This window comes from Lissotriton helveticus, chromosome 9 (genome assembly GCF_964261635.1).
Source record: "Lissotriton helveticus chromosome 9, aLisHel1.1, whole genome shotgun sequence".
NCBI lineage: Eukaryota > Metazoa > Chordata > Amphibia > Caudata > Salamandridae > Lissotriton > Lissotriton helveticus.
The window spans coordinates 1,229,309,025-1,229,381,113 of NC_136070.1; the positions used below are offsets into that span (position 1 = coordinate 1,229,309,025).

Sequence of the window (72,089 nt, forward strand, 5' to 3'; positions counted from 1 at the left end):
GCCCAGTCAACATCAGATGCTCCCCCACTCTGCACACCTTCAGGAGGAGCTTCAGGACCTGGCTCTTTGGCTGATCTGGAGCTGCACCTCCCCCCCACCCGCCCCTTGAGACCCTCATGGGTGAGTAGTGTGCTTTACACCGCCTGATTGTTTGATTGATTGATTGACATCCTGTAATTGCGTACATAATTTCTCACTGAAGAGACTGATTCTCCGTGTGGCCTGAAAATCGCCAACCATACTGTTCCGTGGGCATAGCCTGCATTTGTTCCAGGATCTTGAAGCCTCTAACCTCCAGAAACTGTGGGAATTCCACCCTGCCACAGCTTTTCTTAGGGACAAGAAGGTCTCCTTCTCTTGGGGGAACCCCTTCAGGCTCATCTTTCGCTGGCAGGACCAACTCTATCAATTCCGCTGCCTGACTGCAGCATGTGAGTTACGCAGATTTAGGCACAGGAGGAATCAAGACCGGGATCGACATCTGAGGTCGCAGAGCCAGAGGTGGCGGCGAGCCCCTGCTGGACGTGGAGGGGCCAGGCCAGACCCCGCTATGATTGCTTCAGAGAGGAAAGACCTGCTGGAAAAGCTCCCAGAGGATTCTCTTGCTAAAGACCACGCCTGAGCATGCTTCAGCTTGATTTTTAGGTAGCATTGCCGGGGGCAGCGGGCGGCTGGAGGCAGGGGGGACCGCGTGGGAATTTGAGGAGATGGCCTCAGTCCCCAACTGTACTTTCTCCACTGGAATGAGGTTGGATTCTTTGGTCCTCTTCTCATTCCAGGGACATTGGTTCACAGTTCCTGTCGGGGTGTTTGTCTGGGGTGCTCACCACGAAGTCTTAGTCTTTATAGTTTTTCTATGCATGGGTCAGATGGGTCATTTCTTTAGTCCCCTTCTCATTCCAGGGACATTGATGAACCCTTAATTTCCTTTTCCCTTCTTCCTTGCACCGGGAAACCTCTAGGGGTAGCTGCGCACAATACAAATCTGCTAAATAAATAAATAAATAATGTCTAACATTCTGTGATGGTCTCTTAACAGCTGAGCAAAGGGGAAGCATCGACTGATGGCGAGCATGCCTGCGCCATAAGAGTCAAAGGTGTTGCGATGAAAGTAGGAGCTAAAAAAGTGTACGCAGAAGCAATTGGTTATTGTTATCACTGTGGGTCAAGAAACCATATGGGCAGCTAGATGTCTTGTCCTGCTTAAAACAAGTAGTCCCAAAAAATTAAGGGAAATGGCCACTTCGCTAACTTGTGCAGATTTGTGGGTAAGATAGTATAAGTGACTCAAGGAAGAAGAAATACTTCTGTATAGAAAAATGTAAAATGTAAAATAGTACTAACATTTGCAACCTGGAGAAAGCTAAGATGTTAAAACAGGATCCTATTTGTGCTATTGAGAATGGTGTTGTGCAGGTACTGTAAGATTGAGGCTCACCGGTTACAATCAGTTCAGACAAAATGTTTTATGAGAAAATGGCCAAGTGTTGCTTCAAGGCCTTTCAATCTCTTTATCTTTTGGGAACAATTGAGTTGAAATGATTTCCTGTGGAAGCCTATTCAATGCAAATAATTATATTACCAAAAAGGATTGCAGTATATTGGGGATAAAAGATCAGGGTAAAATTTATGATATTTTGAGGCCCAGTAATGATATGTCCATTATGTGAGAACTATAAAACCTTTAATGAGATTGTTGATTCTTGTGATGATGTATTTAGTGACTGTTAGAAATGGGGTTCAAATAGATTGGGGCACTGAAGATTATGTCACTTAATATCTGCGGCTTAAACGATATTAAGAAGAGACAAGCAGTCGCGGTGGGTTTACAAACTTCAGGCCCCAATATAGTATGTATGCAGGAGACACACATCGAGGGCTCACAGCTACACCTTTTAAAAACATTGGGGTACAAATTAATCTGCGCTACCACTCAGGGAGCTCGAGTTAGGGGGGTGGCAATATTAGCTAGAGGCGGAGGATATACTTTCAACCGATGCAAAGCAGATAAATTCGGCAGGTGGGCTATCACAGAATGCCAGGTTGAACAATCACAGTTAGTTACCATATGCTCAATATATGGGAGCAATTGTGATGATCCCACCCTGATTAACGAGGTTACTAGTGAACTTGCACATTGGCCACTACCAGTACTTATTTGTGGGGATCTAAATATTAATCTACCCTCCGATTGGTCAATGAATGATAATTGGGTATATCATGGGAGGAAACCTAAAGTGTTTAAGGCCTTAAAACAGCTATGTCATATGCATGGACTTCGGGATGGGTGGCAGATCTCCAATACTGAGGATCCTGGCTACACTTTCTTCTCAAATCCACACCGGGTTCATGCTAGGCTTGATTATTTTTTTCTATCACAGACATTAAGCTCCATCACACAAATAGAAAAATTCCCCCGAGTACTCTCGGACCACAATCCTTTGGTATGCACTGTAGAGCTAACACAAATGGGCCAGAAGCCAAGAAATTGGACCTTCGAGAAATCCCTGCTTCTTGAGGAAGAATATTGTGATCATATGCGAGCATGGATTCCCAATTTCCTACATAATAACGTAGGGAGCACCTCTATAGAGATAGTGTGGGACGCTCTAAAAGCAGGAATCCGAGGGGAAACCTTACAATATTCAATGAGGATCAATAAATTGGCCAGAGACTTGTATAAATCAATAGGAGAAACTCATCAGGGCAACTCATGACTCTTTAGCGGTAGAAGAGCTCAACAAAATTCAATATCAGGTGGAAATTGATAAGGCTGCTATTATGAATACATTTATCACCAAAGCGGTTAAAAAAGCCACCGCCTATAGCGAGGAAATGTACGAAGTAAGCGAATTAGTTGGCCATCAACTGGCCATACGTATGAGACAACAAACATCTCAGAACCTCATACGGGAAATTTTAGACCCAGTGGAAGGTTTAATCTCAGAAAACAATAAAATTAGAGAGGCATTCTGGCACTTCTATAGCACCTTATACTTAGAGGAAGGCGGGGCCGATACAGACAGCATGAGAAAATACCTAAATCAAGGAACATCTAGTAGACTTGATGAAGAGGATCGAGATGATCTAGAGGAGACACCAGACCTGGAAGAAATCCTAGAGACAGTGAAGGCGTTACCCAGAGGAAAGGCAACTGGCCTGGACTCAATCCCTCTGGAGTTTTATATCACATTTTTAGATCAAATCAAAGAGATTCTTTTAGATCTATGTGTGCACATATTTAAAGGGGGTCAACCACCAAGGTCATGGTCGAAAGCCAAAATAGTTGTGTTTCTGAAAAAAGATAAACCTCCGGATCAGATGGGTTCGTATCGCCCCATCACCCTAATCAACGTGGATTCAAAAATATACTCCAAATTATTAGCGAATCGTATGGCACTATTAATACACAAACTTGTTTCAAATTCCCAGCACGGGTTTATACCTGGAAGAGGAACCACAGATCATATTCATAGAGTGATCACTCTATTTGACAGTAGAGAGGTGACAGGAGACCCAATGGCGCTCATTCTCCTCGATGCCGAAAAAGCCTTTGATCGGGTCTCCTGGTCATTTCTGTGGCTGGCAATGGGTCATCTGGGCTTTAAACAAGGATTTATTCAGGCGGTACAAAAACTATACACCGACCCTAAGGCTGTAGTGATGGTAAATGGCAATCTTTCCAAAGAATTAACAATATCAAGGGGTACTCGATAGGGATGCCCATGCTCCCCATTGTTGTTTGCTATCTACATTGATCCCTTTATTCGCAGTTTAGAATCTAATGCTGGTATTACTCCTATACTGTCCCAAGGCTACATGACTAAAACTCTTGCCTATGCCGACGATATCGCCATACTAACACCAGATCCGGCATTGGCCTTACCTATGATTGAAAATGAGGCCAAAAACGTTGGTAACGTGGCCGGCTATGCACTCAATCAGAGTAAAACCCAAGTGGTCCTAAACGATAAATGCACCATGATAGATCCCCGTGTGACAACAAAAGCGACCTACCTACGGGTATGTATCTCTTCCAAACCCGATAAGGTGGTCGAACTAAATCTGAACCCCCTGCTAGATAAAATGCAGAAAGATCTCCGTTGTTTGAATAATCTACACTTGTCCTTGATTGGCCGGGTAAATGCATTAAAAATGGTTTACTTTCCTAAACTGCTCTACATGTTCAGAGCAATTAATTTGGAAATCTCCGAATATTGGTTCAAACTGATGGAGCGTACTTTCTCTAGTTTTATTTGGTCCTATTCACAACCTCGAAGAGCCTATAAGCTTTTGACTCTTTCTAAAGAAAAAGGAGGTTTGGCCCTCCCTAACCTTAAGCTATATTATTGGGCATGTATGCTTTCATATAATCACAAACTCTTTTTGCTATTAGATAACAATGAGACAGTCGCAGGTGATGACCAACCATCAATTCATCAGCTGATACTAGGAAATAAGAGTAAAGGCTATCTATGGCGATTTCTCTATGATAGCTACCACAAAAAGGTCCGCCTAAAGACCTTACTAGCGGGGTTCAAAGCGTGGAAGGCTGTGAGGAAATTACTGGGCATAGGACGGTTCTCGCTCTACTCTCCGCTAGGCAACAATCCGGCTCTCCCTGAAATTTTCAGAGGATCATGTATTAATCGATGGACTACAGCAGGAATTACACATCTTGGATTTCTTTTTTCAGATGAAGGGTTACACTCTTTTGAAACCTTGAGGGAAATATATCAATTGGAGTGGAGGGATTTTTTTAAATATCTGCAAATCAGAGATTTTTTAACACGAAGGATTAGGGAAAATACCTCCTTTAACAAAGTTCCGATAGCAGAAATTCTGAAAAAAAACAAGGAATTTACAATTGGTGAGATATATTCTCTCTTGTTATCTCTATTTCCGGACAATCTTGAGAAAACAGCACAGAAGTGGCAGGGAAAATTGGCAAACACTATGGAAGAATTCAATTATGCCTATGAACTATCCCAAACTATACTTATGTCGACCAAACTGCAAGCACAGTTTTATAAGACTTGCTTTTTTATGTATTATACCCCAGATAGAATTGCTAAATGGGGAACTGGGAGGGGTACATGCTGTTTTAGATGTACGCTATCTAATGCAGATTGCATACACATATTTTCCTCCTGCGCAAACCTATCCGCCTTAAAACTGAGCATCGGACAGTTTTTAACTAATGTTCTAAAAACCGAAATAGTTCTCTCTAATGAAATGATTTTGCTTGGGGCAACTAATCTTGCAGAACCATCCCCTGGACATGAACTAATATTTATTGCCATGGCAGTCTTAAGAATCTGTATCGCCTCCGCCTGGCTGGACCCTAACTCACCATCTTTTCAACAGTGGTTCTCTAGACTGTTAGCTATATTTAACTTGGAAATGGCTATATATAAAAGAACAGGTAGAAGACGGAGGGCCAAGGGATGGAAAATCTGGAATCCCTTAATTGAGTGGTCCCAACACCAAGGTAATTCCTTGTAATATAAAGCTATACTTAGCGCGATTGAAAAACTGTAAAATTTAATTTGTTATGATTATAAATCATTTTGGTTGTTTGATTGACTTATTTAGATAGTAATGTATGATTTATACGAATGCTAATTTCCTAATTTTCTCTGTGTTTATATGTGAAGTATTCTCTGTTGAACCTGTCTGACTTGGGGGGGAGGGTTTTGTAACTAAAAAAATTCAATAAAGATATTTAAAAAAAAAAAAGAAATGGGGTTCTCTAGTTGGAAATGGTTTGCACCTTTGTCCAAGTATCCCCCTTAGTCAGGGTAAGGGGGATACACTTCTAAAATAATCCCTTGCTAACACCCTTGGTAGGTTGGCACGAGCAGACAGGCTTATCTCAGAGGCAGTGTGTAAAGCATCTGTGCACACATGCAGTAATACAGTGAAAGCACTACAAATGGACGCCACACCAGTTTAGAAAAATAAGTATTCTTTATCTAAACCAAACGAAACCAAAACAACAAAAATCCACAATACAGTAATTCAAATGAAATCCTTAGAAGGCAAACACAGTTCTGTCCATAGCAAACTATAGATGTGACACTTTCAACAAAAAGTACCTTGAATGTGTCAAAATCTTAAACAGAAACTGCTGCAAGGAAGGTGAGGCGTCGGTTCCTTACGCCCAGAGAAGGTGATGTGTTGGTTCCGTACTCCAGAGGAGGTGATGCGTCGGTTCCTTACTGCCACGCAGGGGAGGTGATGCATTGGTTCCTTACTGAAGGGGGGACGGTTGATGTGTTGGTTTCTTACTGTGCGGGGAGATGATGTGTCAGTTTCTTACTGTGGCCTCGGCATTCTTGTAGACTTGCCGCCCCCCAGTGCAATGTTTGAAGATCAGGGATGGCCGGTTCTCTTTGCGGCGGCAATGGCGATGCGTTGGTCTCTCCAGCAGCGGTCCCACCGTGTGTCGGTTCCTGCAGCCGCAGAGCAGTTCCTGCATCGGAATTGATGCGGCGATCTCAGACTTCAGAGATCGGTGTATGAGATTCAGTGTGCAGAGATTTCTCTAGCTGGGGACAGGCATTGCGTCGGTTTCTTCAGTGGCACAGCAGCAATGCATCGGAAACGGGTGTGGATGCATCGTGCTCCTCTTAGTTGTGTTTCTTTACCAGCTCCCGATAGCAGGAGCAACCGCAAGAGGCCCAAAATAGCAACAGGCACCTCTTGGCAGGTCAGAACTCCCAGCAAGGAAGTTCAGGGGAGCTGGTGGTGAAGTCTTTGCATCCCCAAGACTTCAGAACAGGAGGCAAGCTCTACTACAAACCCTTGGAAATCTTCTTCAATCAGGAGAAACAGCCCACAGCAAAGTCTTTGTCCTCTCCTTGGCAGAAAGAGCCACTGCAGGCCAACCCCAGACATCATACAGCAAAGGGCAGTACTTTTCCTTCAGCATTCCCAGCTCTTCTCCTTGGCAGAGGTTCCTCTTGAGTCCTGAAGTATTCTAAAGTACTGGGTTCTGGGCCTCAAAATTTCTATTCCATTTTTCTTTGTTCTCTTGTGGCAGAGAAGCCCTGTCCCCTCAGTCAAAACCAGTTCTGTCCTCTCTGGTCCAGCTTCCTGGCCGGAGGTGGAGACAGCATTGTGTAAGGCAGACCAGGCCCATTCAGGTGCAAGGAAATCTCCTCCCACTACTCTAAATGCAGCCTAGGTCTATTCAACCCAGCCCTGACTCATCCAGGAAAGGCAGGACACACCTCAACCCCCCAGTGGCTGTCTACAGTGAATGCACATCCCCATCCCCTGTCACACCAAAGCCAGACAGTCAATCCACAAACCAGCAGAGGCACACAGGATGGCTAAGCAAGACAATGGCAACTTTCTAAAAGTGGTAGTTTCAAATAAACAATATAAAAACATCTTTACTAAAAGATGTATTTTTATATTCTGAGTTCAGGCATGCTAAACTCCAACTTTGCATCTTTTCCCAATGGAAAGTTATACTCTGAAGATGTTATAAATAAACTCCCATTCTATCCTACGGGACAGATAGCCTTACAATAGTGAAAAATGGAATTCAATGCAGTTCACTATTGGGACATGTTACACACATCAGGACATACCTTGCACTCTGCCCACAAGGGTACCGTGGGCCTACCTAAGGGGTGACTCACGTGTAAGAAAAGGGAAGGTTAGGGCCTGGCAAGTGGGTGCACTTGCCAGGTCGACATGGCAGTACCAAACTGTGCACAGACACTGCAGTGGCAGGTCTGAGAGCCTTTTGCAAGACTGCTTGTGTTGGTGGCACAATCAGTGCTGCAGGCCCTCCAGCAGCATTTGACTTACATGCCCTTGGCACACACAGTGCTCTGTACTAGGGACTTAGTAGTAAGTCAAACAAGCCAATCGTGGAAACACCAATCCATAAACACAATTTACACAGAGAGCATATGCACTTTAGCACTGATCAGCAGTGGTAAAGTGCCAAGAGTCATAAAACCAAAAAACAGGGTCAAAATCAGGAGGCCAAAAAGCCAAAGACTTGGGATAAACTCGCTGAAAAAGCCAGGTCTAACAGTGACCGATTAGAATATGCAGCTGGATTTGAGCATAAAATTATATTGAAAGACAAAAATGACACCATAAAATATGGGAACTCTTTTGACAGGTTATTCCCCTAGTTACTGCAAAAAACAAAACTGGTGAGTTGCAGCTCTGTGCCGACCTTTTGTCACCTAATAAGAATATACTTCCTGACTGCCATCCACTGCCCAAAATTCAAGAGATGTTTGGAGAGTTGGGAAGGTCAAGGTATTTTTCAAATGTAGATTTAAAGGCTGCATATTACCAGATTTCACTTTCAGAAGAGTGCCAGTCTTTGTCCACTTTTCTGACACTTTGGTGGCACATTTTCTAACTTGTGGATGATGCCTGGTCTTGCACCAGCAAGACAAAGGCACACTGGTTATGTAGGATTCCTTTAAACATGTGTAATGCATAATTCCAACTTGCAGAAATTAATGAATCAATATAAACACAAATTAAAATGCATCCAAGAGCCTCTGAGTGCCAAAAGATATTGTTATTGTTTTTATATCCTTTAATAGCTAACACATATTTCTTATATGTGCATGTTCACAGCTGGTGCGGTGCTAAACAATTAGTGCGTATGCGAATTATGCATCTAGTAGCACATATATATTTTAAGGGTTATCAAAAAAATAAAAAATATAAGGTCACAAAGCATTGTTTTGGTATATGGAGGCTACTATGGAGCATGAGTGATTGCTTCACTAAAGTAAAATGTATGTGGACCAGGAATGGGAGCGTCGACAATGCATACAACCCCTGTTTTAAAATCCTGGTTCTGCATAAAATGTAACAGATATGTATTCCACTCTCATGTGTAAAGTTCGTGCATTTCAGCCCTCCTAATATCCCCCACTGGCCTATACCCATCATCTGTGTGCCTGCACTTACATACACTCAAACAATGCGCCCAATGAATTGTTCGCACTCTGTCCTGTGTAATAAAGTGCTTGTCATCTACCAACATGTATGTGATTGGCTACATTTACTTTGTAGTCCGGCCAATGCATCATTTTTATTGAGATATGTATGTTTGTGAGACATTTGTAAGCAACTATTTTCACTCTCCTGAAGCACACCCAGGTTTGTTTCACGAGGTTGATTATGAATATTTACAACCATGAGCCCCCCACATCTACCTTTAGACTTATGAGATGGTTGGCGGTAATGGTGGCCATAGCGGACCTCTACAATCCATCCATCCATCCATCCATCCATCCATCCATCCTTCCATCCATCCATCCTTCCATCCTTCCATCCATCCATCCATCCATCCATCCATCCATCCTTCCATCCTTCCATCCATCCATCCATCCATCCATCCATCCTTCCGTCAGTCTGTCCCTGTGTTCGTTTGTTCGTTCATTCATTCATCCACCCATTCCCTGAACTACAACTGGCATTATTTTTGCATCCCTAAAATAAGTTAGACATCTGCCTAGTATCAACACCAGGCACCCAATTCGCAAATTAATTTTCACATCTAGGTGATATCAAAGGGTACAAACAGTTTCATTTATGAGAACAAAATCAAAGCTTTAATTTCTACTTGTAAATGAATGTAGTTACACAGAAAATAACAGAGTAAAAAAAATCTCTACAATAAGTTGGTTGCGGGTATTCTAGGATGCGATAGGAGTGCGGGGCAAAGACGGAACGTGGGGGCATATGTATCAAGCCCTTTTCCCGTTTGCAAACGGGCCGATTCTCAGAAACGGCCCGTTTGCGAACGGGAAAAGGCCTTTTGGGATGTATCATCCCAAAAGTGTATCGCAAATTAGAGAATCGCAAAATCTGCGAGTCTCTATTTTGCAATTTCATTTAAGGGATTGCAAATTGCGATTCCTTAAATGAAATGTATGAAGCACCTAAGATGTGCGATTTCTCCTTAAGAAATCGCAAATTACCACCAACTTCAAGTTGGTGGTAATTTGCGATTTCTATGAAAAATGCACTTTTTGGCATTTTTCAAAGTGCTATGTGGTGCACATACATGCCCTTAGGGCATGTATGTGCGCCATATGTGCACAAATGCTTCTTTAAAGGGTGCCTCAGGGTGTCCTTTGGACACCCTGAGGCACCCTTGAATAGCATTCTCAATTTACGATTCTCAAATTGCGAATCGCAAATTGAGAATGTCTTCTTATTCATTTCTATGGGCCTCCTGGCCCACAGAAATGAATGGGAAGGTATTCCTTAATTGCGATTCGCAATTTGCTAATCGCAGTTAAGGAATGGCAAGAAATCGCTAACTGTTTGCGAATTTTTAAATACATCTCGTTTGCAATTCTGAAATAGCGATTCTCAATAAATCGCTATTTGAGACTCGCAAATAGATTATTTAATACATATGCCCCGTGGTTCCTTCCTGGGAAAACTTTTTTTTCCTGTGGAAAAAAAGAGTTAAAAATAGCAAATGCATTCATGCATAACATTTACCCATTCGGTAATGTGCACTTGCCACATTTTGGAATGCGTAAATGATTCTGCACGTGAACAGTGTGACAATTGCAGCTTCCTCGGAGTGGAGCCAGACGTCTTTTTGAATTGCAATAAAACTGGAAGCTTGCTCCAAACGTAGGAGTAACCCTGCAGGAGCAAACTGCCCAAACTGCCAACTTTTTGTGAATTAGGCGCAGAGGAGACTTTTAAACGTTGTAAATCACTCTTGTCTGCGTGCATTCAAGTGTTCACATCAAAGAAGGCTTGGAGTCGGAGGTAAGCCATCATGATCTGGGGTATGATGGGAATGAAGTGGTGAGGGCGGATTCAACACATGATATAATTACAGACCAGAGACAGCAGAAGGGTCTTTTGAGTTTAACCTTTGAATTCTGCCCTTCACTGTTTCCTTGTATTTTTGGCAACCTAGCCAATGGTGGGTAAGCCACCTGCCAACTTTCCAAGTTTTCTTTATCTTTCATAAATTATTAATTTCAAGTGCAATGGGATTTTTCGTTAATAAATTATTAATATCAAGCGCATTAGTCCATTTGGTTTAATGAAAGCAAAGCAAGACCACAACTCCCAGAATTCATTAGGGTGCCAAATGAAAGCCCGGGCCCAGACACATGAAATACGGTGCCTTATAAGTCAAAACTCAAAGAAACTGGTGAAAGTGATGCTTTCTGAGCCATGGCCATCCCTATTGGACATTCTGGGGCATATTTACAAGGAATTAAAGCCACCTTATTTACAAGGTGGCATTAAGCCACTTAACGGGGATTAACGCCGCCTTTTAAATAATACCCCTTTTCACACAGTATTTAGCATGAAAGGGGCGTGCAATGGGAGTTGCAGTGGGCGTTCTACCTCAACACCCATTGCTTTTTTGACACTGCCCAATATTTACAAGACATGGTGTAGCGCCAAAAATACAGCCAGAAATACCTGCTCTTAAGCAAGCGAGACAAGTAGAATTTTTTTTATTTCTCCTCGTATTTTGCTCTTTCCATGTATGCTGCATTCTGCAGCACACATAGAAAGAGCAAATCACCTTTAAAGATTGTTTATGTGCAGGAAGGTGTCCCTTCCTGCACATAAACAATCGCCCCTGCAGTGCAGGCACCCTAGCAAAACGGCACGCTGGTGCAATATTAAACACAATAGAGCCACCCAATAATCCCATGAGGACTGGGTATCATTAATAACAAAAATGCAAAGCATCGCCCTAGGAATTATTTTACAAATATTTGTACTTTACAATCAGTCACAAAAGTGATCACAAATTTACCAATGCAAGGGAATAAGCACAAATGCCACAAAAATGTAATTTTAGTGTTGTGCTATTATTTATTAATATTATTGTTTATGGATGCAAATTGGCAACATAAGTACTACTAGAATTCCAAACTCAATTAATAGTAGTATATAACATCTTTTGTTTTTTGTATGGGAGATCAAAATACCATACATAACATAACTTTCAAATCACCTTAGTGGTGCAAGGCAGCTTTTTTAGCGCCAGCGCTAGGGGTAACGCAGGGGTGCGCCACCTTCTTGTGAATACAGCGCATCCCTGCGTTTTGAAACCGTCGGAACGTGGCGTTACCAATTTTGGCATAACAGCGCGCTCTGCCAGTTTCTTGTAAATATTCCCCTCTGTCTTCTGTCTGAGTCGGTTTTGATGCAATTCAGATGTCCTCACTGTTGGGACAGCATAACTTCACTTTCCTCCGAGCTTCTTCTAGGTACACAATGCAACTAGTGTTACTAGGAAAGAGGTCGAGGGAACCTGCTTTTTTTGCATGGATCTCTGTGGGTTAAGGTGCAGCTGAAATAGCAGGCACTTGTAAACTCTGCTGCCTGAATGTGCGACTGTGAGGGGATCCAGGCAGTACATTTCCACTTGCTCCCAATGCAAAGCAGAAGCCCCTCTGCCACTCAGAATGGTTTGGTCGAAAAAAATAAAATGTTGAGCCTTTTTACAATATAGGGGCCGATTCACAGAACTAACTTAAGACAAAATCCTAAACTTACTACTTTTACTATTCACAGAAGTTAGGAATTTGTCTTAAGTTTGTCTTAAGACAGACTTAAGACAAACTCAAAACAAACTTAAGACAGACTTAAGACAAATTCCTAACTTCTGTGAATAGCAAAAGTAGTAACTTTAGGATTTTGTCTTCAGTTAGTTCTGTGAATCGGACCCACAGTAATTTAATTTTTCTGCAGGAACATTCCATCCTCTCGCAGCAGGAAAGAACAGTTTGATCCTGGCCAACCATAGTTGTGCTAATTTTAATTTTGCTAATGGCCAGCGTTTGAAACATAAACTTATTTACCAGATGTGGTTTCACGCAAAGGAAACAACAAGCCGGTGTTTGTCAAATCATTGCGTGTAACGGTGGTGGGGCAGGTCTCAGTGCTCCACTAAAGTCATCACTTCGGAAAACCACAGGACCCCAATGTGTGTTTATTAAAATGTAAAATAGTTTATGTGCACACGGAAACTGACAGTGTGCAAGATTTAATCTGACGAGCAGGCGGGTGCGCAGAATGCACGGTGCAACGTACACGTAACACACTACAAAAGTCCACAGACTAACTTTTAACTAATAGCCACTTAGCAAATGTCCCCCCCAGCACAAACAAGCGACCGCACATGCTAAGAAAAGTACACTTTGGAGAGGCTGCTATGGTTGGGACAGAGTCAGCCATACGTCTTAAGAGAGACCCCCAATGCAAGTGTCAGATGTCATGTGAGCCTCTGGGTCCCATGGAAGGCCTGCACAGAGGTGGGGGGGAAGGGGGAGGAATCTGCCACGTCAGATTAGTTCCTCAGGAAGGCAAGCCGGTAGGGCTGGGGTAGATGCCAGGATCACTCTGACTCTGTGGGGCATATATACAAGGACATTATCGCCGCTTTAGCGACAGTTTTTGCTGCTAAAGCAGCAATAATGTAATCGCCCTATTAACAAGGCGGCGCTAACATGCATTAGTGCATGTTAGCTGCCGTTTTTGTAATGCCATGCATCTTAGCTATATGCATCACTAATGAGATACAAAATTGGCGTACCTTCCTGTAACACCATGACAAAAGGTGACGAACAGGAGATTGCGTTATTTACAACGCAGCCCTGAAACCACGAATCGATGATGAAAGCCGTGCTAACCGTGGTTTTGCAGGATCCTTAACGCCTGGTCAAAACTTGACTTAGGCATGTTTTGAATGGGAGGTGTATTGCTTCGTTACGTCCACACTCCCCTATTATCAAGCTTTTCATTAGAGTGTGAAATCATTGCTCGATTTTCACACGCTAATTATGAATATCGCCGTCTATCGCAGGTTTGTACATCACCTGTGAGAAAGACGTTGTAAATACGGCGCTAACACAGTGGTGTAAACCAGCGATAGGCGGCGATATTCATAATCGCGCTAAGCATGATTTGCAACGTTTAACGTAAAGCGTTGATAATATCCCCCTGTGTGCGATATGCAGATAAAAGCTCGTATACGTTTGGTTATTCACATGGTGAGTCAGTGCCTGTGTAGGTAGTAGAGCTGGGGTAGACAGTCACGTTGTAGGGCTCAAAACATTTATTTATATGGCAGGCCAGTGACTCTGTAGAGGCAGAAGATTTGATCACAAACTCTGCTTGTTTCACAGATATAAAGGACAGCAAAAAACACAGCAGACTTTGCACAAAATTTGCCTTTTTAGTTTCAAACTTTGTTGTGATTAAATGTTACAGCAACGTGGTTGTGTTTTGCACATAAAACCTAACCAATGCCACATAGATTGATTGTTTTGTTTTAGGATGCAGCATGTATGAAATGAATAACATTCTCTCTAGATATAATCTTGTGTGAGACTGTGAGTTCAAAAACTGAAATTATGACTACCAGTGCATTGTTAATCAGTTTTGCAGGCTAATATTCGTTTAAATATTTTATACGGGGTTTAAAGTTAAGATATTTTACTTGGTGAACAAAAAGCTGCTCATATTTCTATAACAAATCATTTGATTTCTCCCTGAAAAAGTGAACTTGAAAGGTAATGAAAGGTAGCACATAAATGACGTGTTAATCAAATTAGGGAATGGATTTTTCACTTTCTTCAGATGATTGCTGTCTACCTATCTATTTGTCCATCTGTCCACCTATGCACCCATCTATATATATATAGTTTTGAAGCATGTAATTAGCTTCCCATTATCGCTCTGCACAGGAAGTGACATCAGTGATATGCCACCAAAACCATCTTTAAAAGAAGAAGCCAGACAAGAGGACTTCCCCTCATCTATCTGCACAGAAAGTGACATTACTGCAGTTCCCTTCATCCATCGAACAGGAACTGATGCCAATTCTACTTCAGTCAACTCTTCAGGGCATCGCTTCACCCAGACGGAAGGGCCTCTTAGGAACAGCAATGGTCTATGACCAGAACAACAGTTCTACTGAAAGTTACATGGTAAGAGTAAATCACGTGCCTCCCCCAGCTCCTCTTACCTCCAATCTTGATAAAAACACCTGGACCTCGATGACGCAAATACTCACCATACAGACACCATCAGCTACCAGACCGTCAGGCTACACAACACATATTCCAACTTATTAATGCTCGCTCTGCAGTATTATATGCGCCAGCCATCAGAGACCGCAACACTTATCACAAGCTTGACATCCTATTCATCACAGAAAGGAGGTTCACCTCCACATCCTCAAACATCCTATACATCCGCCTCCTCACAGGTTACAGCATCCAACATGTGGACCTCCCACATAGGAAGAGAAGGAGCATCGGTGTCATCCATTAGTTCTCCTGGTCCTGCAACCCAGACAAGGCAGTATCATACAACTTCAGGTAGCTGCTGACGTGCCATCTCAAACTGACTATCTTCCATCTCATCTACAGGCCTCCGAGCAGAACAAGGACTTCATTGAAGAATTCACAAATCTCCTTACAACCTCGTCCATCGTACATGCACACACCACTTCTTAGGTGACTTCAACCAAGTTAAAAATACACAAAACTTAGAGGCATCCTCCTTAACCTCATCAACAGACGCGGCATGTCAACACACTCCAAAGGCTACATCTTCAACCTTGTCTTGTCAACATCACCATTAATCCAAGGCACACCACCCATACCCCTAGAGTGGAGTGACCTCTTAGGCATCCTCATCTCCCTGCTCACGTCCTACCAACAAACTGAGATCAACTCAAAAGTGAAGTCCTAATCCTAAAGACCATGTGAGGATTTCTCCATAGAAAACCTAATGCATGAACTCATATCTTCCCCAATCAACTCGACAAGTGATGCCAACACCCTTCTAAACAAGTTCAATATTGTTTTGGAAAACTATGTGATTATCCACACCCCAATTAATTCTTGTAGATCTCACTGACTTACTCAACTCTGTCAAACCCACCTCTTATGAAGATGGTTTCTCACACTTGTTCTTCATCAGAGGTCTCTCTGGGGATACTCCAGGTCCCAAAAGATCTTTGTCACCGACAGAGTCCCCCCAGGGATTCATACTGTTTCCTGTGATCTTCAAACTTTACATGGACCTGCTTGCTACTCATTGTATTTCATCTACTAGATGAGGAAGTAAATCATTCCTGTATACACTACTCACAGATGGCAGCATCAATATTCAGCAATACGCCAAAGATACACAACACTACTTTAAAGTCTCCTCTGCTTCAGGTAGCCAATGCCTCACACACAGCGTGCACATCAGCCAGACCTGGATGTGCAGCATCTACCTGCTTCTCAACCCTCCCAATGTTTGTTAAGAACAAAAACAAGAAGCACAACAATCCTGGTTCAACGGCATGAACCTTGATGGTTTTGAAACCCCAACCTTCACTAAATGCCAAGTTACTTGAATTCACCCTACACACCAACCTCAACCTCAAGGAACACATTGCCATGATTTGCTACCAGCTCTCTCTCCTGAAGGATTTGAAACCCTTTCTTCCTGAACTGCTGTTCAAGCCCTTGTACTTGTGCATCTGACTGGTGATTGTGCCCTGCAAAATGGTCTCCCAGATTTCACATTGGCAAGAGTAACGGCATAAAACACGTTGCAGAATGTCTCACAAAGTGGCTGAAGAAATATGATCATATCAGCCATATCCTGATGAAACCTCATTGGCTCCCTTTGCTGACCTGCACCATCTTCAAAACTGGCTGCATCGTTTAGACAGCCATCCTGACAAGCACCGCCGCTTAACTTGTAGACAAACTCACCATCTCTACTGGTGCCAGGGCACTTACAGCCTTTTCCTTCTATGCACCCAGGATCTGAAACAACATCCGCATATCCATCAGACTGCCACAAAGCTGTTCAATTTAGCAAACGTTAAAGACACATCTCTTTTAAGGGTACTACATCACAATGCATTAACAGTCAACAAGCCAGCTATCTCTCCTATCATTCAATGACTTTATGCTCCTCTTTCACCCTGCACAGTGCTATGCTACTTTATTGACTAGGTTTACACTATAGAGATTCTACATACATGCATACAAAGCAACAGTGCACTCTACAAGGAAACTACAAAAGAATATTGGGATAGTATGAAAGAAGAGGCTGAGGTGGGTTCCAATGGCTTGTCGAAGAGGCCCCCACACACACACCATTGAACTCTAGTATCTAAATGCATTTGACCCATTTGGTATGAGACTAGATTGCAACTCCCAGAACACAATAGTGTGAAAAACAAAAGCCCAGGCCTGGAAACTTAGCCCGGAGTCATCTTCCACTCTATTTATAAACTCACAATAGTCTACTTATTTATTTATGCACTATCTGTAATCTTTCTGTTATTTCTAAGCTCCAAGGGCAATGTACAATCTGAAGATTAAGCAGCGTGTGCATTCTGATCAAATATGCTCCATCAGCTGATTTTGTGTGATCAGGGACCTTGGGAGTCTAGAAGATCAGTTTAAAAAGCTAGCCTGGTGAGTTTAATTTTTATGAATTTCATTAAGGCATGTTATTAGGTTTGGATGTCAATGTATTAATGTAATTATGTTTGTATTTATTTTTTATGTGTGCGATGCATGTATTTTTGGTATAAGATTTGTTTTTGTTTTTATTATCTGTGTAAAAAATTTAGTAATTATTACTTTTTTTGTTCTAATTTTGCATTTTTAGTTCCATAATGGGATGTGGGTTTATAGGGGAATATTTAATTGCCTCAAATTGTAAAGCGCTCTGAAGTTCGTGCTATATAAAACTTTATAAATAAAAATAAAATAAATGAGGTGCTGAGTTTAATTCACGTCTTGAACTTGACACTCCCAAGGATCCGACTGTGTGTTTCATCCACTTGACAACTGTATCTGGCAGATGTTTCTGGGGTTGACTGTGATAGTAGATATAAATATTTTGGATCTTTTTACCAAAAGGTGATCTGTATATTCAATATAGAAACAGGCTAGCTGAAGCATACAGGTACAGCAGTTATGGAAAGAGGAGTTTATTAATGTATTACAGTTCAGCGAGAGGACCGTCACCCAAGTGAAACAATACATAATAGAACTTTGTAGCATTCGCATTCCATTCTATATGATATATCATATGCTACACATTTTACTTAAAAGGTTTCAGTACAACAACATTTAAATCATAGAAATTCTTAAGAACACTAAGGTATCAGAAACAACCTATGTGATCAATTTAATAATGAAAAGACTATTTCTTTTACAGAAAATGTAACCACATGAAATTAAGACTCAAAGCTATCCATCTGAAAATCATACAGCTAGTGTGATGTTTGGATTCATTCACTCTACCTTATTTTGCCAACATCATTGCCACACTGGTCTTGTTTGCTTGTAAAATAAATATCTTTATATATTTCATCAACAAACACGCTGGTAAGTTTACAACTTTACTCTCATTCCACATATCCCCATCACTCAGTTCCACTGTAAATGTTCCCACACTCACAACTTCCAGTTGAGAAAACTTAGAACTTTTCTAACAATGCCTGTCACAGAATCTTCTACAAGTGACATTGTCTCTTTCTCTCTTTTGCCAACACAACCTGTCCCTTCTTGAAATACCCGACCATACTTTTTCAGTCCCTCTACACAAACTCTTCCTGTTCTCAATTCCACAACCCAATTTGGTTTCAAGATAGTTCATGTTTTTCTCCTTCTCTTTAATTCAAATGTTTTTCTCAATCCCACTATGCTCCGTAGATCTCCTGCCTGTAACACCTGCATCAGTGCCATCTTATAATCAACACCTTTGCAAGTAGCCAGATGTAACCTCCCCGTTAGAAGCCTGTTTCATGTCTCAACCAAATCATTACTTTGTGGGCAATAAACTGAAGACCTAGTGGGCTGATTCACAGAACTAACTTAAGACAAAATCCTAAACTTACTACTTTTGGTATTCACAGAACGTGCTTACTACTTTTGGCATACACAGAATGGATTCACCACTACTAACTTTACGTCCGCACTCGGGCCGGAGATTCCGGCCCGGTGGCAGAGATTCATGGCCTGGAGGTGGAGATTCCGGCCTGGAGTTGCAGATTCCGGACCAGAGATGGAGATTCCGGCCCGGAGGTGGAGATTCCGGCCGGTGGAGGAGACTTAGCCTTAGTCCTCCCTAAACCAGGCACAACTCCATTGGTATATAATATTTAAGGAGATGGTCAGTGCTACTTTGTTAGTAAAAGAATGCGGTTACCATAACAATAACTTTACAGCATCTGCAGTTTAACACTGGAGTATACAGATTTACAGTAAAATATGAAAACAGCTCACCAAAACATTTATTGGTTTGGTAATCTAGGCTCCCAACTACATAATTATTTTGTTGTTGCTGCAAGATGACAGTGCACAATCTATTCATGGGTCTTTGCAGAGATGCATTCATCCTGCGCGTGGACCACTTTTGGCCAGAATCCACACACCCCTCAGTGTGTAATATGTATATTTCCAGGTTCCGGGCACATATCTCCTCCCAGCGAAGTGCAATCCAGGGACAATGCAAATGTGCCTTATCAATAATTCCACCTCCTTTATGACATGAACATGACTCACCCAAGATGTGCCTGTCAGGAACAATGTGATGGCTCCCGATTCTTATAGGCTCGGCCATGTCTCAACCAACTACCCCATTGAGTTCTCAACACAGCTCCCTCGCTGGATACATTGTTCACCTCCATCCAGAGGGATTTAGAGCACTCAGAACAAGTCCCACTGCTGGTCACTTCATGCAGAACACATCAGAAAGATTCCTCAGGGGATTTCAAGAGCTATATGATATGTATGATGAAAATAGCCACAGTATCCTCTTCTTTGTTACTTTTTTTAATGCAATATTTTAAAATCAATGCTGCCTGAGGGTCAAACTAAAGTTTCAAAGCAAGTTAACAGAAAACCTGGGATTGCATTTGGTCATTTAAAATGTGCTTTCAATATCTAAATTATACACAGTTTATGGTTTAGGGCCCTTTATTCGCCTGATACAAAGTTCAATGATGTTTTAACATGGATTTCAGCCTAGCCGAAATCTCACAATAATTTTTAGCAGTGTTATTTTCATGCAGACTTTCATTAAAAAGAGCCAGCACCTATTATAACTGTTACATCTGTTTATAAAACAACTTGATAAATACTAGCTCTGCTACTTCTTAAATTTAGGTCAGAGTTCATCTCATAAATTTAAAATCAAGGTTGCAGCTTGCAGGAGGTCCCCTTTCCAAACCTTTCAGTAAACAAGCATTGGCATAGCCAATAGGTTTCGCTTTTGGGACCTTATAAGTATTTAGTTATGCAGCACAATATCCTTGGTGCAACAACATCAACTGCTGCATGGCTAAACACTTATAAGGTCCCAAAGGTGAGACCTATTGGCTATGCCACTGCTTGTTTGAATGGTTGTGGGGGGCACTACGAGTATGCTGTGAACCCACCTTTCTAGATCCATACAGATTTTGGACATATTTAAATTGTCTTGCAGGTTATTGAAATATCGTAAAATACGCCCACATTTTCAAATTCTGCCTGAATTTTCAGGATGGTAGGAAGGACCTTGTTATAAGCTACAGGAAGTATTGAAACGGTGAAAATGTTTCGCGCAGCTGGTTTTACACTTACACAAATGTCGCACAAGTTACGCCCTGACACATATTTTTCGAACACGCACATGTTCCTACTTGTAAAGGGTAGATGACATTTCTTGACACAACTGTGCAGTAAGGGGAATACTGAGCTCAAATGTAGTTGCAAATACCGCTCTAACACTCTATTCTACAATACACGGTGCAAAGGTTGTAATCAAGCAAAACACTCAACACAGTATTGTGCGCAAAGCATTTTTTACTTGGTGTTTTTTTTTTACTTCCAATTGACTGTGGACTTCAGAATGAGGCTAAAATGTAGAAACATTAGAAAGCTAGGAGCGTAGCAAGGATGCCATGGGCCCTGTAAACAAAGAACATTGCTCATTTGACTACTGCTGGGTTAGGAATATACAGTAATTACAAGGGTTCAATGTGCCCCGGTGCTACTGTACCTGCTGCACCAATGGTATTTACTTGCAGAAAGGCAGGAGGAATGTTCAGGCAGGCCTGTGATACGGTGTGTGATGTCACAGATCCAGGCATATAAAGGCTGCTGAGTTTTACCGACTGTGAATCTTGACCTCAGGACTCGTGTGCGACGTGTTCAGAAATCCTATATATTCCAGTTAGCTTGCTCTGTAAATATTTTAGTATGTTGAAAATAAATACAGCGAGTGCATTTTTGTGCACCTTTTTCGTTTATTTTTTGGCATAGGTCCACAAAACATTAATATTATTTACCCATATAGTTAACTTCCTTTAAATGTAAATGTAAAATGTAAATGTAAAAAGTTCTTATATAGCGCAAACTGCCACCCTACGGGTATCCTGGTGCTCAGACTGAAAAGGTAACCAGCATGTGAACAGGCCAAAGAAACTGGAAGAAGAGGGATCCGTCCTTAGGAAAGAGACAGGTTTTCAGACTCTTTCTAAACTCGATTAAGGAGTTGGTTTGTCTTATACTCTGGGGTAACTCAGTCCAAAGATGGGCAGCAGCCACACTAAAGGCCCTCCCCCCATCCTAGAGCGCTTGAATATAGGAATTGCCAGCAGACTTGCACTGGAGGAGCAGAGCTGCCTCTTGGGATGGTACCAGGTACATTTTTCCTGCAGTGGGACTGGGCCCAGATCATGTGCCACTCTGTGAACCAAGCATAGTGATTTAAAAAGTGGACCCTTTCCTTAATAGGCAGCCAATGAAGGTCTCTCAAAGCCAGGGTAGTGGAGGATCTACGTTGCCTGTTGAGCACCAATTTTACTACTGCAGACTGGACTCTCTGCAACCCCTGAAAGATGTACTGTGGTGATCCCAGATACAGGGAGTTGCAATAGTCCAGTCTGCTTCTCACTTGTGCTCACTACAAGGGAGCGCGAGTCCTTAGGTAGTATTGGGAGTATCTGACGGAGCATGCGCATCAAAGAGAAGCACACACTGGCGGTCTTATGTGCCTGCGACTCCATTTGGAGATTGTCGTCCATCAGAACCCCCAAATTGCGCACCGTGCTGACAGGGACCAGAGAAAAGTGAAAATATTTCTGCAAGCTTTCAGTATTTATTCTGGTGTTTGTCTGCTGAGATCAGCTGTCTCTGAAGTCGGGCAGAATGTGTACTAACTGACCTGTGACAGCTGGAAAGCACTGCGTATAAAAACCCTTGCCCCTTACATTCATGTCAAACACACACATTTAATCACAGCAGCTTTATCAGCAGTAGTGTGTAAGCCTTTCACAATCAATTGTGTACTTGGTGATTTAAAAAAATTGTTTGTATTTTGTCAAATTTTATACCGGATCATGACTTAGGCGCATGGCCATGTCTGAGTGAAATGTTGTCAGAGAGGTGCAGAAGAACTGCAAGCTCTGCGAAGCAGTGTAGCTATGCTCATTATTTGTATTTATTTGTTTATTCTTAACATAGTTTCTTGCAGCTACAGCAGAGTGTTTTATATCTTTACTGCGTCAGAATACAAGTACATGGTCTCATTTGCATACAATTTTCCGACTTATAACCAACAGGTTTGATAGTCTTATGATCAGGAGGAAATAGCATTCTTGCTAAAAAAAATTGTAGTATTCTCTGCTTATTTGCATGAGAATTTCCAACTCCTTCCAAGTTAAGAGAGAGGAAGCTGTAAAGAGAAAACTGAATCCGGAACAGAAGCAGCCCCTTCAAACTCATGGAGAAGTATAATTAATCTACTAAAAATCATCAATATTAACAAACAGCCTGCATGATGGGAGCGCTTCTGTAAAACAGGCTCAGTTGCGTATTTCCCATTTGCAGCGCGCCGTGTACACAGATTAGAGCTGGGTGTATTTATGTTTCAGACAAACAGAAGGTTGTTCCGGTTTTTGCTCCTGGGCTGCAGTTATCTGGTTCCATCGCAGCCACCAGGCAGTTTCAGAGTGAAGAAATGTGATGGATGACAACTCGAAAATCTCACCGACATAGATCTGCTGTGTGATACCAACTGATCTCAGCCCAGAGAAACCCTCAAACAGTAATTACGCTCATAAGTCAACGTACGCAACAGCAAGGCTGTGTTTTGTAAACCGGAATATAAGGAAACAAGTGCTTGAGTGGTGCGCACGCGCCACAGTGAGCCATCTGTTTTGAATTATTGCACACGTCTGGGCGCGATAATTCAAAACAGATTATGCCCGTGCTGGTAACCGCAAGCATTAGGCCGTGGGTGAAGCACAGGCGAGATATGCACCCGCCTTTGCCCAATTGAGTGCTGTCTTTCCTAGAAAGCCGCACGCAAAGGCCAAAAGCCTGTGACAAAAACAAAAACACACGCATGAGCGTGTGGTCAAATTTTTGAAGCCCCTTACATAAAGTCTCGCAAACAGCGCATGCGCGCTGCGCTAGGCTCGACCTGAAACTGTGGGCTGGCTCTAACTCATACTGTGAATAGGTGGGCATCAAGGAACTGTGGCATTAGAAAATCCTTTTGGGCCTCAATTTGCATGCAATTCGGCAAGCAGTTATTGATACCTTCTGCTAAATAAACCAATGTGATACCCACATTAGTGAAATGACAAACCAGGAAAAAGAAGGATGGCAAATAAAAATATCTGTTATATGAGACAACAGCCTAGCTTGTCTTAAGCAGACCCTTTCACAGTTAGCTATTTTCATTCCCAAAACAAAACTTCCATTATTTGATTAAAAGGATTTCAACATTTCAGAATTGTTGGAAAAAGACACACCCGTATTTTTATTTTACCATTCTGGTCTCCTTTTGAAATAGCTACAATGACAAAACAACGATGAATTAGGCCATATAATGACCATCATTTTGATTTTAAATTTGTTTCGAGGATTTTCCATCTTCGGAATTGGTTACAACACATCATCAGCATCTCATCAACACTATAATGACCTTTTCATGCAGTACCAACTGCATTTCCATAGTGGACTTTCTTCTAAAGAACCTGTCACCCTAGATTGGGAAGATATTCCAACACCATGTCTGGGGAAGTCCCAGCTGGCAGGGCGTTCATCGCCAAATGTACCCGAAGGAAGGACAGCAGTGATACTGCTGGAGATGCAATCAGTAAATCACAATCAGGCTGCATGTGACCTCATGGCATACTGCTAAATGGGGGACCGGGGGGGGGGGTAACAATGTAAGTTTGATTTCAATTGGCTCCATCCCGAATTGCCAAGCCATGTCTTCCCTGGACCGGAAATAAGCATCCTTGGACCTGTTTTGGGCAAACAGCCCTCATCAGCGAGGCTAGCTTGAATCCAGTGGCAAAGTGAGCAAGGGACCCACGTTTGGGCATACCCTGCCAACTCAGGGCGAACAAAGCAAACACAAGGAGATGATGGACGGAGCGCTGAAACGTTTCAGACACTCACCCCCAGTCACAGATCTGGGTTGAATCCATCATCGTTCTTTAGCTCACTTCGCCACCCCAGTTCAGACATAGCTGTTAGTTTGCCACATTAAAAACTATATTAATCAGATGTTACAGGAGGGTTTTGATGCAAAAAAATAAGACAAATATCCCTGCTTCTGAATTCTTATTTTTATGCTGTCCTGCAGCAGAGGCTAGGTAGATATGGCAGACCTCCCTGCGTAGTTACATGCTACCTGTTTTTCCTAGATTTTAGAGGATGATGGGAGGCTGCTCTTGCTTGGCACAGCAGCTCTCTGCACACCTATTGTTACCAATTCTTGAGCTCCACACACATAAATATTACTTTCTCACGTCATGCATTGGGTGTTTGGTGTATCAGTCCACCCATAAGTACTTCCATTGGAATGCATGAGGGACTACTATACATCTGAAAAGTACCCTCAATCCTTACTTTATTTGTCAAATTTAGTTAACTTCTTTATCTCCTGCATGCATTCCACACTGAAGCCAGGGCTTGTTTACTACGTGCCAAGGTTAGTTCCCTTTTAGAGAGTTACTGCTTCCTGATTCTAGCAACAAGGGGTTGTTTTGTCTGATGTTAGAGGATTTTGATTACTTTAGTTCCTCAATGACTGAAACTGCTGCTACATTGTGATAAGAAAATTATGTTTCAGTTCTGAGCTTGGGAGAGTTTAAATATATCTTTTAGAAAACACTTTAGTTCTACTGAACATGTTTTTCAGTGACGAAATAAGGGCAGTGGTGTGCACTTGGCATTTTTTAACAATTGTTATGGGGTGAGAGAATTGTCCTGGTATTTGTGGTTAAAATGTCTCTGGAAAACAGGGGGTTATGAAAAAACAAAAAAAATAACAAAAAACATCTTCTCACCGCTCTCCCGCACGTAGTCTCTCCTCACCGTGGCCAGATCAGGGAGCAGCCAGGCTCCCTCTCCTAAGCCAATCTCAACTCTGCAATGCAGCGTTGTGATTGGTCTGAGCGGGGTGGCACAGCGCTCAGCTAGGGAATGGGGGCCTGGGCATGTTCTCCACGCAGGCTGTAATGCAGCCTGCATGGAGAACAGGGGAAGTGCGCATGACCCGTTTGGACAGCCCCAGAGGGCCGGCTAAACAGTCATTGTGCACTTGGAGTATGCAAACCACTCCTCCCCTGCTCTGAAAGCAGAGCAGCCCCGCCCGCCGCAGCAGGAACTAATACAATGATAATAAAGTCGAGTTATTATCATTGGGCCTGATTAACAGAACTAACTTAAGACAAAATACTAAACTTACTACTTTTGGTATTCACAGAAGTTAGGATTTTGTCTTAAGTTTGTCTTAAGACAGACTTAAGTTAGGATTTTGGCTTAAGTCTGTCTTAAGTCTGTCTTAAGTTTGTCTTAAAACAAACTTAAGACAAAATCCTAACTTCTGCGAATACCAAAAGTAGTAAGTTTAGGATTTTGTCTTAAGTTAGTTCTGTGAATCGTCCCCTTTGTATTTGGTCTTTATTTCACTGCTTTGCAGCAGTGGGGTGATGCTCTTCCGCCTTCGCAGAGGAGCCGCCACTGCCCAATAGAAATATTAAGGGGAAAAACCTGATTCTTCTAGTAAATATTGAGAAGTTGTCTTCACTATTGTGGTGCATTAGCGAGGAAGACACACCTGTTGATTTGGTGACTTGTATGATACATTTTCTTTCATAATAGATTTTTACCCTGGCCTAGTCCTAATAATGGTCCCATAAAAACTCTGTAAGGGACCAAAATGTTGACCTATTAAAACATCAAAGAATTTGACTTTGGCAGGAATAATCCTCAATGGCACTTTTCTCTTTGAAGGACTATGAGAAATAACCCGTTTTAGGGCTTTTCTTGGTGTATTATCCCCTTTTTCATTTCCTTTTCCTTTCACAAGTGTCCTTGCAGTTTGATGTACATACTGTTCTTTGTATGAATAACTGTCTATTCAAGGGTTGAGGGGCGGGGTATTCCAAGAAGATTATACGCGTAATTGAATGGGTATAAAAATGATATATTTTTTAAAAACCTTTTGCAATGAACAGAATTGTTTTGGGAATATTCCCACTATATATTTAATCATTCAAACAGATTATATGTGTGGGGCAAGAATTTAATTAATTTGGTATATAATTACATACTGCCCAAAAGGCATCTATTGTATTTTTCATATGCTTTTTGCCACAGCCTCTTGTGCTTTTTAAAGGGTACACTCTATTTTTTTGTTGTAATTTCCTCCTCTAGTACCATTAAGCCCCCTCCAAACCCCAAACTCCCTCTTTTTTCCTTTGTATTACTTATTTTTTTGGAGGACCCAGCAGCTGTACATGGCTAATGGGCTGCTCACCTGTCCCTCTATATTTGACATCCTACACGTACTCTGATTTTTACTTGACCACGTCATAAAAAATTATTTGAAGGTAGTTGTCATGTATGCATGTTATTGCATTGCGGCCATCTTGGAATAATTTTGTATGCATGGTGGCCATTTTGGATTTTTGGGGGTTTAGGAGAAATCATTTAAAGATGATGACTGCACATGTATTTCACACTTTCTTTAAAGTTATTTGTTTCACTAGTTCTGATGAGTTGGGAAGAATCTAAACTGGAATTTGTTTTAGTTAGTTAACTTAACACCTCCTCCCAGGTTGCTTCCCTGCCTTACTATGCCCCTCACAATTCCCCTACACCTTTCTTACAATTCAACATCTATAAAGGGGACATTGAAACAATTTTGCCCCAATAAAAGGCCACAGAAATTGCCAAAAACCCTTATCTGCAAACAGCAAGCACTGTTATAATTAGTGATTTGTGTAAGGCTGTTAGCAAGTCTTGACATATGATTCTAACACAGGCGGTAACTTACCCATCACCAGGTTTCACCTCTACCTGTGTTGTCTCTCATTGATGACTGTACACGATTGCGCCTTAGCCAGGGAAGTGACAGTGTTTCCTTCACCTCTTAACATCATTCCATTCACCACAAACTATAGCTTTTACTAACAGGAGAGAGGTGGGTTTGAAGGTTAGGTGTTTCATCCCCCAATGGTTGCTGCCCCTGAGATATCTGATAAAGAGCATTTTCTGATGTGTGAAAGCTGATGTTCATTGGAAAAAAGGGACCAGCCGCGTAATTGTCATGAAGGCAGTTCTACACATTGTCATAACTTTATTTTCAAGACATACATTATATGGTCGAGAAATAGGACAATTTATGGTATTCCCACTGAGCGATATTCACAGGTCTTATGAGTAGATGAAAACATGAGCCAACAGGAGCTCTAAGGCAGTCACTACATGCCCAAGCACAAACCCTACTGACACTACTACCAATGAAAGGGAAAAGATGTTTTCAATTCTTGCTTTGACTCCATTCTGATACATCTTTGGGGATGCTGTCGCGTGGAATTTTTGAGTTTGTTGTGATATTTAATGAAGAATCCTTTTGATACCCCCAGGCATTCCGTCTTGGGAAGCGCGCTTGAAGTAGCCTCTGCTCCAGTGGGGTGGGTTTAGGGTTTGCCGGCCTTGAATATTCAGTTTTCACTAAAATATGCCTCCTAGGAAAGACAGCAGCAATGAGTGCAGGAGATTACAACTGTTTACACATTTTTCTTAATATAGAACTAAAACAACTTGCAAAATTGATCTTCTTAATTCAGGGTTTCTAATTTTTGATGTTGGTTTGTACGGTTTACAGGATCCAAGAAAGCTATATTAAATTAGAATTACTTGTAAAAAAACACAAGGACAAGACAGTATCGCAATGCAGAAAAACAGATTGTATTTACATTTATTGAACAAATATTAAATGCTATTTACCTTAACTTGCTTCAGCAACAGTAATGTCTTTGTGAACTTACTGATACAGGGGGAGGGCGAGAAAGGGAGCCATGCTACTGCAAGGTTTTGGTGCTAAGTGGTTTTTACCCTTGCCACCGAGAGAGGGGGGAGTTTTGGGATGAAGACTTTGCAATACACCCACTGCACACAGACTGGGCAATTATACTTTTGACAGTTTCCCCAGCCAAGCAGTGAGAGGATGTGGTGCAGCAGCCAGAGCTGCTGACTTGGAGCTGGGGATCTGGGTTCGAGTCTCAGCGTTGGCGCAACATCCTGTGATTCTGGGCAAATCACTTAATCCCCCCGTGCCCATGGACAACGGCTGGATACCCTCACTAGTTATCAGTTGCCCTATATAGATCTACAACAAGTTGCACCGACAAGGATAATCAAAGAGAATTTGTAATGGACATTTATCCATCCTTCTTCCGGGCCTCAAACAACATGTAAGTCAAGGTTACAGAGGGTGCGTGATCATCTACAGGCACCATTGATGATTGGAGACCGCACAAGAACTAGCCACATAAATAGGGCAGCCTAAGCCATCCTGATATTTGTTAAGTATGGGCGAAATTTGCGAATTTGCTGTCCGCAAAATCCGCGAATTTGCGATTTTTTTTGCGTGTTTGCGGGGCTTTTTGCTTGTTCGTGGGATTTTTTCAGCGCGGCTACCGCGAGGTTACCCTTGCGGTCGTACATGGGCTTGTTGCATGCTCGCGTTGTGCAATTGTGTGTTTGCGTCAGTTTTTGCGTGCTCGCGGACAAAAAGTCTCGCGACCAAGCAAAAAAATACGCAAGCCTGCGATTTGCGGAACGCGAATCTGTGAAAAAATCGCAAATTCCGCGAGTGGAACGGATTTTACGCCCATGCTTAATATTTGTTAAAGAACTCCATGCACATGTGACAACCCTAAACACACTATATGGTCTGCTCTGAATTGATGTCAAGGCCAGCGTTTCGGAAATATTTCCTCCTCTCTGTTGATTGGTTATTGTTATGCATGATCATTGATTGATAACAGGCCAGACAATGTAGAGATATAGAGGACACGGCATTTGAAAAGGCAGACTAATATGTGAGAGGACTTACAAATTTAGGGCCTAGTTTAGAGTTTGGCAGACAGGATACCATATCACAAAAGTGATGGATATCCCATCCACTGTATAACAAGTGTCATAAGTTATTATACATTGATGATACTGCATACAGGATAGTGAGACACATATTGTTTGTATCCCGTCAGCTAAACATAAACTTAGGTCTGTAATCTCTTAGTGAGATCTGCTCTCGGAAACCAGCAAAAAGCACATCCTCCTAGCTAAATCGAATTCTTGTCAAGAACAGTTCCCGGCATCCAGCAATCCCACATGCACCCTTATCAATTTCAAAGGGACCAACTTTGTACTATTTACTATGCCACTACCAAATCCATCTGCAGACAAATGCAATACATTCCTATTGTTATTTACTTACAAAATCATCTCTTTCAGGAACTCATTTTCATCTACTGCATGTTATGTCTCCACTGCCACAAACTTTGAACAACTTATCCACTTTTAAACCTTTTCTGCGGATAACCTTCGAGAAATGATCGAACAACTGAAAGCACGCAACTTTTTTTCAGACGTCATAAAGGACAATTGCCAGCTTTTCAAACAAATGTGGTGCTCATTAATTAAATCAACTCATATTCAAGATATGCTCTTTGACATCCTGAAAGTTGGACAGATCATCGCCATACAACAAAAAAGCTGAAGATAGTCCCTAACACCCTGAATGACTTTAGGTCATTATCCAACCTACCTTGGCTTTGACTATTGAGAAAACTGTCTCCACCGAAATGACTACTAGTATCCGTGACAGTGACTTTCGTGCCAACTACCAATTTAAATTTCACACTAGATTGATGATTGAGACAGCCACCATGGCAATTGTTGATGACAAAGATAGCATATTGGATGATGGAGACTCCATCCTATGCTTGATACTTAACCTTTCAGCTGCTTTTACATGTTTGAACATGGCGGGCTGCTGAGATCTATGGAACACTGTATGGACTTTCAAGGCCTGTCCTTGGCTGGTTTTCTTCCACTTATGCTCCTGGCCAAATATAGGAGACAGCAGCTCGAGGGGTAAGATGAGGACCCATCCATTACCCCGCAGTCTTTACAACAACACATGTGACGTTACCATGCGTTATTTTAGCACGCAAGCCATTACAATGACTTGCTGTAGGGTACACGGTGTTGGACTTTTTAGTCCAACACCTTCCCTACTGTTGGGTAGACTGGAGTTGAAACAGTAATTTATACTATTCCAAAGTCCAGCTTCCCCTGAAGCAAGTTGGTGTAACAACTTGCGTGCTAAAGTAACGTGTGGTACGTCGCACGCGGGGTACTGACTGTTTGGTAAAGGAGTGTGGGGTCAAGGCCTGCGGACTTCGATTATACAACCCTAAGATGCCATGTGGAATTCCTCAGGGGTCTACATTAGCAGCAACCTTGTTCAACTGATATCTTCAGTACCAGAACTTGATTTTTGAGGGGTCATGAGTTGCTATGCATCAGTATGCTGATGACACTCAATTTCACTTGAAGACTTCCTAAGGGATGAACTGTTATGTCGCAGCTGTCTTGTGACCCTCCAGGAAAGGATGCAGTGTAATTTTCTAATATTGAAGCAACAAACATGAATATCTATTAATAATGACCATGCATCAAAATAGTTTGACTCTACACTCTTAAATATACTCAAGGTTGACAATTTTTCACTTTCAATTATCTAGTTGAGCAATTGTGTTCACCCTTGATTCTATCCTATGCGTAAGTCCCCAGATCAATAGGATTACATAATAAGGTCTTTACTTACATCTTTACTCGTTAAGAAAATAAAGCACCTGCTAATCCTCGCAAAGTTCAATTCTGCAGCCGTGATCATCGCATGTATGGACTTTGGCAATGCCATTCTAAGTGGGGGACCACAGACATAAATAACCCACAATGAAAGCTGTCCTACATTCTATGGCACGACTAATCATCTTCATTGACAACTTGTACTTATATAACCTCAATTCTTCAGCAACTGCAGCATTCTGGCATTGAGTTGAGAATAAAATGTAAAATCAGCTGTATCACCTTATATGTCCACACTTTACCAACCTTCTAGATGTCTTTTAAGAATAATGTGACCTTCAAGGTAAGATCTTTATACTATTGGAAAATGCCAGATGAAAAACTGCTCAAGCAAAGAATAAATCCTATTCCATCAACTAACATCTGGCACTCACTGCCTATTCACTGGTCACTGCTGAGCATGTGTACTTCAAGAAAGACTTGACATTAATTTTTCCTGCCACCACTTGGACTCCACCTTTTAACTCAAAGTTCAAAAAGTACTTTATTCGGTTAAAAGACAATAACCATAAAAGCAGCAACATGAAATTTACAGTTTTACACAGGGAAATTTAAAAAGTGACAAGTCTATTACATTTCATTTCATTTAAACATCACCAATTGCTTTCCGTAATTTAAAAACAAGTTTAAAAAATCTTAAAACTACAGCAACAGTTAAAACCATGTCCATTCTCTGAAATTCTAAAAAGGCTGGACGGCATCTATTTAAATTCATTTCTTTAAGGAATGGGATTATGAGTTTCCTACGTGCCATAATATAAAATTTACAGAAAAATAAAATATGGATGTCAGATGGGGCGAGGAATCGTCACACGGGCAAGTGGGTAAATTTCGCAACCATGAATTCATTTCTGGGAAGGACAAGAGTCTAAAAAGTATGTTTAATCTAAAACGGGTCAAGAGAAATCGGTCATAATTAGACATCGGGAGGGTTAAATATGGCTGAACTTTGTTGCCAGTTAATAACAAGATGTGCGAGATAACTGTCTTTTTACTCATTTCCTCTCGCCTTCTCTTGTCTTCGAGGTGTTCCAAACATATTTTTTTCAGCAGTTTCCTGGGTATGTTCCCCATGGTAAGTGGGTCCTCATAGTATTGACGGCAACCAATTTGAGTCAAAAAACGTTTGACGTAAACTAGCCAATCAAGTCTACCCACATTTTCCATTTTTAATACGTCCTGCAACATAGCCCGATTCATGACACATTCGTTAGTTGTCCATACCCTGTGCCAGAAGAGGATGGGTTGTGTTCTAATTATATCCGAAATATGGGGTTGTCCCAGTTCAATATGACAAATGTAAGTCGAAACACTTTGTGGTACCACTAGGACATCCCTCAAAAATTTGTTTTCGGCTATTTGAATTGGTTCTACGTTAGAATACCCCCAGAGACCGGCGCCATACAATGCTACCGATGTACATGTGACATTATATATAGTCATGATTTCTCTTATTGTTTTTTTGCCCAGCTTTTTTATAAAAGTCTTTAAGGCCATTATGGTTTTTTGGAACAAAAGAGTTCTGGCCTTTACAGCGCTTGTCCAAACCCCGGATTCATGAAACAAAATACCCAGATAAGGGAAGGTAGTAGTATTTTCCAAAGGTACGTTATTTATAAACATAGTTTTCATCTGCTTTCCAGATCTTGTGCCACAGTTCATGGAGAAAGTTTTGCTACAGTTGATTTTTAGATCCAGACTCAACATGAACTTCTCACATGATGATATCAATTTTTGTAGGGCCACGGGAGTGCGTGCCATTAAAACTGCATCGTCCGCATACAAGAGTGCAGGGATAGGTCTCTTACCAACCCTGGGCATATCCCTACACTCCTGCAGTAGACGATGCTCAAGTCCGTTTTTTATAAAGCAGGAATAGGAAGGGGGCCAGACACACCCCTGGCGTACTCCACGTCCCACCTCAAATTGTCTAGTGCATTCACCCCCCCTACCATATCGGACTGAAGCTGTAGCTCCTGAGTATAATTCTCTCAGGAAGCGAATGATAGGATCTTCCACGCCCAACCCTTTCAGGATTGCCCACAATTTAGTATGTGACACACAATCGAACGCCGACGAAAGGTCGACAAACGTAAAGTACAGATGTTCACCTTTTACCCTAGTGTACTTTTGCTGAACAATCATTACGTTTAAGCATTGTTCAACAGTTCCAATGCCCTTCTAAAAACCATACTGTAGGTCGCTCATTATATCATTTTCCTCCGCCCAGCTCTGGAGTCTTGCCAGGATGATTCTTCCGAGGATTTTTACGGATGAGTCAAGGAGGGAGATTGGCCTATAACAGGCACAATTTTGTCTATCTCCCTTCTTATGTATTGGTACAATCACCGATGTGAACCATGACGGATTAAGGTCCCCTGCAAGTGCTGCATTGAAAAGCTGCACCAGCATGGGGCCCCAGATCTCAATATTTGCTTTATATAGATCTGCAGGGATCCCATCAGGCCCTGCTGCCTTGCCTCCCTTCGTTGTTTTCACACCCATCATGACTTCATCCAAAGTTATTACCAATTTTTCTACCCCTACTCCCTTAATGCCCATAGACAGAGAGAGAGAATCTAAAGTGTGGGAATCATCTTGGGACCTATAGAGGTTTGAGAAATGGTCCACCCAGTCCTCCTCAACAATTGCTACCTCCATGCGGGCCTTAGAAGTGTCAAAGAGTAAAGGGGTGTTAACGGCCCTCCAGAATGCTGATGCATTCTTGGACAGTGAAGCCTCGCAGAGGGCTGCTAGGGCCTCATTTTTATGACATTTTTTCTATTATTTAGAGCCTCGTTATATATTTTCCTCAAGCCTCTAATTTCTAACGGGTCTCGGGGTGACCTGTGAATAGCATGTTTCAAGTTAGTCAGTGACCTTGTACATGCATTCTCGAACCAACTTTTATTGCCCTTTATTCTATTCTTTGCCTCTACGCGCACACTGTTTTTAATTTCAGAAGCTATTATATTAAAATGCTCTATTATCTGCTCGCTGTGAGACTTCTCCCCTAGGCAAATTGCGAAACTTTCTGGACAGGCGTTCAGCAGTTTCGCGAGGAACATTTCTGGCACAACCTTACCCCATTTTAGAGTATACCCATTCTGCCTCCCCAGAACCACGTCAGAGACTATCCCTCTGAAGAGCTCATCTTCATGATGTTCTTAGAAGGGGTTTTCAACCTCAATTATTTGGGGCAGATGGTCACTTAAAGGTAACTCTATAGTCTTTATCCTGTCAATCTTGTGACTAAAACTATTTGAGGCAATGATAAAGTCAATAGTCGTTGACCCCCCATAAAATTATCAATTCCCTATTGTTTTTGTCGATTTCATGTTGTAAATCGTCCCTAAGCATTTTGAGAGTGTTAGGAATTTCATTTTTCAGAATGTTGTTGTAAAAGTTTATAACAACAACATTAATTCCGTTCTTAGTAGTTAGGGTTATTACTTGGTAGAAACTAGATTTAGGGATAAAATGAACTTTCTTGTACGTAAGCTGGTTTGAAAGAAACGTAATTAGGCCTCCCTTTGCTCTTCCATATTGACCCCCCACGGCCGGAGTGAAGAAGGTTCTATAACCATTTATAAACACTGGATCAGTAGACCAGGTTTCTTGAAGGGCCAGGATGTCCCGATCATTTATAACAGTTTCCCAGGATGGATTATTAATTTTATTCCTTAGTCCTGCCACATTCCAAAATAGGAGTGTACAGGATTTCCTAGACTCATTTGCTACAAAATCACCCAAGGACGTATTGCCCAAAGCCTTTTCAGAGGGGGAACTTACTCTGCTCTTGTCCCCCTCTTTTAACATTGTGGTGCTTAAGGTCTTACAGCAATCCTCTTCAGTGTCATCATAAATCATTTTTGGAACCAAATCTGCTTGCCTAGTAACCTCATTACCGTCCCCTGGCATATGTTCTTTTGGATTCCCCTTGAAATCACCTATAGTGACCCCTGAGCCTAATATAGTGGTCTGACAAGTATCCTTCTTGTGTCAATCCACATATTCAAGGCCTGATAAGGCGTCAAATCGATTAGGGGTTGGTACATTGTAAACAGGTGTAGCCGGACCTCTATTGTCCCAGAAATAATTATTTCCATGATTAGGTCCTGGAGTTGATGGATAAAAATGCAATCGATGGAAATTAAGTGGTCTGTGTATCTGGGGAAAAGAAGTCTGGCTAAATCCATATTGGTTGAAGCCAGGCCTGTTTATAGGCTGCCTTACTGGCTCCCTGTTTTTAGACTGTTGTACTGGGAAATATGGATAGAAGTAGCTAAGATAATGAGTAGAGATGGAATCGCTACTTCTTGAATCGTACCTATCCCCAATATGCCTAACAGCTCTGTGGTCTTTAAAGTTTACAATAATTACGTCCCCTTTCTTATCTTTGGGACGTGAGCCCACCCAGATTGCGCGCCTAACGTTTAGAATTTCCCCATTAATATGGGCATGCAAGGGTCTGTTATTTCCTAACCAATGGGTCACTTCATTTCTTAGAGCTCGATGATCTTCCCTGGAGCCCATAGGGAGCTCGGGAACCCCCGCCATGACTATTGCATAGGGCGCAGCTTCTGGCGGTAAGTCGACTATTCTGTGTGAATGCCAGTTTGTATTGTGAGAATTCCCTGTCCCGTTCTCCTTAATAGCCTTATTTTGCAGAGGCTCTACTCTATCTTCCACGATCAGATTTCCCACGATCAAATTTTTCCCCCCTTGGTTGTCTGCTTTACTTAAAGTTTGAATATCAAGCGCAGGCTTTTTATTCAACAGAGGGGATGTGTGTACTTTTTTCGGGGGAGGGCCGGTTGGTTTTTTCACAGCTTGGTTTGTTTTTCTAGAGGGTGTGGAGCATAATGGGACTTGTTTGGGTGCTGATATCGTGATGGCAGGTGTTCCTCTAGATTTTATGATATTTACACCCTTTTCCAGATCTGCTAATAAGAGTGTGTTTTTTTTTTACCTTTTTCACGATCAGATCTAGGTGCGTGTTGCACAAAGTAATCTTCTCTAGCAGGGGTTGTATTAGTTTTTTAACCAAACTTTCAATTTTTCCCAAGAAGCCACCTTCACTAAGGGAGCAATGAGTTGTCGTTAGAGAAACCATAGGAGGAGTTGTGATTCAGCCACGTCCACCTGTGTTGAAATGGAACTCCTCTTCTGTATCTTAGCTTGCCGGGACATTAATGGACCACCCACTCTTTTTTTGATTTTAACATTTGTGGGAGATATATAGTTTGTATTAGGAGAGATGCAGGAGAGAATCTAGGGGAGTTTGATAACCCTTCATCATCATAACTATTATACAGACTCGGCAAGGACACACGGGTACTAATAGGGGTACTCAACAGGGAAACCTCAGTACTAGAGTATTCTGACGCTTCACCTTTGTCCTCCCTGCCTCCAGTATTTAGTAACCCAGTGTGTGCTGCGATAGTATATATTTGGGTAGGCGATGGTATTGTCCATATGGGCCCCAAAGAGGATCGTTTATCTGTCATTGAGTCAGGAGGGGGACCCCTTTTAGAATTAGCTATATCAGTTTTATTCTGATTGTGCTTCCCCCTTCGTCTTGGTATTGCTTTTTTAAATGTTCTAGCCGAACGTGGGGGAAGCGGTGCACGCTCTATTCCCATGGTGGTAGGGATATCTGGCCGATCATCCAGCCTTTCAGCATGCACCTGGGCTATAGCCGTCACTACTTTCCGAAGAACAATGGGGGGATTGTGGATCGTAGGTGTGTCAGCAACTAATAGTGACGCATCATCCTGTATCATTCTAGGACTCCCCTGGCTAAGGGAAGCCCTTCTATCGATATTAATCTGGTTGATCTTCTTGATCAGATAATTGTCCATAGGACCTAGCCCAGAAGCGATTTTATCAGTGTTAACATTTTTACTGTTTTTATCTTTAGACATCGTAACAACTTGGTTCCACTGACAATCAGAAAGGTTATTGTAACAGGACAGGCCTAAAGCGACCAGCGCTTTTTCCAGCAGACAGTAGTTTAAATATGAACTTCACGGGCAATACATACATACGGGTCTTCCCTTCAGGATCAAGGTCTATGGCCCAGTCAAGTCTCCTCAGGCCTCTGAGGGTCACAGAGGGCCCGCCCTTTGCCCGGGCTTAGCCTGGCGATCACCCGCGCGCGTCCCGCGACGCGGAGGGAGCGTCCTCGTTAAGTAGCACCTCCGGGCGCGCGGTGTGCAGGAAGCAGGAAGTGGCCGCAAGGCTCCCTGGGAGCTGTAGTCTCCAGCCGCGAGGTGTTGCGATGCAGCGCGGCGTTACCACAGCGTTTGGGGTCCAGGAGTGAGTGTCAGGCCTGCAGGTAGGTTCTCCGTTCGCTAATGCCACCAATTACCCCCGCTCCACCGAGGGAGCGTCCTCGTTAAGTAACGCCTCCGGGCGCGCTGTGTGCAGGAAGCAGGAAGTGGCCGCAAGGCTCCCTGGGAGCTGTAGTCTCCAGCCGTGAGGTGTTGCGATGCAGCGCGGCGAGACCACAGCGTTTGGGGCCCAGGAGTGAGTGTCAGGCCTGCAGGTAGGTTCTCCGTTCGCTAATTCCCCCAATTAGCCCACCTTTTAACTCAACTTTGTGCTTCTATATAACACCTCTCTCATTCTTAACCCCGTTCTATCTTTATTTACACTGCAGCTCTGTTATTCTCGTTCTGTATAGCACAACAGTGCCTCTTAGTGCAGTAGGGCTACACAAACCTTTAAAATACACATATAAATAAAGAAATTATGCATTAATTGAAATGTTTTAGCATACCCTTTGGAAGGAATTGATCTTGTAGGCGTTCTAGCTTTGGGTGATAGATGTTCACCTTCTGGCATGCCTTCATCGTACTCAGCTTCAGACTCTACCAGATATAAGTTGGGGCATGTAGGTATCCTAACCAAATTCACAAAGATCATCCCATGTTAGATTAATATGACATAAGTTATTAAACTCAATCTTGATGACAGTGGACATGCGTCAATAGCTTAAGCATGCTTAGTCTACAACAGATAAACTGGGATTAAAAACAGATATAATCTCTGTAACAATATTGACATTTATGGATAGGATATTCAACAGGTATCGTATTACAGATACAATTATGATGGCAAACATAATATCAGTTGTGGTTGTTTTGTTATGTCCAAGATTGTCCACAGATGTCAATAGGTTCTAGTGATAAACTTGATAATTTGGTAGGCACCACAGATAACATGACCTGAAACTCAATAATGTGACAGGTGAGGATTGAAGAGGCTTTGAAACTGGCTAAACAGAGATAATGAGGAGAGATTCAAAGAATGCTCTATAAGAATAACTCACCTTGTTGGTGAGTTACCCTAAGGTGGATGAACTGGAGAAGCACACACTCCAAAAAATTGTGAGCTTTGGTAGACTTCTGGAGAAGCCAATGAATGTTGAAATGGAGGACTTCATGCAGCTATCGGTGTAAGGTGACTATTTAGAGATCTTTTCTCGACTAAGCATTTGTGAACATTGCTCCCTAGAAGACAGGCTTTCTTTGAGAGTTAGGTTGCACAAATATTTTTTCTTCCTTTTCAATACTATAAAAAAGGTGGTCCATGTATAATGACAAGATGGATACTAGCCTTAACACATATGTCATGATTAGATCATGATCTTAAAAGGGTATACCTCTGATGGAGTGAAAAAGAAACAGCGCTCTTACTGTGTGAAGAAATAACAAGAAGAGCATGATACTAAGTACGCATTCAAGAAAATAATATATGTTCCAAAAAGATACAAACAATTATGATTATGATTTTTAAAAAATGACGCCCGAAAAGTTTCTATACAAGAGGATTTGCTCTAATCATAGCACTAGGGAGAGGGTGTGGCCTAATGGCTAGAGTGGTCAACCTTAAAGATGGGGAACCGGGTACAAGTCACAGCAGGGACGCTCAACAAACTGTGATTCTGGGAAAATCACTTAATCTCCCTTTTCCTACCAAAAATTAATGTGTCCATCTGTAACGCAACTGGTACTCATGTAAAGTGCTCTGATACCTTCGGGTTGAGTTTGCACTTTATAAAACTCTAAAAAAAGACAAATAGACTCAAAATCCTGGTGAAATACAGTCTTTCAATAATCTCCTGTTTATGGTCTGGCTTAACAGCGCAGCTGTTGCCAGACATTTATATGAAAATTACAGAGAGGGGATTTGGCTTTGCCAACATGTTGGGAGATAGGAGAGCATGTTTTAATTGGGCCGTAGTTGTGTGCTTCCACAAACAATGGGCCCAATTTACAGAACTAACTTAAGACAAAATCCTAAACTTACTACTTTTGGTATTCACAGAAGTTAGGATTTTGTCTTAAGTTTGTATTAAGACAGACTTAAGACAGATTTAAGACTTAAGTTAGGATTTTGTCTTAAGTCTGTCTTAAGACAAACTTAAGACAAAATCCTAACTTCTGTGAATACCAAAAGTAGTAAGTTTACGATTTTGTCTTAAGTTAGTTCTGTGAATCGGGCCCACTGTGCTTGCCTTCCACATAGCTGTGATCACTTTGCTATTTGTCCAGTTGACTGAGCTCGAACTTTCAAGGGTACAGGCAACATTGAAAGGCATTAAAGGGTCTTAGGTACCTAGGTAATTTGTGGTGTTTTTCTTTGGCAGCAGCACAGATAGGTGGAGGGCATAGATCAACCTACACTGATTTTAGATCAGCACATCTGTCACCTGGCCTTTTAACCTACACCAATATTATTCTACAGTTCTTTATTTCAACACATATACAGATCCATTCCCATGCTACCTATTTGCAATGCTTCCCATTACCATATAACATTCCTTTAAAGCCAGACCTACTGGGATTGCCAATACTTGTTGATACTAGATCCACCGTTTCTCAGAGATCTAATGTTCGAAATAACAGTAATTCTGAAACTTGATCTAATAATTCACCAATGAAAGTTAATGGGTAATGATTTTGATACCAATTTAATTATTTACCGATAAACTACATAAGGGATAGTAAGGCATAGATTTTTGCAGCACAAAAATAGAAACTTAGCAGTCCAAAAATTTAAGGGGCATATTATCAACGGCCAGCGATAATTATCGCTGACCGTGCTTAGCGATAATTTTATTATCGCAGGCTATCTCTTGAATTTATCGTCCTGTTAGCGCATTATTAACAACGTGTTACTCCAGGGCGATAAATATTCCAGATATAGCGATATTATCACCGTTTTTGCAGGGGACATCGCTGGTTTTCCCACGATGTTCTCTGCAAAAAGGGTCATATCAGCATAATCCACCCCAATGTTAGGGATAGGTAAGTCTGCATTTTAGCAGACGTTGGGTTTTGAAGAAAATGGCTGTTTTCTCCAAAAACTAACGTGTGCTAAAATGCTGGGGCAGCCTTGTAAATATCGCGATGCAAAGGGAGGCGGTGGGAAAAAGGGTGATAGTTTTATCTCTGCTTTTTTGGCTTTTTAAGCCTAAAAAGCGGAGATACAGCCCTTGTAAATATGCCCCTCAATTATTTTGCAGAATTTTCGCTGAAGTTTATTTTACTACTATTCTTTAATTTATCATACTTTTAGCACCAAACACAGGGAACATATTTTTGTGAGGTTGAGCAAAGCATGAAAGTCTAAGACAAGACATTTTTTAAGGCATCAAAAACAAAGTGACTGGGCTGCTTCCCAATCCACTGTTTTTCACCCACCATGCCACCTCAGTTTGGACCAGGCCATATGCAAAACAGCCTAGATCCTGCTCCAATGAGCCAGAGCTGCCAGGCCAGATACTCCCTAAACTGGAGCGTAAGCAGCCCAGGATCGGTGTCACCTTTATTAGTGCCCATCAGCCAGGTATGGATGTACGTTGTTACAACGCAGGTTGTAACAACGCATACCTTTACCACGCGGCCGCTACAACGCAAGTCGTTACCACGACTTGCGTTGGAGGGCGCGGATTTAGGATTTTTATAATTTTATATTCCAACACCAGTCCCCGTAACAGTAGGGAAGGTGTTGGAATATAAATTTATAAAAATCCTTATCCCACAGCGCCCTCCAGCGCAAGTCGTGGTAACGACTTGCGTTGTAACGGCCGTGTGGTAAAGGTACCGCGTGGTAAAAACTTCGTGGTAAAGGTTGTTTACCGCCAGGTATAGCTTGAGTCCAGAGGCACAATGAGCACGGGACCCACCCTTGGGCAGGCCTTTCATAGTTAGGCATCAAAAACAAAGCGATGTATGGAATACTTTAATTAATCTCAGCCTCTGGTGATCACTCTGGCCACATCCCAATCCGTTGTTTTTCGCCTGCCATCACCTCAGTTTAGATCCAGGCATATGCAAATCACTCTTCACCCTGCTCCAAACAGTGCAGCCTGAACTGCCAGGCCAGAACCTCCCTGAACCAGACCATAAGAAACCCAGGACCAGATTTGTCCTTATTATGGCTCTTCAGCCATGTATATCTTGGTTCCTGTGGCACAGTGAGCATGGGACCAATGGCTAGGCATACCCATCACACTTGAGGCATCACAAAAATCCTGGCCTGTCACTTTGGGCTGGACTATTACCACTGGAGCAGGGTCAAGACTGATTTCCAAATGGCTGGTTTCAAATTGACGTGTGAGCAGGTGTCTCGGATCGTCTCAAACATCTTGTCCTGATGATGGTCTAGTAGATTCAGCTCAGCAGAGACTGACACGTTTATGCCTTAACCCATTTTTCCTTCGTTTTTGTTAAGATTGAATTCAGGAGACTTTTTTCCTAGGTGTAGGATAGTCCCTACCTTGCTGATGCATGGGAAATGGGCCTCTGAGTAATGATGACAAATGAAATGTCTGTGTTAAGTAATTATTGTTTCTGTCATCAACCCCCCACCATTATTGATTTTTTTGGAAACTCTTGTGTCATTTCTATGTTTAAAATACAATATAATTGATTCAAATAAATACACCCAGTTGATTTTGATTTATTCTTTATCCTTCAATATAAATTGACTATTGTGCTTTTCATTTATTGTGGATGTGAGTAAGATATATCAAAAATTACTTGTGTAGTTTATTTAAATGTACTTTCATATAGATCCCTTGTTAGCAATATTACCCAACATCTGCCTTTTTTAAAAGGGTAACGATAAATCCACCTTTATCAGTAAAGAATATTTTTTTATTACCAATTCAATTATATTAAACATTACGGGCCTACCCCTTCTTAATCAGGAGTTACAGCTTATAAGAGTAATAACAAATTCCCAATGTTGACCTATGAGAGGGGTTGGCCTCACAGTGATGAAAAACTCATTTAGGGGGTTTTCACTACCAGGACAGGCAAAACCTAAATGTATATGCCCTACCTTTTGATTTCACAGCACTCTGCCCTATGGCTATCTAGGGCGTACCTTAGGGGTGATGTATATGTAAAAAACAGGAGTTTAAGGCTTGGCAAGGGGTTTTAAATGCCAAGTCGACATGGCAGTGTAAACTGCACACACAGGCTCTGCAGTGTCAGGTTAGAAACTTGTTTAAAGTGTTACCTGTGTGTGTGGCACAATCAGTGCTGCAGGTCCACTAGTATCATTTAATGTACAGGCCCTGGGTACACCTAGTGCACTCTACTAGTGACTTATAGATAAATTAAACATGCCAATTGTGGATAAGTCAATCCAACCATGTTTTAGGGGAGAAACACATACACTTTAGCACTAGTTGGCAGTGGTAAAGTGTTCAGAGTTCTAAGGCCAGCAAAAATGAATTCAGCAAAATTGGAGGAAAGCACCCTAAGGATGTCAGTGTGCAAAATAAAGATCGACTGGGAGGCAGCCCAGTGTATTTATCAGTGGCTGAGATTAATTCAAGCATTCCATCCATTACTTATTTGCATACTTCAGTGTGACACCGTAAGTGGGATGGGTAGGCCCAGGCGAGGTGTCCTATGCATTCTTTACCACTGGAACCAAGCTATACCCAACTGATAGGCCCCAGTGAGGATGAAACTGGTATTTAGTTCTTGTGTTTCGGTTTAAGGTGGGCCTGCTCTGGCAGTTCAAGCTGGACTGTTCCTATTGGAACAAGATAAATGCGATTAGCATATGACTGGGTTCAAACTGAGGTGGGCTGGTGTGTAAACTAAAGATGGACTGGAATGCCGCCCTAAGTATTTACCAGTGGCTGAGATTATTTCAAGCATCAACCAGGTCTTATCCACCTTTTCAAGCGCATTCTCAAATGCTCCGTTGAGCTGTGCAGTTATCTTTCTTTTCTGAGCGAGAGTCAATTTTGCCTCTGCATACTGTGAATAAATGGTTGCAGCGACTTCAGAGTGAGTACTGAATTGTTTGTTAAGTTCATATAAAGGTCCTTCAGATAATCATACACTTTCATGGCCACTCATGTCTGACACTGGAACAGGGTCATCAGACTTCAAATGTTTTGACATTTCTTTGCGACAAAACCCAACTGAACTTTAAAGCAGTTCTTGTTGTCGCTGTTAAGAATCCTCTGCAGATTTTCAAGGGTATCAGACTTGATGAGTTCAATTTCAGTCTCCTCAACCCATCATAGGCATCAAAATACTTGCAGTGGTACTCGGCAGGGGCATCTTTTGGATTGTGGGGGTCCGGGGCCAAACGTATTTTGGGAGCCCCAGTTTGTAACAGTTTTCAATATATGATCCAATTTCAGCTCTTTCATGCCCTTCATGGCCAGGTCACTGTCGGCGCACAGACACACTGGTTCAAATTATAAATGTATTTACATCTAATATTCACAGTCGTTTTTTTTTTCAATATTATAATTCGCGCCAGCAGCTCACTAATATCATTGTTAATAGTCTTTGTGATACCCCTGCCATTTCCCATATGTGAGATCCTGTGTTGATCCATAAGAAATTGTTTTTATGGATGTTACATGGTGTTGGAAAACAAGCATTTCTCTGCCAAATGTCTGCAATAGACTCCAATACATCACCCACATTAAAAATAAAGTAAAGGAAAACGTGCTTCAAGGTCATCAGGACAAGAACAGAGCTGGCTCTATCATGTGACCCCCTGAAAGGTTGTTGCCCTGGGCCAGGGCCCACTTTGCCCATGCCTTAAAACGTCTTTGGTACTGGACCAAGCGCTCCATGGGGTGGAGCAAGGTTTAGGTGCCATTCGCGATTTTGCTCTACGTTCCTCCACAGGATGTTGCAGGTGCCTTGAACTTCTGCTACCAGCCAGGTATCAGATTTGAGAAAAATACAGCATGAAAGCATTCAGCTCTACAAAAGGCTTGCAGATTGCCCCCAAACAAGTTCATTATGTGGTCCAAGCAGGTGATATGTATTGATCTGGAATATAGATTTTTGCAGCACAGTTATATGTACTTTGAACATGTATGCAGCATTGTCTATGTGAAAAACAAATGACATCCCTATGGGGCAATGTAAAATGTGAGCGCCCTCACAACCGCATGCACTAGATCCCATGGTTGCTTTGCGGGAGGAGCACTAGGTCTGCTAGGTAGGTCTGTATGCAATGGCCACCCTGTGATGAGGTCACTGCAAACAAAACATTCAGGGGCTTATTTATGAGCCCCTTGCACCGTCGGTGCGTCACAATGCGTTGCGCGCCGGAGGCGCAACCGGCTGCGTGAAATTTACAACCACCCTGCGTGGCTTTACGTGTGCTTGTAACTATTGCCCCATTTGACGCAATCCGTTGCATGTTAAGGGTGTCATGGGTGTTGCTGTGGGCGTTTCCACACAACATTCATGTCCACTGATGCATTTCCAGATTTATGAGCAGAACGCTACGCCACCCCCAAGGGGTAGCGTAGTGAGGATCAACGAGTCAAATCTTTTATTTCTCCAAGTTTTTTCCTCTTTCAATGCGAGCTGCATTCTATACCATGCATTGGAAGAGGAAAATACCTCAAGTGATTCTATTTGTACAGGAAGGTGCCCCTTCCTGCACATAAAACAATCTCTTCACAACACAGACATCTTTGCGCCCTGGTTCAGGGCGCAAAGGGAGAGGCACAGAGATGTGACATGTTGCTGCAAATATGCCGCATCCCTGTGCCTCAAAGCTAACGCAGCGTGGCACGGCAAATTAACTTGCGGCACTGTGCTACGTTATTATCTCATAGATGAGCCCCTCAGTACACAGTGTCCCTCAACATCAGATACCTCATCAAATATGATAATGATCTTGCAGTTGTCTTTTTAACTCATCCTTAACTCCTAAATATCCTTGGATTGCTCCACTATTCCATACTTGCTCATTGAGAAATCTGTGTAACACAGGCTGGTCACTTTTGCTCCATGGAATGTTCAGAGCTGGTCAGCCGTTGACTCACTCACTTGACGATCATTTGACGAGCATGTTTCGGGAAAGAGTAGGGGTCTGTAGTATCAGTGCTTTATATTCTTTTAGGATCACACATGCATATCCACCGTATGCTTCTGAACATGGGGCCTCGCCATAATACATAAAAGGTAAAACATCACTCTGCTATCTGCATGCATAACGTCGTTGTACTCTCTGGCCCGGTCTGCTGCTGTTATATGGATGGGCAAATGCAACCACTTCTTTATGATCTTCGCAGGTTGAATGAAATTCTCCATCTTGGCTTTGGCATGGTGAGTGGCTACTCCACAGGAAGCCTAAAATTCTTCATTGAAGTGACACACTTTTCAGACCCCTCTTGTCAAGTTTGAGAGCCCCTCTATGGAGGTGTGGTGCACTATCAATTGACAGACCTGAAAATATATTGAGTTTTACTTTACATACTCTAAAGCAAAAAAATAGTCACTGCAATCTGAGGGATTAAAAAAACACAAGCGTAAAGGACTTGCAAATAAAAAAAACACAAAATTGCTTGAAACTAAATCACAATTGAAATTTGAAATCTTTTTATAAGGAATTGAGCACATACAGTTTAAAATCAAAAGTCAACAAACAACAACAAAAGTGAAAGTCCTTTGAAGTGAAATTGTGGTCACGGAGTTTAAATACTGAAAAGATGTCCTTTTCAGTGAGGTTGCATACTTGGTCTGTGCTCTCTCTGCAAGTATAGGCCCTCTGTGGGGTTGTGGTGAACTGTGACCGAACTGGTTTGCAAATGTATAGAGTGCTACTTCTCAGAGTGCAAAAGAGAAAAAAAACACAGGAAACAAATGTAGAAAATACATCAAATTCGGCTCTAAAGTACCAACAACTAAAATAAAAAACAAATTGATGACAGTTTCAAATAAAATCATATTAGAAAATGAAATCTTTTCAGACAGAACTTAAAAAGAGGAACAGTCAACTGCAAAGAGAGGCACAACTGGAACCTTTTGAAACTAAGCTGCATGAGCAGAGTTTAATTACATGAACACACACACAAGTCCTTTGCAATCAGCTGGTGCATTTTTCAGGTCCCTCTAGGCAAATTTGGGTTTTCTGTGCGGAGTTGGTAAGGTCTGCAAAATAATGTAGTCAGTGTTACTTCACATACCCGAAGGGGAGGTGGATGAACCAGTTGAGGTAAAAATATATGGTTTGGTCACAAAGTGAAAGAGAAACATGAGTTCAAACTTTAAAGACTGCTTCAAAGTAATCAAATGCAATCAGTGGTAAAATGTAAGTAAAAAATGTTTAAGAAAAAAACAAATTAATATGCACCACAACATGCTGCAAAGGAAGCTTAATATAAGGGAAGAGGAAAACTGAAACAAAATGTAAAATATGGAACTATCTGAAACAAGAACAGAACAGTCAACTGAGAAGAAAAAACACAAGAATCCTTACTATCTAATCACAAGAAGGCCATTTAAAATAAAAAAAGGGACGCTGTCAACACCAAAAACTGAAGTAATAAAAGGATGATTTAAGAAAGTCTGGTTACAAAAAAAAAAAAAAAAAAACATTTTATCATTTCTACTTCAAATGCATTTTTGGCAAAGGATTTAAAAAGCAATCTTAATTCACCTAAGATGTCAAAATATGTGAACAATTTTGCAATGACTAGAAAAAGAAAATATAGAATGTAAGAGCTCGATTTGATGTGGAATTGCTCATGTGGAAGGAGTCCTATTTAACCATTGCAAGGAAAGTCCAGGATCACAGCATTACAAATCTTGTGTGTGTGGGCAGGCACATTGGCTACTCTCAAAGTGACACTATAAAAATTTGAGCCACGCCATAAAAAGTTCAGGGTCTTTGTATACGCACTATCGAACCAAAAACATACATCACTATAGAATGGCCTGAACTGCTGGCAGTCCAACAGCAAGCACATTGTGTAGCTACCAGCCTACCCAACAGCTCCAGAACCAGAAGATTCTTCCCTCTAGGACTCTACAAAAGAATTACAAAGATTAGCCACTTTCCCTGCCAACCGCCCCACAAAACAATGCCAATCAACCCTGAAACAGTCCTACTTCACTAAATACTGCCTCCTACTCACTCATTCTCCCACAACACTGAAACATTAGTTGGACCTGGAGTCAGCCCCAAGTCAGCCCCCTCCCAGCTAAAGCAGCAGTACCCCCTCCACCACGACACCACCCAAAAGTAGTTGTCTGTCACCCCAACTAAAGTACCAGTGCTCCTTCCACCCCACCACCACCCAAAGGTAAGTTGGGCCCGCAGCGGATCCTGGTCACTCTTCTCTCTCCGAAGGCATCAATGCCCCCTTCCTAATGATTTGATAGTGGGGTGCCATGGCAAGGGAGCAGTGTTTTTGAGATACAATGCTAGAGAAGAGGGTGGTATACTGGGCAGTGTTTGGACATTCATCAGTGTTTTTTGGGTGAGGGTGGCATGGCAGGTGGTAGTGCGTTGGTTGTGGGGGCAGGCCAAGGGGGTGAAGGTATAGAGGATAGAGTTGTGGGGGAGGGGCAGTGTAGGGTCATCTTTTAGGTGAAGGATGGCAAGGTTGGGGACCTTTTGGGTAATGGAGATGTGGATGGGTCACTGGTGCCTTGAGTTGAGATGGGGTGATTGAGGCCCTACTTAGGTTTTAGTGGCGGTGAGGTGGAGGATGCATTCATGCTTTGGGTGTCGGTGGGGTGTCTGGCGGCTCGCTGCAGGCAGTGGGTTGGAGGGGCACTGCTGCTAAGGGTTGTCTGATGGTGACTCAGCATCCGAAGTGGGCTGACATACAAACAGTGATGGGAGTGGTGTGGGTGGTGAGTGACAGATGGCTGAGGGCCCAATATGCTATATTTCTATTATGCCTCCTAAATCTGCCTCATATCCCATGGACAGGGATCACAAATGATGTGTTCTTCAATGCCCCAGGGCCTTCCGTAAGCCCTAGGGCTTTTTCTGATTTTCTGATTTTTTTTAATCCCCGAGGGCCCGCTGCTTACCCCAGATGCAGAAGGCCCAAATTCTGCATTCTTTTTTTAATGCCACCCACGGCCCACTGCATACAACACAGGTGGCAGGCACAAATTCAGTTTTTACTAAGGCCCTCAAGGCCTGCCACATGCCCCACCGGTAGCAAGCCAGAATTCCGCTATTTCTTTAAAAATAGCCCCCAGGGCCTGCCACATGCCCCATTGGCAGGGGGCTCTAATTCCTTTTTTTCAATTGCCCCTAGGGCCAGCTGAATACCCCGTTGCTGACAGGTCTGAATTTATTTTTTTCATTTTTTTATATGCCCACTTGGCCAATTTTATTTTTTTCATTGCTTTCCACAGGGGCCCCAGCCTCCAGGCCAGCTGCATGCCGCACGTATGGCATGCCCTGTTTCCAACATTTTTCCCTTCCCTCGGCAGTCCACCCAGTGCTTAATTTAAGCCGGTGGTTCCCGGTGCTTCCCTCCAGCACTTAATTGGTTTCCGGTGCTTGGCACTGGCACTTAATTGTCAACACCGTGCATAGGACAGTCTGTCACATTGTGGCGCTGTTCATTTAATTTGGAGATGAGCAGAACAACGGTTGTTTATGAATACAATATACATAAAAAATGACTAATACCTGCCTCCCCAGCCATTCCTTTAGTTTTGGGCACCTGGAATTGGTCATTGGACCTTTTTGATGGATTAGGACTATAGGTCCTATCCCCAGAGTGGCTTTACCTTTACAGCTTGGTAAGATTGGAGCCCCTTTCGGTCCTGACGAAAGCCATGTACCTTAGGGACATTATGGCTGAAACATGTTGACCTTTATATAAAAAAACTCACACAGCGGTGATTGGATAATTGCTTACTTATTTACCGCACTTTTTGTTTTTAAACCCCACATGGTTCCCTCACTAAATAAAGTTACATTGGGGAACTCTTGATGGCTTTTTAATTCACTACTCCCTTAGGGCCCCCACTCACTTTAGCAAGTGCATCCCTGTCGTCAGGTGCATGCCCGTCCTCCACCAAACGGGGTTTCTGGAGGGCGAGGACTGGCAGATGATGAAGCATGACACCTGGTGGTGTGTGATGCCAGTCCATCACTTTTTGTGAGATGCCCACAGTACTGCTCGGCTATCCACATTCACTTGGTTAATTTCTAGAAGTGGTCTTTATGTGTGATATATAATCTGAACTGTCCCACTTGCAGGCGAGAGAGATGGTTGGTAGTTGTTTTGGCAGCGATGAAAGGGGCGATGGGTTGTGCAAGCTGCAGTGGCCTCCCGGTCAGGACCCTGGCACTTAATATTTTGCAAATTAAGTATGAGTCCACCCATCACCAAACTGCCCCATTTTCAGCTGGGGGTAAAGAGGTCTGCTGATGGAAGACCCTGCGGAGCAGAGACTGGGACAGGGAAGGAAGAGAAATTGCAACCCTTTGGAGCTGGGTCACGACATAGCTTACTTGTTGTTGGGCATCCCCATCTAAGCAGCAGCAGGCTTCTCTCTTTCTTCTTCTCTCTTCTCTGCAGTTAAATCTCCAACAGCGGGAGGCAGTTCCAGGGTGATGCAACGCAACAGCAGGCAGGTGAGTTAAAAATAAACAGCTCACCTGCTATTGACCGTCCTTTTATTTGGCCCAGTGGTCAGCACTGGGTCAATAAAAGGAGGGAGTCATATTCTTTCTTATTTACTGGCACTCTTCTAATAAAACACTGGCTTTTAACAAAACTTCCAATTTAGGCTTGTTTTTTGCAAATTGATAAGATAATAACGAATTCCTGGATGGTCTGACTATAGCTTGATTCACTCTAGTGATTCACTCTATTGTTCTCTATGAAGTATCGAATATTACACATTTCTATTTCAATTAAACTGTCTGACCACCACTGATGTGAAGCAAATGAACTTCTTGTTTTTTCTAGCAATTAAGATATTGTGCATCATAACCTGTGAAACTCCATTAATCTCTACAAACGAAGGTACCTCAATAACATTGAATTAAATCCTCACAGTGAAATATGACTGCCACAAATGTTAATTTAATACAATTTACAGCCTTTCTAACTCTGGCTTAGACTAATCCTACAAGGAAATCTTATTCATCTTCACAAACAGAACTTGCCAATAGTTCCAGAATCGACCCAATTTAATGCTGCCTGTATAGCTACATCAGGTTGCAATTCCTCTTTAGGAAAGAGTGTTTTCCTGGTACGATTCACAGAATGAGACATCAACATATTTTAGCTAAAATGACAATCTCTACTTGACTATTGTTTTCTCTTGCCAAATATGAGTATTTTTTAACAGTGTCATTTTCTAAAAATTGTAGACAGACTTTAGTTCCACAGTTTCTTTACAGTCACACTAAATGGCTTCCCACTTCCCCCATACAAAGACTCCCTTGACCTTTGTCTTTCATCTCACTGCCTCTTTGTTGTATCATAATGGGTGGTACTTTTTCGATATGACTCAACATACTTGTGGACATATGTCCTTTGGGCACAATCACACACACACACACACACACACACACACACACACACACACACACACACACACATGCAAACACACAAACAAAAACAAACACACAAACATCAAGTTCACACTAATGAAACTACCTCCACAAGCACAACACCCAAAACCACCACAACCACACCAACCAACAAAACAACACAAACATCAAAACCTACACACTTATACAAATGCACATTTACACACAAAACACCACCACCATAAGCAAACATACACACTCACCCGATTATCATCAAACACCAGCCAAAAAACACACATCTAAACTTATACAACAAACGCCAGACCCACATGCAACTACCAAACAAACAGTCACAAGCACATCACTCACTCCATCTCCCTCTACCTTCAAAAGCCACTCCTCTACCACCCCTCCCAAACTTACTCCTTTTTTTCCAGATGTACTTTTGTATTTATGAAAAAGTGCATGAGAGAATTATCTCAATGATTTAGATAAATTTAGAATTTTACAATTGAAATGAGTTTTTTAAGTGTTAATACAGGTATGTTTATTTTAAATGAATACGTGAAAAATAAACACATATGCATCACACATAAAAAGAAATTGCATGTAAGAGCAATTTAAAAATGCACAAGCCCAGAGGAAATGTAAACAGACAATTCATAAGAAAACAAGTAAAAATGTAGCTTGCTTTTGATTCCAGCAACGATGGAGTTGATTTGCTTCGTGGTCAAGTAGCAGCAGCAAAGAAAGACTTGGGCAATTGGGTGCATGACGGAAAAGGAAATGGAAAACAGAAAAAAGGTACATTTCTACCTTATATCCCTTCCATTTTGCCAACTCAGGTTTGGAGGTTTACCCTCCACAGTTTACTCGATGGAAAGGCACATTGTTATTAGCCATGGGGAAATATTGGCTGGCCTCCCTCTTACAGCTGCTTTTGCCTATGGAGCCGTAGACGCAGGAGGAAAATTCTGACAGAGACGGCAGCACTGGGATGGACAATCGTCCATGGACCCGCCAGCATCTAAATTGAGCAGTCGGACAGCCTAGTGGGCAGATCGAAAAAAAACATTGGAAAAGTGGTGGCGGGACCAGATCTGCCAAGATCTAAATCAGGCCCTTTGTTTATAAACTAATGCCCCTGCAAACCTACCTATAACAAATTCAAGCATACACAGTGCAGGTTGTCTTAAATAATACAATTATTGTAAATGCCACTCCTCAACCTCAGGCATGCAAATTTGCCTGGTTGCCTTCACAGTTCTTAGTGTGTAAGAGAATACTTAATAGATAAATAACTATGTCCATGAACTACATGCACCATCTAAGAGGACTGGTCCTTGGCTAGAGAAGCTGCAGTCTTGTGATGGGTATTAAATTATATTGAAGGTTGTGATAAATCCATTATTAAAAGTGTCCTAGATCTAGGGCAGGATTAGTGAATTGAGGAAATTTTAATTCACACTTATTTTAGCCTCCCAGTAAAATCATTGAATGAGCTTGAGTGTGAACTTTTTTCACTAGCTCATTGATTTTTCTATTTATTTTATGTAATCATTTTTTACACAGCGAACATGACCCTTACGGGTATCAGAGCTCTTTACAATTACACAGTAATAGAAACAGTAAGATCAAATTCACTACCAATTCAGTAACAACTGAATATCAAAGTTCCGTCACTATTACCAACATAGTATCATAGTTCAAACAACTGCAAGTAGCACACAATATTGGGAAGTAGGGCGAAGTGTAGGTACTGCTCGGATGAACGAACGTACGTAGTCAGTGATAAATAGTCATGCGAGCAACTAAGGAGACTACAATCTTGGGATCTAAGGGAGAAATGTGTTCATAAAGAGTTTTTTTTACTTCTTTCTTGAAGGATATGATCAAGGAATTCGTTCTGACTTCAGGTGGTAATGTGCTTCAAATTCTTGGGGCAATCCCAGAGAAGGATCGGTTGTAGGTTTTCTTCTTGTGGAATCTTTGAAGTTTCAAAAGAAAGGTGTTGGAGTTTCTGGATGATCTGGAGCTGCCAGAGAGTTTGAGATTCTGGACAAGATATCTAGGGGTATTGTGGTGGAGGGCGTTATGTGTCATGCAGGAGATTTTAACTGGATTCTTACTTTGTGAGGGAGCCATTTGAGGGATTTGAGATCTGAGGTTTTATTTTTTGACCAGTGATAAGTCTAGCCGCAGAGTTGAGCGAGGCCCTTAGAGGAGCCGGTTTAGACCTGGGTAGTCCAGAAAGGGTTGCACTACCATAGTCCAACCGTGGGAATCTCTAGGGCTTGTACTGCATGCCTGAAGTTGTTCGAGGGAAGGAAAGGGTTTAATTTTCTTAAAATACTTATTTGGGCATTTGCTGCTTTGGTGGCGGCACTGATGTTCTTTTGCATGTTGAGAGTCTGGTCAAGAGTTGCGGCCAGAGATTTTGCAGAGTTAATGATTTGTGGAGTGTAGTTGAGGGCTGTTAGCCATTCCTCAATGACCTGCAACTGATTGGGTGGGGCGATAAGGAGCAGTTCATGTTTTTGGGAAGTTAGGGGCCGATTAGGATTGCGGTGAATCAGCATCCTCCGGGCCGGCGGAAGCCACCGCCGGCCCGAGGATGCGGATTCACCGCTGCGGTGCCTACAAAGCCAGATTAGGATGGCTGGGGGGTCATCGGGGGATGGGAAGACCATCTGCCGCTTTTCCGCCGCGGTCGCCTTCCGACCATGGCGGAAAAGCTCTAATATGGTGGCGGTGTCTATCAGACACCGCCAGCCATATTAGGATGGGGCAGAAAACATGCTTTTCCGCGGCGGCTTTTCCGACGTGGAAAAGCATGTGGTCTTTGGTGTTTGGGGGCCCGTTGCGGGCCCCCAGGGTGTCGGAGGGTAGGGGGTGCACATGGGGGGTACCTATGGTACCCCCCAGCATTTATATGCACAAAGCGACAGGCACCGCGCGGTGCCTGCCGCTTTGTGCATGTAAATGTGAAGCATGCATTTTTAACCTTGCGGCGGGTGCTGCTTCAAGCAGCACCCGCCGCACGGTTAAAGATACGGGGTGTGACCGCCAGGGTGACGGTCACATCCTAATTGCACCGGAGGGACCACCGCTGCCCCTGCGGACGGTCCCTCCACCTCGGGGGTGGCGGACGGACGCAGGTCCGTCCGCCATCCTAATAGGCCCCTTAGTTTGAGGTGATTGGTTGCTAGCCAGTTTTGATTTTTCTTTAGAGCTGTGTTGAAGGCAATGTTGTCTTCTGGAGTGGAGACCTTTAGGTATAGTTGGGTATTGTTGGCACACATGTGATAGTGGATGTTGGATGAGCTTTGAATTTCTGTTAGAGGCTCCATGAATAGGTTGAAGAGAGTGGGCGAAAGAGAGGAGGCTTGTGGGAGTCCCAATGTGATCGGTGTGGTCTGCTATAGTGAGTGCTTAGGCTTGACTCTTTTAGACCTGTTTTGGAAATAGGAGGAGAACCAGTTAAGGACTGTTCCTGTTAGGCCCATACAGTGTTCTAAAAGGTGTAAGAGGTTTAAATGCTTGTCTATATCAAATGCTGATGGTAGGTCAAGGAAGACTAAGAAACAAGCTTGGTTCTGAACCAGCATTTTTAGTGCATCGTCCACAATGCATGTCATTGCTGATTCAGTGCTGTGTCCTGCACAGAAACCAGATTGAAACTGGTCTTATAGTTGGAACTGACTGATGTGGAAACAGAGTTGTATGTGGACACATTTTTCCAGGAGCTTCACCAGGGTAGGGACATTGAAAATAAGTCGAAAGTTGTTAATGGCAGTTAGGTCCGCTTTTAGTTTTTCCAGGATGGGGGTAAGTTGACTTTAGGCAGTCAGGGATGGGGCCTTGAAGGAGAGAGGCATTAACAATCTTGGTCAAGATTGGGAGTATTGAGGGTATGATTTCCTTGAAGAATTTAGAGGAAATAGGGTCTTTAAAGTGGTTTGAGAGTTCCAGCCTAGTTAAGATTTTATGAATGCTATCTTTATCGAAGGTTCTGAAAGTGTTCCATGAGGCGCTGTGTTTGGTGAAATGCCCAGAAGAACGCCCTAGAATGGTAGGCGTTGGGGAAGAGGGGCTGTGTTGGGACAGGGAGGAATCTGTTCCAAAGCAGCCTGCAGGTAATTTCTCATGGGTTCTGCAGAAAGAAGGAGGCAAATTCCTCTGAATTTGGTAGTGAACTGGATCCAGGCAGTGATTGATTTGTGCGAAGTTCGATTGTGCTTTAATGAGATCAAACAGTTTTTTGGGTCGGATACTTGCTTGATCTAGTTAATTTCTGAAGAAATTTGCTTTTGAGGTTCTGATGTTTTTGTAGGATCTGTTACTCAATGATCTCAGGTGCTTGACGTGCTTGAGGTGCTCAAGGGATGGGTTAGATCTCCATTGACATTCCGCTAGTCTCAGGTTGCGTCTTCCTGTGTTGAGATTACCATTTTACCATAGTTTAGAAACTTTAGTGTCTTTCAGGGGCTTTACTTGCATATTATTTTCATTGTAGTGCAGATGAAGGCAGATAACCCTCTCCTTATGAAGCTGTGAAGGCATGTCACTGAACACACAGAAGAAGCAGACTAGTGATACAGGTACATTTTGGCAGTCATGCTGAATTTCTGTGAGCGGTCGTCCAGGAGGGAGCTCTTCAAGAATTATGAGATTCGAGGGCCAAGTAGAAGCGCCAGGAAGGATGTGGTGAAAAGAGAGCTGTGGGAGCAGGTGACGTGGTTATCAATACTCAAGGATGTGGTAGAGAACCAGGAAAATGTTTTTAATAACTGTTTAAAGGCTGGTGATCTGGTGGTTGGCTAAAAGCAAATCAGATGAAGTTATGGACTATGGCTGCTACTCTGGATCATCTTTAGGCTGATCATCAGTGTGAATAATTTGATTATCCTGGGGAAGGCGGTCTTAATCTGTAGGGCAGAATAAAGCATGGTGCCAACTGTGTATATATTGGAATATTTGAGGGATTTCCAGTCCTCTAAAGTAAACCCAGGCCACTAGCACAAATTAAAGCACATAATAAACACATACAATAACAAAATAAAGCAACAAATATAGTTGTAAGGGATTAAAATAAGTAGATAAAGGACATTGAAACCCAGTTAACAGCCACCAGCATTCTGCCACAACTCATGTCACCCTGTTTCACAAAAGTCTTCCTCATTAAGGATCTTAACGTGCAACATTTATACTAAGGTTAATATTTAATATACGTGAACAGGTCTGTACAGAGTATCTTTAGCCCCATAGAAATGTAAATAAGCACATTATATTTTCTGAGTTTGCAGAAGTAGTATTGGTTGATTAACATGTGAAAATCGTATTGACAAATGTGGTAAGTGACCAACCTGATAGATGTGATCTCTAGGCAGCGTTTTGATCTTGGTGTCATCTGTTGATTCTGTTGAAGCTGTTCACTTACAAAAATTTTGTCGACATTGTCTTCTGAAGCATCCTCCATTTGGGCACTGGTTGACTGTGGCTGCCTAGGTAACCTTTCAAAGAACAGCAACATTAGATAGTAAGTATGTGAAATCAGTGCTGGTTTTAGTGATATATGTGCTCCTAGGACTGATAGTGAAGCAGAGTAGATGGGGATTATCAAAGACACAAACAGGTTATGGAACTGACTCTGCTAACACTTCATTTAATACTTCTAACTCATAGGGAGCACCTTGGGTGTCTTTTAGCATCATGTTTTAGCTTGTCTGTGGCATCACAATAGCAATCAACATAGGTTTGATTGCTTCCCACTGCATAGGGGGCGTATCATTGAAATTGTGCCAGAAAGCACATTTTGAGGCATCTTGAACTGCTTTACCAGCTCAAGCATTTCCAATTCTTTTGCGTCTCTCATTACCGGATAAGTATATACCAACTGCAAATATTGCAAGTGTTACATGATAATGGAAGGGAAAATGAAAATAAGAATTTGAAGTAAAGACAAAAATAGAAAAACAAGTGAAAGAGCAAGGCAATTTGATAGTTAGATTAAATAAATCATGAGTATTGCTTTCCAAATTTTCTAAACTATTGCACATAAATTCATCCATTTTTTTAATATTTAAATTAGAGAGTAGGTTGATACATCAAGAAAATGTTCATACAATTCCAAATATCTTTACATTTTATATATTATCAAGTTATTAGTTAATTAAATCAATTTCAGCACAAGACCTATGTAGAGGCGTCTTTAATCCATTGCCAGAAATAATCATCTCCAACTTGAATGGATAGAAAGGGCTAGGACTGGAATCAGGACTATCATTGTGTATGAGAATAAGTAAAGAATATTTTATTCTGACCTTCACGTTGAATGTTCTTAACATCGTTTGAAATGAGCAATCGAAAGGGATGCATATATATATATATATATATATATAATTGATGTTGTGTGCTTAACATATATTTGCTTTCTGAACTAGCACTCCATGCTTTTGATATCAGAATGAGTAAAAGACATATTACGAGTCTGATCTACCCGCTACACTATACTGCCTCTTCAGTAGCTGTTGATTGGCTCTATCAAGTGTTCGAGAGATCTGTATGATCCGCAACATCTTCCCATTTATCCTTGGGATGGAAACATTTCAAGATAAAGCTTTGTGGAAAATTGAAAATGATTTGTGTAATTTCTTGAAGAGACTTTAAAATAATTATAGTTTTCCCACAAATTGTAATGTAGGTTTGTTCAAAGCAACACTAGTCATGTGTGAAAAACTTCTCTAGAAATCCTAGATTATACCAAAGCAGAGTACACAATGTGGTGTCTGGATCTTAAAAATTATGATAAATATCTGGCCATGCTCACATAACGCCTGCATGCCTACATTCTAATGCCTTGTTTATCCAAACGTCATCAGTGAGCCTTCCTGAAAATCTACCAAATATTAGGTTCTGTAATTATAAGAATGTCTTTTTCTCTGGCTCCTTGCCTGAGTTCCTTTGTAGCATTTTCTCCCACACCCAAGCAGGCATGAAATATTTTTGCAATGACAGCCAATGTTTGGAAGTTTGCAATATAGTTCTGAACTACTACCAAATGCACCATTCAAATGTCAATAACAATACATTTACACCCAACCCTCAATAAGGCACCTATTGCCTCTAAATTCCGGTGCCACTCACTGATCATTATTATTATTAATATCATTATTTATTATTTGGACACATGGGGGCATATGTAGGCCCTTCAAAGAATTCCTGCGTTTGCGAATCGCAAACGGCCTTTTGGTATGTAGGTGACACTTACCAAAATAAGGAACCGCAAAAATTGTGATTCCTTATTTTGCTCAAGCATTTAAGAAATCGTAATTTTGCGATTCCTTAAATGATATGTAGGGGTGCCTTTAAAATTGCGATTTTGGCTTAAGGAATCGCATAATACCACCTACTTCAAGTAGATGATATTTTGCGATTTCCTGTCAAAATGCATTTTTTTTTAAAATTCAAAGTTTCATGTGGCACACAGACATGCCCTTAGGGCATGAATGTGTTGCCACATGTATTTACAGGCACATTCCAGGGGTGCAACAGGTGTCCTTTGGACACCCTGGCACCCTTGGAATTGCGATTCTCAAATTGCGTTTTTCTCATAGAAAATTGCAAATCGAGAATGTATCCCCATTCATTCCTATGGGCCCCTTGGCCCATAGGAATGAATGGGACACTCATTCCTTAATTGCGATTCGCAATTTGCTAATCGCAATTAAGGAATTTTAGAGATTTGTAAAAATATTGCGATTTTTTACCTACATTCCATTTTGCAATTCTCAAATAGCGATTCCTTAAAAATCGCTATTTGAGAATCGCAAAATGTGAATTACCTACATATGCCCCATGGTATTGTGCAAATCGCTCCCGAAGGAGCATCTCAGCGCTGCGCTGCACAAGAGGAATGGGGAAAATCTAAAAAAATTTACCACGATGGACCACCTTTCTGTAGGGTCTGAGGGAGTGGGAGAGGGTTTTTTTTGGGGTGGGGGAAGGGAACCATTTGTATTATCCCTTAAAATTATGGTAACCATACAAAGACAAATGGACCACTACATCACTAGCCCTATCTTAGGGCTTATCGCACTTTATTTTGTAGGTATTTCCTCAGTAAAAGTGCAAATACTAACTGTCCACTTTCCACTTCTAGTATTCCCTAATTCACAAAAGTGGATCAGGATGGCCTCACACAACCCCCAAGCTGTCTGCAGGCCCAGACTGACCGTTGCGGGCACCGGGCAATCCCCCGGTGCGCCGCAAAGGTGGGGGCCGGTTTTGTTACAGGGCCGTTTATGCAGCATATCTGCAAAATCGGCCCTGTAACAAAATCGTCCGAAAACCGGCCCCGGCAAAGAGCTCGGTCGCACCCGCAATCTTCCCAGGGGGGCCGGCCGAGCACTTTGTCGGGCCGGTTTTGGTTCCCAGTCCGGCCCTGGCTGTCTAGCTTCATCATCGGCCATCCCACATTTGCCAAATAATCCTCTAATGGCTAATGAGCCCTTTTATTTAGGGCTATATATTGGTCATCAGAAGGAAACTAAGGGGAAAAACAGGAACCGAGTCCAATAACAATACCTGCCACCTACCAGCCAAATGTTTCTAATATTTATTTATTGGTGGCAGTGAGATATTAAAAGCAAACAAAAGTGGGACACTAACAGCTCTATTATTGTGCTAATGTCCACTACTAGTCGACATGTTTCAGCCCTTCAAGCGGCCCCTAAGGGGTCCTGGCCTTTCTATAAGGTAAGGTACATGTGAAGTCAAGAATATGAATACAGATCCATTTGCGGATCAGTGCATACTGTGATTGGATAATACACATGTGAAGTCAAGAATATGAGTGTAGAGCCACTCGCTGATCAGTGCATACTGTGATTGGATAATGCAAACGCGAAGTCAAGAATATGAGTATAGATCCACTCATTGATCAGTGCAGGATCTTACTGGATAATGCACAGGTGAAGTGAAGAATATGAGCATAGATCCACTCACAGATTAGTGCATGATCCTACTGGATAATGCACAGGTGAAGTGAAGAATATGAGTATAGATCCACTCCCTGATCAGTGCAGGATCTTACTGGATAATGCACAGGTGAAGTGAAGAATATGAGTATAGATCCACTCACAGATTAGTGCATGATCCTACTGGATAATGCACAGGTGAAGTGAAGAATATGAGTATAGATCCACTCCCTGATCAGTGCAGGATCTTACTGGATAATGCACAGGTGAAGTGAAGAATATGAGTATAGATCCACTCCCTGATCAGTGCAGGATCTTACTGGATAATGCACAGGTGAAGTGAAGAATATGATCATAGATCCACTCACAGATTAGTGCATGATCCTACTGGATAATGCACAGGTGAAGTGAAGAATATGAGCATAGATCCACTCGCTGATCAGTGCAGGATCTTACTGGATAATGCACAGGTGAAATGATGAATATGAACATAAATCCACTCGCTGATCAATGCAGGTTCTTACTGGATGATGTACAAGTGAAATTAAGAATATGAATGAAGAGCAACCAGCTGATCAGTGCATAATGTGATTAGATAATACACATGTGAAGTGAAAAATATGAGTATAGACCCACATGCTGATCAGTGCATGAGTATAGATCCACTTGCTGATCAGTGCAGGATCTTACTGGATAATGGACAGGTGAACGGAAGAATATGAGTATAGATCCACTTGCTGATCAGTGCATACTGTGATTGGATAATGTACAATTGAAGTCAAGAATGTGAGTATAGATCCACTTGCTGATCAGTGTAGGATGTTACTGGGTAATGCACAGGTGAAGTGAAGAATATGAGCATAGATCCACTCGTTGATCACTGCAGGATCTTACTGGATAATGCACAGATGAAGTGAAGAATATGAGTTACTTTGAACAGAAAGAACTAAATGTTGCATCATCTTTTGTTATTGCACTAATCTGCATGATTTTATTTAGATAAATCTACTATTCTAACTCCTCTTCCTTGCTCTAGAGACAAGTACAAGTAATAGCATGTTGGGCTGAAGCAGTGGCAGCCACTGTAATATGAGACAAGATAATGATGGTGCACCTCTGATACACATCTGTTTCCACATCACAGCCTATAATCTGTCCTCAGCACTTGTTTTCCCTTGAGCAGAAAAACCCACTTGGCATAAACAACTGCTGCCACTGAATATGGACAGAGTACATTTTGCCAAAAAAGACAAATGTTCGATATTCAGTTTTAGGATGGGATACTTCTCAAAATATAGAAAGTTTATGTATGCCTAGTAAGTGCTTATAATCTTTGGTAAATTATAGGTTATTGTTTTTTTACATGTGCCTGTGTTGATAATGCCAGCACTAAAACCTTTGAAGAAAAAAAATAACTAACACAAAATGGTACAGCAAGGACTTAAAAATATTCAGAAACATGCAATACATTATACTGACTGGCACAATGTCCAGACATTGTGATATGCAATGTCATAGAATTGTAATGTGGTTTCTTGGATGTACAGTCTTCCCTCTGTGCAACAAACACACTTCTGTCATTCTCCTAGCAGAGGCACAGGTGAGAATGAGACATTATTACGACCTCCCATTTTTGCATAATTTGTAAAGACTACTGGGCACATTTACAAGGATTTAAAGTCTCTGTAGCGTCATTTGTTTGATGCTACAGCAGCTTTTTTTTAATTGCCATATTTACAAGTTGCCGCAAAGCCGGTTAGTGCCATTTTTTAAGCATTAACGTACATTTTTCACAGCGCCACTTCGCTTCACATGATTTTCCAAAAAGGAGATGCAAGGTAGGTGTTTCTGTGGAAAATCTGCAGCAAAACACATAAAGCGATATTTCCAAGAATGTCCTTGCACGTCGCCTAAAAAAAAAACTTCCGCTAAGTCACATTAGCGGCAGTTTCTTACCGCTAGGAAATACCTGCTCTTAAAAATGATGCTAACACACTTGTATAATAGAGGCCTCGTTTATGAGGTTTTGGCACAGGGCAGCGCTGCAAGGAATCTTTCTGCTATGCTGTGCATCAAAAGAAATGGGAAGGAATTCGCCATATCTATAAGGGGTGGCGTTAGATTCTGACGGATTCCCAGGTTTACGATTTCTCATAAATCTGGAAATGTTTCGGATTCCATGGGTGTTGCATGGGAACACCCACAGCAACACCCATGGAATGCCTTCATGCAGAGGTCTGCGTGAAAGGGGCACATATTTACAAGGCAAAAAAAAACACGTAAAGTGGCTTTACGTGGCCTAGTAAATATGGTGTGGCACATTGTGCCACCGAAACGTCAGCAACAGGAAGCTGGAGACAGGGAACCACAGAAAGCCAGAGACTCGCTGGAGCCGTCGGGAACCACGGAAGAAGTAGAGACACATAACCAGAAACCGTGGGGGAGCAGAGACGCCCAGCCGGGAAGATCGTTGCTGAAGGCAGGAGGTGCTAAGGTGTGGAAGCGGTGATGAGGGCAAACACATGCAGATAGTTAGAGCATCTTTCATAGCCTAGCGCTCAAGCTGCCACACATGGAGGTGTGCTGACAACGTGTCACCATCAATTAGACCATGTGTGCATGGCTATGGTTGTGTGGACACATGACATAGTCACAAACGCAATGTGTTTAATGTCTTATGGGTAACTAATGTTCCTCATGTTTACAACCATTGTTGGACATATCCAGAGTGCACAAACATGTAATTGATGGAACAACCACTGCCACTAGGGATTACTCAGATCAGGGGCTCACATGATACATCGGGACAGTTCAACTTCCAACATGCGGGACAGTTCCATAATACCAGCACTATTTACACTGCAGGTTGTACAAGCTGGAGTGCAAACAATGTGCAAGGACAGGGAGCAGATCTACTGCCAGAGGCTCACCCTCCCACCTCTGGCAAGAGGAGGTCATAGCCCATTACATGCTTAAAAATGGGTCCATTATCCGCCTCCTGAACCACATTGTACCCGGTCTGCAGCCCACATTCCCAGCGCTGCACCAACATCTCTCCACAGGCCAAGCTACTCTCTAACCTCCACATACTGGTGTCAGGAACCTTTCAACATACCACGCTAGAGTGATTGGAGTATCACAGGCATCCTTTTCCAGGTTTCTTCCCACTGTCCTGGATGCAACATAAGCCTGGCAGCTGACAACGTCTCCAAGGGCATATCGTGAGTGTCATAGAGGAGATCTGCACTGCTATTGCCAGTGCAGAAACACAATGAATGGATACCAAATACTGTCAAAGTTATGGCCTACACTGGCCCCTAGGTGTCTTGTATTGTAGTGTATGCAGGATACTTGTTCAATGGTTCTGTGCAACCTCACAACACATCTAATAACTTCTGTATAGTGTCCCTACAATGGACACTGTGCATCACCATGTGTCTTAAAATATCTCACAGGGTCACATACATCCACTTTCATGTCCATGCCTCACACATTGAAACTACACATTCCCAATCAGAAATGTTGGAGGTAATCTATTGTGAATTGTCTGAGGCTGGAGTTGTGCAATAATTGGTCGCACATCGCTTTGTTTTGTCTCAACCCACAGGGATGAGGTGTATGTACCATATTTATGGTGCATCCCTGTGCGTGCCCTTGCGCTGGTGCCAACAAATCCGGGCAGTGCCAGTGTCGGCACACTTGTGCCTTGTAGCAAGGGTGACTGCGTGGTTATTTATTTTGTGCATGAAGGGACACCTTACAGCACAAAAATAATTTAGAAGGGGGAGTTGCCTCGTCCATGTGTTCTGCAGCATGCATCACACATGGAATGAGCTGAAAATGCGTGAGAATTAAATACATATCTCCTAGTCTTGCCTGTCTTAAGTCTAAAGTCGCATTTTCAGAGCTGTCAAATTTGACACAGCCCCAGATATGTGAATCTGGAGCAGCATCAAAAGCTATGGATCTTGTGGTGGAACATCCAACCAAACACTTATTGCCCACCCCTTCACTATAGCAGACTGCTGTAGTGAGGCAAAAATGAACAAGGCGGCATTAATCAAGGTGAACTGGTTTCGCGCAACCCTTTAAATATGTGGATGTTTTTAACACCACAAGAACACAAACAAAAGTGATATCCTATTGGCGTTTGTGCCATGTATGACTGTCCCCAAAAGTAGTACATGCTTGGGTGACACACATGTGTGTGTCTCAACCCCATGACAGTGGTAGACACTTTACTGGAATGGGCTAAGTACTTGCCACATATATTGTCACACATACAACATATAGAAAACAGTGTAACTTGTACCATTGCATGCATTGCCAATCAATCATTGTGAAGTATGGTGCAGCATGCATCTGTGAAAGTTTGCATGTTGAGAGCCCCAACACATTTTTAACCAAAGAAATCTTACCGATGAAAGCCACATACACAACATATGTCACATGTCATAGCCATAGACTGGTGAAAGGCATGCAACAGCTAAAACAAATGGTAAAAATGCTGGTAAAATACCTCTTAGGGTTATTTTATGAACCGCATTACACATGAGGGTGATGTTTTCATAGCCGAAATAAAAAAACTCCCGCAATACATGAGTTGTCAATGGAAATTCAACTCTTAACAGTTTGCGATACAACAACTGAAACAAACAACACTGGACTGCCACCTCTGGTCTGCAATGCTGCCTGTCGATTGCTTGCCAGTTTCTGCTCAGTTTTGCACTTGGCATCATGCCAGCGCTTCTTGGAGTCCGTCACTGTCCTTTTGACTTCTGCGATAGAGTTCACCGTGTAGACAATGGACTGCCATGTAGCGTTTTTGGGCGCCAATGAAACCTTGAAGGTGACGAAGGGCTGGTGTTGATGCTCGGCCACCTCCTCAATCAGGCTCTCATTCTTCTCCCGACTGTATCTGCGTTTGTTTTCTTGTCTTCTTCCCCTGGAACTCTGGCTTGTCATCCTGGCCCGGGTGGGGGGGTGGGGGAGGGGGTGAGGGGGCTGTATTTTTGTCCTGTGCCAAACTTGGTCCTGGCTGGTCCTGGCTCATTCTGCATTCAGGTAATTTTTTAGGTATCGCCTGCGTTGCAGCGCATGCGCTGCTTCACCTTCGTGAGAACTATTGTCGTTGCTTTTCTGTCCGGCTTCTCTGGAAGCGGGGTTGGTGTCTGCCCTGTCGTCATTAGGCCCCACCCACCCTAACTGCATGTTTTACGAGCCTTGCTCAGGCTTTTCATGAAGCATGGCACCGCAGGCATGGGCGGCCGTCAAGCACGACCCCGAGTGGAGCGACGGCGACCTCTACTCGTTCTCTCTGGCTCTTTAAAGGCTGTGTCCTGCTGGCGGAGGCGGCGCTTAGGGGTGAGCTCAGCTGCTGCTTGTGTTTACCACCCCCTCTAACCTTCACGTCCGTCTCTCTTCCCATACCATATGTGAGGTGTTGGAAGGGCGCATGCCAGGGACACTTTCACAGCTCCGGTCTGTGCAGCGTGTGAGGAAAGTATGCACTGGTACTGCCAAGGCAGTACACGGTGAAAAGGGTGGGGATTTTTGAGTGAAACGGTGTGTGTATGTGTATCCTGTGCTCACCAATGACACATGAATGGTATCAGTAACATGCCGTAAGAGAGGGAAGCTTGCTTTGATCCTGTTCAAGCAGAACGGGGTCTATAAGTTACTGAAACTGGAAAGTGAGGGTGCGTGTCTGTGTAGCTTTCCTCTGCCTGTACTGTACTCATTGTGGGAGTGCACCGTAGGTTGCACTGTTGCCGCCTATACTATATATGTTTTGTACGAGGAAAGCTTTCACAAGCGTGCAAAAGTTGTACCTGCTTTTTTTGTTAATGCGTCCCATTCACTTTAATAGCGACCGTGAACCCTTCTTTAGACACTGCTCGTCTAAAGAAAGGAGCATGGCCTCTATTAAATTTCAAGTGTGGCAATGGGGCGCTTGGAATCAGGCGCTGGCATGCAGTATCGGGCGCTAGTTCTAAGGTTAGTGTGAGCCACTCTATCTGGTAGACAGTTAAAGGCATTGGTTGGTACTGTCAGGTGCTCATGTCAATGAGCAGAGTTAGTAGTTGGCTCTGGTATCAGAGCCACATGCTGACGTTTGAGGACAGTCTCGGACACTGGTTGGAAGAGTCACCCTCTAGAGCGCCAATGTCAAGCGCTGGATTCCAAGGGCAGTGTCAAACGCCTCTTCAGAGGGCAGGGTGAGGTGTTTTCCGGGACAGTTCTCAGGCACTCGCACACCATAAATCGAATTGGAATTTCACCGAACCACCAACAAGGAGGGAGTGGGACTCGGTTTGCAGTTGGCACCAAACAAGGTGTACTAATGCCTATAATTTGTTTTTGGCGCCCCAGTCTGTCCCCAAAGTACTGCTGTTTCCACACCATAGCCCTGTACTCACATTTCCTGTCTTCAAACCTAGGAATCACCCTGTGTGCCCCAGACCCTCACCTACTGTATTATGGAATCGTCTCCCTCTTTCCAGTCCTGACTTTTCTGACACAAATGGTTAGATCGCTCACACTGGTACTTAGCAGTTAGCAGGTGTGTTAGTTAATTAGTTAAATGGCAGCAGCTAAGACTACAATTCCCAGAACACACTGGTTTGGCTGATGAGATATCTGTACGTAATAAAAAAATAGCTGTGCAGCAGTAAAATGCCTAAGCCCTGGCGTCGCCAACGACCAGAGTCTAATTCTGTCTTCAACCTTTGACCAAACGGGCATTTGCAATGCAATAGGTCTCACATTTGCAAGAGTTTAAGCTGTTGGCATTGCAAATGACAATGCCTTTTATTAATATCTTTTAAAGACCAACACACAAATAAAGGACATTGTCATTTTTGTCAATAGCTGAAACCCTTGCAAATGTGAGACCTATTGCATTTGAAATGCTTGTTTTCCTTAGCGACGTATTTGTAAGCTCCTTTTGCTGCTAGATGCTGAAAAGTGATGTTAGGCTGACTAAGAATGTTTTCAACATTGGAATCTAAGTGGTTTCCTTACAGCAGTATATGCCCCATTACCCACATTTTTCGATTATGCCCTAAGTCTGCTGCATACAGCCCATACCACAGAAACCACCTCGTTCCAAGAATAGAATTCTCTTGAGCTAAGTACAGCCCTCTGTTGGCCCCGTCAGCTAGGCCCACACTATATACTACCCTATATACAATGAATGCATACTATCATAAATAATATTTAATGCAACCAGTCAAATTCCTGTGTTTGAGTACTGCTTTCTGCCACAACCAATTGTGTTCTCATCCGCAGGCATATGTTAGATTGTTGAATATCTCATTTTTGAGTCAGAAACGTGGTTACCACTGCAGAAGAGCCTACAGCAATACCACCCAATGCATTTTCACACAATCTGCAACATCTTGGTAGAGAGATACACCAACAAGAGAAAAGGTGCCAAGTCTAAAATTCTAGCAGACATTGCAAAAGATTCTGCCTTAACAGAAGCATTCTTATTGAGGCACAATTACTCCCTGAAAATGATCTGTGTGGTATACAGCCTTTACAACGAAACTTTTACGACGACATACCTTTACAACGCAACTTTTACAACGCAAACTATTACAACGCATTGCTCTGGGGGGCGCTCTAGGATAGGGAATAGGTTCATTTACTATCCAATAACCTTTCCTTCTATCCACGGGGACTGGAGTTGGAATAGTAAATTAAACTATTCACTATCCAGCGCCTAAAAGTATTATGCGTTGTAAAAGTATGCGTTGTAAAAACTGCGTTGTAAAGGCATGCGTTGTAAAAGCATGCGTTGTAACGTCATACATCCGATCTGTGTAGCATCAAATCAGAACTCCAGCTATCTTCAGTACTCTAAGAACTGCAGGTTAAACTGGGAGATCTGCAGGACAACTTGTTGGTTCTCAAGTAGTAGTTTCCCTGGCTTTTCAATTGGTGATTAGACTTTGGGGTGGGCAATGAATGCCCATCTGAATGACTGATTATGGAAACAGTTTCAATAGTTCCAAGGTTGATTTAGCAACTCTAGAAACAAACACCATCCTTGTTTCAGATGACAATGCTGTGGCTCTCAGAGGCATGGTCTACAGCCTTGCCCCAGATGTTTCCAGGTCTACTTCATGTTCTCCATGTTGACGAGTCTGAATGGAGAGCACAGAAAGCGCGTTCTTGCTTTGCTCTCTGTTTGGATTCATAGTTACTTCCAGCTGATAGCATACATGACTTCAAAGGTACTTTGGCAGTCGCATGACCTTTCCTAGCGTTTGCTTGATTGCCAGAGATTCCTTTTTTGGTGGTTTTCATGCTATGCGGTGGTCATTGGCTCCAGATCCATTACACAAAAGGAGTTTCGATCCTGGGACTGGGGCCTCGTACAAAGAAAGGTAATCCCTCCGCGCGCTTTGTTAATCTTGCGCTTCTCCTGGCCAAACGAACAGTGACAACCTGATGGAAGTCGACTAGACCCCCATCCCCAATGGAATGGCATGCCGAGGTGCTTCGCTGGGGTAGTGCGGAAGGGGCAGAATTAAGCGGAGAAGAATATACGGGACTGAGGCGGACACCTATTTCCTTAGAATGGCACGCGTTACTGAACGATTTTGCTGCACTGGATGTCACTGTCTACTGAGCGCGCTCCCACCTTGTGGTGCATGCTCCGTGAATAATGTTCGAGCCGGCAGAGCGCACTTCTGATCCCACAGCGTGCATCTGGGTGTAAACATCAACTAACGTTATAACACAGATAAGTGAAGACCGATAGCACTACACTTTGCATACCACAGGAGGAAAGGAACCAAAACACATTGTCACTGTATAATAGGGACTGAGCACGGGGGAAATTGGGGAGGGGGGTATGATGTTTTGAGTTCATGTTTTGATTTTTGCTTTAGGGCACTACAGATTATATATAAGACTATTTGTTTTACAACTACTGGAGGTACTGATGTTATGTTCCGGTAATAGTTCGAGTAATAAGCTGACCTGGTATAGGCGCCTGAACTACATATATGGACTGTTAGACCTGTCTTTCCCTGTGTTTTTTTTGCCCTTGCCTCATTTTTCCCACCATCTTTTTGTTGGCCCTTAGGTCTTCGGGCACCTTTTCATGGCTAATCCATGTTAGGGTGGAGGTGCTCTCTACTTCAAACATGGCTGCCACTGGCCCCTGCTACTGCGTGGTCTTTTTAGTGTAGCACCCTAGTTGCCAGGAGCTGGCTGGATCCCCATACAATGTTGCAATGCCAGCCTCCCATCCCCTGTCCATAGGTAGAGTGGGGAAGCTCCTGGAACCTTCCAGAAGAAAGGCGGAGCTGATTTTTGCCGCCTTAGAGAGTGGTCACCTGACCTGGGCATACTTAAGCAAGGGAGGGAACTTTTTCCAGTGAGTTGGGGCATCACTGACCTGGGGAACCCACGCAGGAGTTTTAGGCGGGAGGGCCTAGTTAGGAACCTATGCTACTGGGAGTGACAGGATTTAGGAGCTGCCTCTTAAGCTGGGTGAGGTGTCCTAGACTAGCCCCCTGATCTGGCCCAGCGGTAGGGAACCCCAGGGTCCATCTGCAGTGACTGAGGAAAACTCATCAAGCCTTCAACTCAACCCCCCCCCCCCCTCTTCAAGAAACAAACACCAAAGGGCGCAGAACCATCCAAGCACCAAAAACATTACTTGCTTTGACCAGAGACTGCTGAGGGATCGACCAGGTACTGGACTGTGCTGCCCTGCGCACTCCCTGCCTTCATCTGGGCCCCTCTGGCCCTACCTGTCTCCCCCTGACTGAACTGCCTGCAGTCCCTGCTGAACTGTGTTCATAGCGCTATATTCTGTTCCCCTGTCCAGCGCTGCATGTGAGACTGCCTTCCCTCCTGCCAGCATTGTCTGCTGACTGACTTGCCAAGCGCTGTGTTAGAGATCACTGAAATCGACCCCTCGCCCTGCCGGCGACCAGCGCTGTGAAGCCCCCTAAGGGCTTCCCTGCATCGGCGCCAAGCGCTGTACCTTGTCACCTTGAGGCGCCTGAGGAGACCTTGTCACCGCGGCTTCGGCGCCGCCCACGCGACGCCTCTGAGGCGCTTCCGGCCTGTCCTGTGGCCGACTGCCCCTGCGCTGTGTCCAGCGCCGACGTTGACCCCCCCTCGGCGGCCCCCAGTGCCAGGAGAGGGCCGCCGCATCAAGTCTGTCAGGCCGCACTGGGCCTGAGGCCTGCCTGGGCCCCTGTTCCGTGAGCGGGAGCGCCGTCGCGTCATCGGCCGCGCCCCCGCCCAAGCCGCGCAGCCATTGGCTGCCCCGAACCAGCCCTTTTCTCAAGGCCGGCACCCGGAGCAGGCCGCGACTCATCGCGGAGGGGGTCCGGAGCTGAAGACGGCCCTCCACCTGGCCCCGCTGTGTCTTTCCTCGCCCCTGGCGCCGGTGCGCTGTGGCAGCGTCTTGCACCGCGCCGGGCCGCGAGAAGTCCCTCAACCGGCGGAAGCTTCTCCTGCCGACTCCAGCCAACGCAAGTTCTTACATTGTTGGCGAGCGGTGGGATCCAGGACCTGTAGCTACCTAACACCCTCCAGTGGGACAGAGTGCGCTGCAATTAATTGGACACCTGTCGTGCTACAAGCTAACTCAATTGCCCACCACTGTCTAAGTCTGCAAAGTATGTAGTAACCTGTGTTGACCCAGCATTGTTGCCTACGTCCTAGAATCTTTCTTTCAGGTTATCTGGGTCCCCACCTGACAAAATGGAGTTCTAGCTGACTGACCTTGATAGGTACACTGTAGTGCAGTTAAGGGAGTTTTGTCAGGGGATGGGTTGCCTGTGGGGACGAGAGCTGTCAAAGAAGAGCTCCGTACCGCCTTGAGGGCACGGGTAAGGGCCCACCCAGGGGAGAGAGAGGATGAGGAACAGGGGGAACAGGTCACACACGGGGAGGCGGACACTCACGAAGACCCAGGCCTACTCAACATTGACATGTCAGACAATGTGTTGCCAGGAAGATCTTCCGGGGCAGGGAGTAGTGTATCCAGGGGGAGTGTATCGACGCAGGAGTACGAGGACAGGAGGGAGGAGAGGCGATTAAAGTGGGAGCTTGCCAAGTTAGAGCACGAGAGGGAGAGAGAAAGGGAAGATAAGAAGATGGCTTTAGAGAGAGAAAGACTAGCTATGGAGGAAAGGAAGCTGGCGCACGAGCTTCAGCTCAAGGAAATGGAGCTGAGAGCATTACAGTTGGGTGCGCCAGGGAGTCCGAATGGTGGCAGCGTACCAGAGGCTCAGCAGGAGCCCAGATTCTGGTTACCTAAGGAGGTGATAGCGAGCTACACCAAGGGGGATGACATTGCCAGGTGGTTGGAGGCGTATGAAGTGGCCTTGACTGCCCATGGGGTGCCCGAGAAACATTGGGGAGGTGGTTTGTACCGGTATATACCTCCTGACGTCAGGGACTCACTCCTGTATCTGGATAAGGCAGACCAGTTTAGGTATTCCCCCATGAAGGAGGCGCTCATTAAACATTTTGGCCTCAACCCTGAAAGGTATCGCCAGAAGTTCCGTGGCAGCCATAAGCTGTCCACGCAGAATTGGGTGGATTTTTTTGAGTATGCCCGTAAGGCTCTGGATGGCAGCGAGGTGCGTGATTTTGAGGGTCTGTATAACCTTTTTTTGGGAGAGCACCTCCTGGATAAGTGTTTTCCGGAGCTGCGCCAACATCTGGTGGACCGCAAGCTTACTGATCCCCGTGAGCTTGCGGAGGAGGCGGATACTTGGGTTAGCACCCGGGTGTCACACAAGGGCCCCGGGGGAGATGGCTCGAAAGGCGGACAGGGCGCCCCTCAGAAGAAAGAGGGTGGAGATAAAAGAACTGAGTTCTCACGAGGCCCACAAACTAGACAGTTTGGGAAAGGAGTTAGGTACCCCATCTCAGAACCGTTCCCCAAAACCCACTTACCCTGACAAGAGTCAGCAGCCAAAAGTGGTCCGGTGCTATGAGTGCGGAGAGGTCGGACACTACAAGGGAGATGCCCAGTGTCGCAAACGACCCCCAGCCCCCACTG

The 72,089-nt window shown here is 43.0% G+C and overlaps 1 protein-coding gene across 1 annotated transcript; it reads right to left on the minus strand.

The window, feature by feature from the left end:
* Positions 1–27,647: 27,647 nt before the first annotated feature.
* LOC144783454 (uncharacterized) lies at positions 27,648–56,561 on the minus strand. Its single transcript, XM_078662427.1, has 3 exons — positions 56,435–56,561; positions 38,038–38,160; positions 27,648–28,057 (listed from the first exon to the last, which is right to left on the minus strand). The coding sequence occupies exons 1-3, from the start codon at positions 56,545–56,547 to the stop codon at positions 27,850–27,852; spliced, it is 444 nt and encodes a 147-aa protein (XP_078518553.1). The 5' UTR covers positions 56,548–56,561; the 3' UTR covers positions 27,648–27,849.
* Positions 56,562–72,089: the final 15,528 nt, after the last annotated feature.

Excerpts from the sequence above, each read along its gene's own strand:
- LOC144783454 (XM_078662427.1), bottom strand. The coding sequence starts at position 56,547 with ATGGAGGATGCTTCAGAAGACAATGTCGACAAAATTTTTGTAAGTGAA. Across the intron at positions 38,161-56,434 it reads CTAGAGATCACATCTATCAG|GATACCTACATGCCCCAACT; the intron begins GTTGGTCACTTA and ends GAATTTGGTTAG. Across the intron at positions 28,058-38,037 it reads AGATCAATTCCTTCCAAAGG|GAGGCATATTTTAGTGAAAA; the intron begins GTATGCTAAAAC and ends TGTCTTTCCTAG.